The sequence below is a fragment of the Calonectris borealis genome, chromosome 3, assembly GCF_964195595.1.
Source record: "Calonectris borealis chromosome 3, bCalBor7.hap1.2, whole genome shotgun sequence".
NCBI lineage: Eukaryota > Metazoa > Chordata > Aves > Procellariiformes > Procellariidae > Calonectris > Calonectris borealis.
In genome coordinates, this window is record NC_134314.1 from 36,926,221 (window position 1) to 36,998,309 (window position 72,089).

A 72,089-nucleotide genomic window follows, 5' to 3' on the forward strand; every position below is an offset into this window, starting at 1 on the left:
TCTTTAATTTATGTCTACAATAAAATTAGGTGTCCAGCCTCCTGTAAGAGTCAAAGAAGTCCAACCTACAAAACCAATGAGTCTAGTAAGTGATTCGGCTCACCTTGAGGTAGAGACTCACTCCCTGGGCTCTCTCCACTAACTCTGAAGAGAGCTCAGACACCTGTCTCTGAAATAATAATACCTATAAGTAAATAACTAGCGCTGGTTTTCTTCAGTTGTAAATTGAAGACCTCCCTGAATCACCTGTTACCATTGCCTTGAAAGGGATCTGCTTTTGTAGGAGTTAATGGAGCTGTACATGAGTACTTGGGGTGCTACTGTGCAAAGTAGGGGACATTGTGGGTTTTCTAAATCCTTCTTCCCTCTCTTGGTCACTTACTTATGAAGCAAATAAGATGAAAATGCCTTTTCCTTTCTCTTTCCCATGACCCTGTTACAACACATAACCCTTTCTACCATCCTCTCTTTCTCTTTAAATCATTATCATTTTGAAACTACTAGCACATACAGAGTTGTTTCTCCTTGTCTGCTTATGGACTTGTGTGTTGCAAGTAGCAGTTTAAAGGGTGACTGAAAACACAGTGGTATTGTAGCCTGAACTCCAATCAGACCCCTTTTCGGCAAGCATCCAAGCCTGGCCTCCCATCCCTCTACATTCCTGGAGGTCCTCACTGCTTCCCCCACCGCTTTTGTGCTATCTGTCTCCCTTTAACTTCTTCCTTCATCTTACACAATTACACACTTCCCTTCAGTAGTACCACAACCTATCTTCGAATCCTCTATGCCTTAAAATCCTTCCCTTGTAGCCAGCATTTGCTGACACAGTTTTTCCTTTTCTTGAAAATAGTGTGACCCCTTTGTGAACATCTTCTTGCAGAGAACATTTCTGCAAAATAGTATTTGTTAAAAGCTTCAACCAGCTGACAGTTTGCAGCAAGTAGCTTCTTTCTCTGGAGATTTTTGCCAAGAGTCATGCTCAAGTGCCTGGGGCTGGGCAAGGCTGGCTCAATGGCTGCTGTACATACCTAGGAACTGCCTGATTCATGTAAATCAGGCAGGGCAAAACGCTTTCTGGTGAGGAAGGGTATGTCTAGAGAGGCAGATGCCTACAGGTGCAGTGCATCTCTAGTCTGGAAGTTGGGTACTCTATCTGATATATTCTGCTTCTTAGGAAGGCCTGACATCGTATCAGCTTGGCTACCTGATGTCCACTAAAGGAAGGGGCTTCTGTCAAAAGAAATTACATCAGTCTACACAATGAATAGAAAACTACCTTCATCTTAGTATTGTTTTTATTTCATATTCTTTCTGTATTACCCAACTGTCCTGTTGTCCATCTCCAGCTCTTGCTTTCCTTGCTGGACATTCAAGAAGATTTTCCATTCTGAACTTTCTCCGCTATTGGATGCTTTTTTGTCAAAAGTATAAGCAGGTCTAGCAGCCACTCTTCGGAGAAGTAGGCTAGCACTCAATTAAGGTACTTTAAACTTCAGTGCACCAGACTCTCTAATGGCCTCTGCAATCTGAATACAGAAGAAGTGGTTAAGACAAGATACCAGGCCACTGGGACCTGGTATCAGATCTGTTCAAAGGTGATGGAGAAAAAGTGAAGAGTCAGAAGATCCAGAATTGCAATCCTTACCTATCCCCAAGCCTGCTAATCACTCCCAATTTCTTTTTTCACAGGTCTTGTTTTCACTAATGGTTGGCAAGATCAGACCACAGGTCATCAACTTAGTGTGAAGAAATTGTCAGCATAACCCAAGCAGAGCGTTTAATAGCTGAATGGCTTTTCTTGAGTAACAACTCACACTTGTAAATGAATCATGCTGCAACAGTCTCACTCTAGGCTAACTCAACATACCAATTTAACTCGCTTTTCAGAACTCGTGTTCTGAATGTCGAAATATTAAATCTAGGTCAATATTTTCAGTAAATTCAATAAATTATTCACTGTGTCAATTATTTTCTTGAGATATTTTGTACCACAAATTTTCTACCTCATGCTATGGAACCATTTTAGCATTCAAGGAATGAAAACATTCTTATCTGCAAAGGAACTGTGCAGACATGCATCTTAATTCTGAATTTAACATCGCTAGGTATAGCATAGCAGGAGGTAAGCAAATTTCACCCCACCACACATTTGATTATCTTCAGACTGAGACGTACTTGTGTCTATATCAGCTTATTCACAGAAGTCAAGAAGGTGAAAATCCTCCAGTAATGCAATAAAAATTTTATATTCCTAGAAGCAAGTCATTAAGCAATTTGTCTAAGATTGGCTGGAAACTGTAATATAGCTTCAGATCACTTGCCTGATCTTGTAAATCAAAATGTGCTCATTATGATTTAGCAAATCATATTTTTTTAACTTATTTCCATTTTTATTTTTGCAGCTTACATGTAGGATTATCAAAATCACACCAACGTATAAATTAAAAGTAAAAATAAGAAGTAAAAAATGGATAATAGTCTCCTGTCTTTGTTAGATTGACAGGCTTTTGACAGAAGTGAACTGTAAGAAAAAGTTGAATGGAAGATATGGACATCTGATATGCAAAGTTGAATAAGCAGTTCTAAAAATAAGGGTTGGGCAGATGAAAGAAAGGCAAGAATACAGGCAGGATGCAAAGAGATGGTTTGGAGGGCACACTGGGAGGCTCGCCAACATGGGGGGGGGGCAGATTTAGACACACTGTCATAAAAAATTCACAGAGCTCAACTGCAGTAGATCAAAAGTTAAAAGGAAATCTTTCAGTAAAATCCTGTCAAAACTGACATGCTCAACGTGCTGTTCTTTACAAAGCTTGAACTGAGATGCTGCCATGGAAGTTTCTGTCGTATTGGCCAGCTGATGCTCACCAGCTGTGGCAGGTGTTGTTGAAACTGGCAAAGGAGTCCCACTCCATCTGTTAAATTTACCTTCCCTTCTCTCTTAAGTGTTCCTTTTGCTCTTCACCATTGTCACAGCCATCCTCCAAAACAGGTCCTCTTCCTCAGTTGCACTCTCCGCGAAAACTCGAGAGTGTTGTCAGGCATGCAGGACCATGCAGTCAGAACCTTCACTCCCACTCACTTCCAAAAATTAAACCATTCTCCCTCTCTGCAGCCTTGACCTGCTAATGGTGGTGGTGGGAGGAGTAAACCGTTAGTGCGGCTCCACTGGGTTTGGATTTGAATTGTTCAGCACGCCATTCATTAAGGCTGTAATTATTAATAGGTATTTTTAAAAATAGGCATTGGTGTCATGCATTATTTTTTTCACAGCTTTAGTTCTGATGACTGAGGAACTGCCAGAAAGAAGAGAGAGACTGTTTTCACAGTGTCACGCTTGGACGTGTTTAATCAGAACTTTTTATCTTCGAGTTGAAGAAACCATTCTGAAGAGTCCTGCTTTTAATGGGTTTTCCAGGCATATTGACTAATGTACAGAGAAAAGAGGTCAAGTAACAACTATGTCCAAATAAAGTTAGACACTGCTGAAATCACAGTCTATGACTTTCTTAGTTCTGAATCTTTTTCCCAAGCCATTCACTATCAGGGGTTATCTAATTACATAATATTTTACACAATAAATGCAAGCATTGTGCTTTATTGGCATACCTTACATCTCCATTCGAAGAAGCTAATTAGACTGTATTTTTCATGTACAGGATGAATATGCACTATCTGAACGCAGATACATGGTGTTAAATGTTATGGTGATTAACAGTGGTTCAATGTACAATTATACGTTTTGGATTTGAACTTCACTGGTAACACCACCAATAATGTACAATGTTTTCCATTAACCCACTAAGGTTTTGGGACAGTGAACCATTAACTCAAAGCTATTTCCCTTCTGAACACCCAAGGGTATTTCCCTTCTGCAGACCTAAGACCTGTACCTAAGTACATACACTGATCCTAGTGTGGCCTCATTCTTGATTGTCACCCAAGTGCTTCCGTAATGCAAATATTAATCTCTAAAACAAGTCAGCAGAGGTATCATGTGCCAATTCTTTCTGAAGCGTGGACACATCGCCAACCACATGGCAAATACTTGATAGGGTTTCAAGTACATTTGCGAAGCAGGCTGTTAGAAGCAGTTTGTTGCATTTAAATGGCATAAAAGGTTGAGTTTATTCTAAGCTCTATATTATGTTTGACATTTGGAATTTAATACAAAACAACAGGAACAAACTAGAAGATAGCTTTTGTACCTATTTTTGGCTGGAAGAAGTCCTTAACACTCTGCAGCTTACATGACAGGGCCATTTCCTGTCACAGGACACTCCCATCAATAAACAGAGAGAGATTGGGAAAGCCTGGGATGAGAAATTAAATCTCTGAAATGCTTCTTTTTGAGAGCAGGACAGGAAGTGGTAAGAACAGACATTTATTTTTATTCTGAGTGTCTCAGTTCTTGGGAAATGAGCAAACGTAGTGTGAGTTGTATTGGCAAGCAGTGAGTCACTGATCCATTTTGTTGATAAAAGTATGGGAAAAGTATCCCTGAAAGAGGAAATAAACTGTTGAATTTGGAGCTTTACCCTCAGCTGGGGTGAAATTCTTTTTCTGCAGCTCTATTGTTGCACCTGACCATGTGAACCACTGTAAAAATTATGAATTTAAATACATAATGGAAAAGAAATAGTCAAGGAATGACAGTTAATCAACTCCATTTTCCTGATAGCCCCTGATTTGGTGTTATTACTAAAGGCAGTATGTGGTCTTCTGATTTCACAGACTCATTCCACTGAGTGCTGCAAATATTTTCTGAATACTTTGTCTTTTAGAAACATAAAAAAGCTATAGGCACGGTTCCCTGATGGCATAACTTGCATGTAAACATGCCTCTTACATGTCTTTCTTGCCATTACTTGAATCCCATACAGCACCCTACTCCCCTAAGGTAGTGCTTCCTACTCAAGCAGCTCAACTGTGGGCCTGCTGATGAGAAGTTTATGGCCAGAAGAGGGGACATCAGGACCCAACCTACTCCCTAGTGCCATGAGTTTGCACCAAAGAGCCCCGGTGAGGGAGGGGGACCACTGCAGCTGGTGTTTCCCAGAGAATGAGAGAAAGGTGAATTCCAAATTGTGCCATTGACTCCCTGACCTCCTCTGGACCTTCATGGTACCCCTTCCTCCAGGTGGCTGAAAAGGGGCTGTGTTAGCTCTGTCACCGCAACACGGGGTCCCACTAGCATTTCATTAATCTTATCTGCAGCCTTGAAATCCAGACCAAGCCATTAGATTATCCAATTTGACCTTTCTCAGGCTATTAAACCCCCCCCCAAAAAAATGGTTTCTGGCCCACCTCAGACTGAGTTGGGTGGTATTTTTCTACGTGAATTCAGAGCTGTCTAAGCGATGCAGGATTCAGAATTTGACATGGTTTTTTTTTCTTCCTCAAAAGAGTGTTTAATGTTTCTGCTTGAGCCTTCCTTTACCAGTGAAACTAGTAGTTACTAGTGAAAAGTAACTAGAAACAGGCAAAGAGAAAAACACATCCGAGAGAGAGAGAGAGAGGGAAGGAGCAGAGGAGAAAAGGGAAATGTCAATATAATCAGCACTGCAGAGATGGAGCAGTTCCAAGCCTGTATCAGGGCAACTGGTCATTCAACTTGATCTTGGATTTGTCAGGAGCGCAGAGCCTAACCCGTCATTCACTGAGAATACACTGTTCCTCCTACATTGACTGCATTTTTAGAAAAGTCAGCATTTTCCTTGAGAAAACTTTTACAGATGCTCTTGGGTATTGAAAAATACCAGCCTTACCAAAAGAGGAACCTTAGGTTTCTTGTTATTCCCAGCCTCTGACTCCTCAGAGTGTCATCTGTCATCTCTCAAATAATTTTTTTGCCAGAATGTGACTTTTTGATTAGGGTTTTTTCGCCTTCTGCTTTTACATTTTTCTCCTTCCTATTGAAGCAAAAAGTTTTCTCTTGTTGTTTCAGCACAGCTCCCTTTATGTTTCACTTTCTATTTCAGCAGTGTGTTGTATTTAATAGGAGACATTTCCAAAAGGGCTGAGGGTCAGACTTTCAAGTTTGCGGCACTTGATGGCTGCGTATGTTTGAACTGAACATCCATTCAGACAGCTATAAAGGTTCCCTGTTTCACAGCACTTCAGCAGATTGAGCATGGCTACACAACACAATGCCCTGCTGCCTTACAGATGCCTGAAGCAAATCCTGGTGAGCAGGAGCAGCCATGTGAGGCTCAAAATCAGGATTTCTGTGTCAGAGTGTCTGGGCAACATGATCTTGCCCCTCCCAAAGCAATTCAGGTCAGTATTGCACTGACGCGGTGTCATTGTCCCTTCCAGATGGGCAACTTGAATTACATCTTGACTTAAGGCTGACATGGAAGAGGCACTTTTCCTTCTCAGCTTGCTGCACATTGTGAAAGAGTGACTTTTGTAACAACATGCACTTTCCAATCCCGCATTCTGGTCTTGAAGGTTGCACAGCAGCTGTGGTCTTTAAACACGCCTGATCAGCTGTTTAGGCACAATCTCTCTTATATGTGACTGGAGTATCTGTTAAGGTCACTGTACTTCACCAGCAGCCTAACTCTAAATGCCTCATTCATAGTTCTTGACTACTTTTATTATTATTTTGCTTAAAACTGCAAGTGAAAAATTCTATTGGCAGATTAGAATCAAAGTCATCACCTTTAAAACAAAAGGCAATTTTGTGTCCCAAATTCAATGCCTGAATGAAGTTCAGCTTTGGGAAGTTTTCTTTGCCATTTCCTGAAAAATAAAACTAAGCATTTTATAAATCATCTGACATTCCAACAGTATGCTGTTTTCTGACTTCAGATGACTCATTGTCATATTCATTTGTTAGCTTGTTCATCTATTAAATGTAACATGCTCTATAACAAGTGACCCATTTCATTTTCAGTTCTAATTTTGCCGTTTTGGAGCCTCCTAGTCCAATTTTTTCCTAGTCTGAGTGCCAAAGGTTAACATCTTACAATTAGACATCTAAACAGAAGTGGGCCATAGTGACTGGTAAATGAGCAAAGCAATTATAATTGTGCAGCTTTAAGCATTTCTTCTACTAACTTGCTGTAAATAAAAACTTTCCTCAAAAGTTTCAAGACAGTTCAGTTCTGAGCTAATACTAATTATAAAAGTTATTCCCAAATTCAAATAATTCTGAAGTTATGAGTAACAAGACAATTACCATAGAACTCTATAGAAATGTAAATTTTTTAGGTGTTTTGCTCAAATTAGAACACCTTCTGATTAGACATAGACACAGAATATAAGCATAAAACACATTCTTATATCAGATGTTCTTGCTGATTAGTACATCTTGATTAACACATATTGATGGAATGTGACCATTGACGCCAATACAAAACATACACTTTAATAGTGTTCAAGATTGTTGATGTCTGGCAAGCTCTATAACTGCTTTAATATTTTATAGTAATAGTATTGCATTGATTTCTTTTAGATATTTTCCTCCTCTTTATCGAGCTTGTGGACCTACTACAGCTTCTTTGCTACTTGTGTCCAATGCCTTTCAAGATCTGTGTGCCTTTCCTCTCATTCTACACATTTGTTTTTCAGGTCTTCCCCCTCTCTTCCAAGAAGGCCAGTGTAAATAAACGATTTCTGAGGCCATAAAGGCTGTGTAAAATGTCTGAATGACAAAGTAATGAACACTCTTTGTGACTGGAGTCAGCACAAGTATTTATTGCTAAGCAACAAAGACTGATGTCAACGAGTTTTGCCAAATGCAGATGGTGAGTAGGTTTGTTGAAAAAATGAAATCACTCTAACATAACTCTTTGCAGCAGATTCGAATATAATAGAAATAAAATGCACTCAACTGGTCAGAGTGAAGGGCTCCACAGAGAGGAATGAGGTTAGTTTAATAGTTTCTGCTGGCTTGGCCTGTATTTTAGGGAGTTGCTTATATGTGAGAGTATTCCTAACCTATCTCAGCAAGACTTAAGGAAGGAAAAACATCTGCAAAGCTTCTCTAAAGTGCCTGCCTTCTCAAACGCTGTCGTTCAGAATGTTATTGAGAACAAAGGAAAGACATAATACATCATACCTGGATGGCAGAGAGGGGGTGTTTGGAAATTGCAAGTACAACCTCACTGGTCACTTTAGTCTTTTACAGCGCAAACAATTTCTAGTCCTGTTCAGCAAATGCCTTTGTCTTCTTTCTCTGAACGACTCACCAGGTGTGACTGGTGGGCTGAGATTGGTGATTATGTCACTGCAAAGTTGAATGTGTGCGCTACGGGGAATGTCCACCAAACTCCTTTTATCCCTGTTTGAGACCAGATCTGCCACAGTGGAGAACACGCTCATTTATCTGCTTTGAGCACACTGATGAAAACATGGTAATCTTTACGCATATCCTTTAGGCAGAGCTCACTGTCAAAATCAGATGCAAATTTTCCTTATTCCCATAGAGAGCGGACAAAAGCAGATCTCAGTCCCAAGCCATGAGAAGTCCTGCTTCTCTGCAGGGATGGTATGCTTGGTCTGAAGAACATGAAACCAAATGGCTGTCAGTTAGCACTTAAAGACTATGCTGGAGGCAATCTGCTCTGGTTCAGTCAATCAAACTGCTAAAATAATTCGCTATAACTCACCTCAGGTGCAACTTGCTCCAGGAAGCAGCTACCTCCTTCCCTGGAAGACCTCTCACCCACATACCTTGCTCACCCTCCCAGAAACAACCTGCTTGTACTCAGCTTAGAAGATCAGTTCTGCTGCCCAACTCCCAGGTGTCCCTCATTTTCTGTGTACAGATACCCAATGCTCAGCCCAGGATTCCTGCTCCTTGGCCCTAAACTGGATGATATGGAAAGACAGGCACCCCATGTTCTCAGCCTCCACAGCAAGTGAGTCACCTTTGCTGGCCTATACCAATAGTTATGTTGGTGCAGGGCCTGGAATAGTAGCCTGTAGTAGGATAAGTACACAAAATAGTGTGATGATGGCAATAAACGCACATGCGTGCACACACACGCACAAAACCAACCCTACCTCTTGTTATAGCAAGTGGTTTAATTTGCTCCAAAGTAAAGATGTTGCACCTCGGGCAACTCATTAAACAAGTCTCTTGCATCTGAATGAAAAATGTAACGTGTATGAAAGTTACTATCTTAACTTGAGTGAAAGAAAGATCAGCCAGAGCTCATGTGGGGCTCAGCTGGGAAAAATTATTTTACTTGAAGCTATTTTTATTTCTCTTAGTTGTGTAAGGCAACCAGCCATATCATATCATACAGCCACAGCAGAAAGACATGAGTGGCTGCTTAAAGTTAGGTAAATTCACCTAATAAAACATTAACCAGTTTTGAATAGTGATTGCATTTGGAAAAACTTTTAGGAAAGATTGTATTTTTTTGTCCCTTACTTTGCTGCTTTGATGTGTTGTCGGTATTTTGGGCTTTTGAAGGGTTTGGATCATTCAGGTTCAGTTTTGCTGAGTTTTGTAAATGTTCATAAGCTAGTGAGAATAAATGTTTTTTCAGAGTTTGAGTTATTCACAGATTGTTCACTTTTACAGCTCACTACTGGATATTTGCCCACATGGTATGTTTCTGGTGTCTGATCAGGCAAGCAAAAATCCTAAACAGCAAAAATGGTGAACTGGTGAAAGCGGTAGTGACAAATGCGTGCTAGCTAATACAACCTGATAATTGATTTCTTGGGATTTTTGGATTTGAAGATATTTTCAGGAACACTCAGCCATTTAAATATTTAGGATATAGTGAGAAATATCAGCTGGGCAATGGAAATTTAATTTAAATTTCAGCTGTTTAATTGCAAACATCTTTATGAATCTGTTTGGATTGGGGGGAAACTCCTGTTTTTTCCAACAGTCCTATTCACTGTGCCTTTTCTCCTGATCACCAGGCATGTACACAAAGCCACAAAATTCTGTTTTCTCCATCTCTAATGCACTGCTGAGATATTTAGCGCTCATGTCATTTAGTCTTAAAAGCTATTAATGCACTTGGTAAAGATGAAAAGCGAAATAGGAAATCTTGTCAAGCCTACTGAAAGCTGTAGTCAGTCTTTTTTAATAAATGTTTTTCAGAAACTCAGTTTTGTCTGTGATAAATGCACTTTTCCAAGTGTAGCACTGTAGATTTAGTACTTAGAAAAATCTGTTGACAGCAGCTGGATTCTGAACTCTTTATTTATCTGCAAAACATCCAGAGTAGACGCAGAGACAGCATAAACTTTTCAACCCCATCAAAGTTTGTTGCCCTTGAACTGATCAGACCATCTGTAGATGAGACAGGACACTTCTGTTTCCACGTCCATTCAGCTGTCAGCCTTTCCGCTGAGCCTGGCAACAAGGGCTTGAATTAGTGTCAAAATATGATGGTGGGTATTAAATATTGAGCATTGTGGGCTTGGATCTTGAGTTCCCACATGCCACCTGAGTGGCTAGACTATAGAGTGTCCTTTGACCCAACAAGTAGGTACTGGTTGTTCTTAAGAAAAGGAATGACTCCACCAAGCCAGGTCTGGGGACACCGACTGCCCAGCCACCAGCAGCCCGGGGCATCCCCACTTGGCTGCGGGGGGGCACACGCTCATGACTCTGAAGTGGGCAGAACTTCCTCAGCCTGAGCCTCCACTTCCTAAATCCCAGACAATTTCTGCAGCTATGGGGCTCCTTGCAATGCTTGGGTTTCTCACCCAGCATGCCCAGTGTGCTCTCTGGTTTCAGCTCCTTCTGACTGTGAGAGGGCTGCAGGCAAAAGGGACACCCGACATGGGGCAAACTCTTTGCAACCAAGGAGTTACAAAGTCTGTTGTCACACAGGGTGCATCATAATGTCCCACTGAGTGTAGTCCTTCTGTAAAATAAGTTTATTGCAGCAAGTGCAGAGCCTCTTACTCTATCTTTCTTCCCAGGCACATTTCCTATAATTCGAAGCCTGCACCTCATGCATCTCAGTTGTAAGGGACATGAAATTCATACTCACGCTTAGGAGAACATTATCTAGCATTTTACACATAGTCTGCCCCTTAATTTTGACCGTAGTAAACTTGAATTAGAATAACAAAGGGCCTTAACAACTTTATGGAATATAGAGATTTGCTGTCATTGTGCTCTGAATTCTGAAATAACGGACCTAATTTCAATTTTTGAATCATGAGATTTTTAAAAGGCAAACCCTTCAGTCCTTAGGAAAAACTCCAAATTCAATTTATTATTATATTATTATTATTATTTTAAATAGACTTCAGCAATCAAGAGGTAAGTTGAGATGAATAACCAGTCTCAATTTACTAGCTTTCCTATGGTTATCCAAATCTAACATAGAACGAAGGTCTTTTAAATTGCAACCATCTATAATGTTAGTTGCAGTTTGAATTACACCATAGATTAGGCAACCCTTGTCTAATCAGATCCCCTTGTATTTGTGTGGTAATATTGCCCCACAGCCATTGTTCTCTGAGCAGATATACAGCTCTCTTTCAATCAAAAGCAGACATAGCAAAAGCCCTTTGAAAATCAAATCTTCCCCTCAGAGTAAGGTAGAGTCTGGAAAATTCCACTGAGTATGGAAAGAGCAAACTGCAGGGAACATCCTTCTTATGTCTTAATTGAGAACAATGTTGGTATATTATAGTACCCTTATAATAATCTAATATATTAAAAAACATTAAAATATTATGAGCTATTAAAGCCCTGATGCTGATTTGGTGTATGTATCTTTTGGCTGCCAGCCGGTATTGTCGAAATGCTGTGAAATGATCCCGTTCTGGTGTGAAGACGGAAAAGTTTGAAAGCCTTGTTCGATTCTGATTCTTTTTGTCCAGGATGTGTCTTACCCGCTATCCCATTAATAAGGGGGCTGCAATGCACACTGTAGTGTTACGAAATGTGACTGCATCTCCCTCAGAGAAAACGGGGAAGATCATTTGAGCATACAACTGTTAGCTGCTCCTGGCTGTGGCCCCAGAAGCCTTCTGGTAAATCTGACTTCAAAATTCAAACTTTCAGCTACGTCAAGATGTATCAAATGAAAGTGCATTTATTTGGCACCTTGGATGCGCTGTATATTGAATTGTCTGGTAACTCACTAACAAATTCATATCTTGTCTTTTTAGAGAGATGGAGGAAAACAACTGGCCTCAAAGGAACTACCTTTCAGAACAAGCACGTTTTCTCACTGTTTTCTTAGAGAAGGAAACAAGGAAAAGTAAGTAGAAGTAGATGGCATTTTATTTCAGAAAACCATCTCAGAATTATGTCATCTAAAAACTCGGTAACTCAGGTAACTTGCCTGCTACAGAATTTATGTTTGCTGTTAGGGCCATGAGCTCCCGTACGTATTGCTGTGAAAGGTTTGAGAGAAATGAAGTCAGGACATCGCACCAAAATCAGTGATATCTAATAATCAGTCACAACAAATATTTTCCATTATTTCTTATTGAAATCTTGCTTGACAGAGATCTAGAGATCTTCTTTGATTCTCAAGTCAGCTTCTGGAGGAAATAAAATACCATAAACAGAGATGGACGGTAGTATTGATCCTTATGGTGATGAAAATTAGGATACTGAAATGCCAGATATACTGAAATGCCAAAATTTTGATTGACTTTAAAGAACAAATTCTGGGGCTTTAAAACTTTTTAATTCAATCACATAAAAAGGTCAACAGAATTTAGCTGCTCTTTAAAAAAGGAAAAAGGACAAAAAACGTCGATGGGTCTTTTATACTTCCACAAGATTCAGCCTTTAAAAATATGCATCTTGCTTAATAATTAGGCAGCTATCTCATACTTTTATAAGTCATTTGTATGCTGACATACACAAATGGGTTTAAAGTCAATCTCTGTGTGTATGGGTGTGTATGATTTTCCTGTGTGTTTTCTCTACTTTCTCAGCACCCAGAACTTGGTCCCTCTGAAGCTGGGGCACGGAGCCACCCTCGCAAGAAGCAGAGAGCGAGGAGCCAGGCTTGCTGTCACCGGAGAGTAACTGCTGCTGCAGGAAGGACGTCCCATGAAATCACCGCCAGCCCTTCCCTGGTGGCAGCAGCCAGTTGGTTTTGCAAAGCTTAAGGGTGGGTGAAAGGAGCAGAAGGGCCATGGCTGTTTGGCCACCCTGGCACTGCCTGCTCTGCCTAAAGAAAGGAATGCTTTAAATTTTCGTACTGTGCTGAAAATTCTTTTCCCCCGGGTTTATAAAACATTAATTCGTATTTTTTATTTTACTTTTTTTTTTTTAATTTTAAATCAATAAGTAATCTAGGACTAGTCAGAGTCATCCCTGCTACCAAATAGGGACTCCAGGTAGCTTGCTGCGTGGTTCTACTAGCTCATGCAGAAAACGCTTCAGTACTTTGTGAAGAACAAAGACAAATATTCCAATTTCTTTAAGATTTCTATTGTTGTGCTGCCTACATTGCAGAAGTTAGTAAGACTATAAAGAAATAAGCTAAGCAGCTTCAGCTCAGGAAAGATCCAGAGAAACCTGAGGTGATGGTAATTTTATCCAAATGGTAATGTTATCCAAAACCAGCATGGGTGAATTCTGATGCGCTAGGGTACACAATTTGTTAAGACAAGATCTATTTTGTCCATTGATGTTAGAAAAAAATCTGGAGAAAAAATGCAGAATCTTAATATTCCTTTAATAATCTGAACTTCCCTATGACAATACCTGCAGACAGAAACAGCACATAGATGATTCTACAAAGCTCTTAACAATGTCACTAAACTCCCAGCACAAAAAAACTCCAGCAACTCTTTTAACAATAAGCATTATTCAGTGTGATGGTTCCAGTAACATATTTACTGAATGGCATGCCTGCTAATTCTGAAAAACATGTCCATATGAGACAAGAATAAAAGACATGACATACACAGTTTACATCAAAGCTTTTACAGGGGAGTAGCTGCTTCTATACTTGCCTGGAATTGTCTCAGCTAACAAAGCTTGGTAAGATGCTATAATGCTGTTTGCTGAGGCCGATTATGGTTTACATAATGATATAACCTTATTTCTGAATTTTGCACTCTCTTTATGGTGCCACAACAACAGCTAATTGTCTGCCTTCACAGAGTCACTGAAATACGAAAATCTCGAGTCCATCACCGCTCTCTGTCCTCCTGGGATGTAACCGTGCAATGGGAGACTGCTACACATGCTTAGTAGAAGCTTGTTGGGGTCCCATCACCCCAAAGTGATTCATCACCGTTGTGTCTGCTTTCAGTCAAAAGCCTATTTATCATGGTCAGATATTTGTATCGGACATGTTTGTCATATATCTAATGTTAGAGAATATATAGTAAGTTTAAGATACACTTCACCATGTCAGAGTCAAAAAGGGAGAAGGAATAGGGAGAGTTTTCTCTACTCATAGAAGCAAGGAGTTATTCATGAGCTAGTCAAGGACTTTGCTCTAGCAAGAGACATTTGCATCTCCAAGGAGCTGAAGTAAAAACACTTATTTTAATTAAGAAGAATGATCAGATGGTCTCTTAGATAATGAAGCAAAAGAATAAGTTTCAGGAAGAAAGATTACATCTGTCTGGGCTCCCTAGAATATTTCAAAGGAGAAATTTTTTATAAGAGAGAAAATTTTGTCCGAAGGAAGGAAAAAGTAAGTATACACTATAAGACTAGCTGACTCCTCAGGGTATGCTGCAGGCCTGCTCTTGCTGGGTATGCCCTGGCCATGTTCCAGCTCTGTGTTGGGAGATCTAGGTACCACCCAGGTCCTCTTCGGAGCTGTGGGTATGTCCCCTTGGACTGAGACAGATTAAGTAGTTTCTGAAGGCAGCACAGAAAAGGTCACCAAAAAGGCAATAGCATCACAGACATTAGCATTTACAAGTCTAGGACCACGTAAAACGACAAGGCTTCTGCCTCTCCTGAGAAAAGGAATCATTTGTGGGATAACAAATACTGCTGGGGTGAGAAAAAGCCCCTTTCCGGAGCAGCAGTCAAGAACCCCATTCCTCCTGTCCCCCAGTAGCAGGAGGATCAGCATGCCCAGACCCCAGAGCTGTCTTGCTATTGCTGCTCAGGCTCCACCTAACTTCCACAGTGGAAGAAACCAGGCTCCGCTCGCTCAACCTTGGGATGTCAAAATTAACGTCTACCTACTCGACTAATGAGCCTTGAGCTGGTGATTGAAAATGTATCAAGCATCCCTAGTTTCTCATTAAAAAGCCTGCTTTTGCAGATCTCAAACCATTTATGCAGCTCTTGTCTGCATTTTCTTCAGTTCTTCACTGTGCTTTTGAAGCGCAGGCAGCCTTCCAGTAGCAGCGGCGCTAATTCTGCAGACAGGATCATTACCGCCCCTCTGTCCCTCCACTGCCCATATAACCAAAGAGACTTTTCCATCACCTTGAAAGAGGATTAACCCCTTTTTCTTTGGTATCAGACAGGGCAATCATGCTTATTTTGGTAATTTATTGATACCTCACTTTCTTAAGTGCCACCTCGATCTGGGATATGGATGTATCCTATTTAAAAAGCCTTTTGTGTTTGTTTTGTTATTCTGGTGAAGCTAATGCTGCCAATCCCTTCCACCAGAGAGACAAAGCAGCAGCTTGCAGAGGGAAGACCAAAGCAGTGTAAAGGCTCAGCAGCTTCAAAGTGGGGCTGGTTAGCTCCACGACACCTGTGCCTGTTACAGAGATTGTTACAGAGTCCATTAGAACAGCAGTTCAGCTACTGTAGTGCTGCTTGCTGACTACAGTACGGTCAGAATTGCATCCCATCTAAATAAAAATACAACTATTTATAGCGGGGGCAAAAACAGGAACTGTGACAGGAATTCTCTTTATTTGCAGTTATATAAATAGCTAAGAGATAGGATACCGGGAGGTAGATACATATGAGAATATGTAGCTTGGTTCTTTGGGTTAAGGTCAATAAAACATGTACACTGCAAATAGTGCTGTCTGTGGATATCTTTGTATCAGCTCCAGTGCTTCCTCCGAGAGGTGAGAGGCTCTTCAGAGTATCTCAGGAGTCAAAAGCAGACAAAAGGTAACAAAGCAGGGCGGGGAGGACAGAGATGGTTAAAAGCAATTAGAAACTTCCCCGCTATTCAGGAACTCGACAAAAGTTTCTTGGAGCACAGCAAAACTCCCAGTAGGAACTGCTCTTTTCTACCTGGGAATGGATTTCTGAAAAGTTGAATAGCTCTGTAAAGATGGCTTCACAAGGTCAGAGGAATAAGAGATATCTCTAAGGAGAGCCCTGATATTCTGTCTTATCTCTACTTACTATACTTTGTGCTCAGGCAGTGTCTTCCCAAAATACTGCATGCCAACCCCAGAAAAGCAGCTCTGAAGACTATAGGAAGGATGTGCCTTTGGAACTCTACTGGCACATGCTGAATTCAGCATCTGCAGATAGCTTTTTTTCCCCGGCTAATTATCCATGAATTCTAAATTTAATCACCATCAAATATTTTCAGATTCTGATTAGCTCTCCTTCAAAATAATTTAAATTAAAAATGAGTCTAAGCACATACCTCTGGGGCCTGGGCAGGTGTCCTCCTACAGAACTTGTTTAAGAATAACCTTCCTTGGTGATTTAAGCTGACCCAGATGGCTTTCTGCTGAAATAGGCGCTCACATCATCTGTTGTGGCATCTTGACTTTAGGGGAGCCTACTTCACCTGAGGGCAGTACCTCCTACGGTGCTTCAAAAAGATCCCCAAGAGAAATGCCTCACTGGGTGCTTTAACACAAGTCATAGCCTTTTCACAATCAGCCACTGTTTAAATGAAAAATCACAGTAAAAAAAAAAAAAACTAACAAAAAAATACCCCACTGAAAAGTCTTGTGTGTGGATCCAGAAACACAGGACCTGAGGGCCAGAAGCACACATAGGATCAGACAATCCAGTAATTCAAAATCTGTACTTATAAAATATTTGGCCTGAAAGGTGGGTTCCTCAAAAACAGTATTTTAATCCCTCTAAATCTGGTTTATACCTCTACTGTCTTTGTTAATGATGCTTTAAATATTATCAACTTAAGCTATAAACTTCGTTTGTTCCAGTGAAACAGACACACAGAAGCTCCCATTCCTTCAAATCAGAAACGGGATTGGGCCATTTATATCTCTACAGAGATGATTCTATAGAGATGTGCAGGGAATTGGTTATTAAAAGGGGAACAGATTGATTAAGGATGCCAGTTTCTCTTTGTGGTTCAGGTTGGGTGAGAGTTAACGTAGCATATGGAGCTGACGTCCAGTTTCCAATTCACTTCATTGTTCCTGCTTACGCACTCGCAGCCCATTTGGATGTCAGACAGGATGCCAGAAATAGCAGTGAAGAGGAATCCCGCTCTCACCCCCGTGAACAGTCAAACAAAACAGCAGTCCAGGTTGCAGTCCTCCACAGGGACTTTACAGGAATAGGTGCTGTGATGCCCTTTTCACCTTTCTTGAGTCCCCTGATGCTGTGGTCCAGATGATCATGTTGTAGCTCTGCGTTGCCCATCGCAGTAGATGCAGTTGGCAGGCAATGCGTGTCATCCCCAAAGATAAAGCATAACGATATGTTCACCTCCTCTGTAGGCAGGAGCTGCAAGAGGAACACCACCTCGTTGTGTAGGCTAGTGCTGTTCAGTCTCCAAGCTGTAGATCCCTGTAGCTGTGGTGATTACTTCTAAGGGTTTCACAGAAAAATACCTAAGAAAGGCAAGCTTGTTGCCAATAGGTTTAAACTCAGTATACACAAATCAGAAAATTTGTAGCTTCTCCACTCCAAAAAAAAAGCTGAGAATCACTAAGCTAGGACTCCTCTCAGGGCAGAACAGCATTTCATTCTTTCATGACTTCAATACAAAAAGAAGAAAAAGGTATTGCAACTTTCCTGACACTATTGAACTTTCTGAACGAGCGATCAATAGGGTTTCAGACAGCTTCCTTGCCAACTGATCTCGCTGGGGAAGGAGGACGAACTACTGTTCCCACAGGCCTTCGACCCTACGCTGAAGGTCATGAGCAGGAGGATTGAGTCTGCTTTTCCCACCCCCATAGGATTTCCTGTCCCAGCACAAGCTGCTCCCCTTCTGCGCACTGCTCCTCTGCAATGCCTCTGGCTCTCTGCAGAGGAGAGGTAGATGCACGATCAGGCTGGGAGCAAATGGAAGCACGGCCCGTTTGCAGCCTTTGCTCATAGCCTCATGGAGCAGAGAGGCCTTGCAGATACTGCTGACCTAGCTTTGACAGGGTAGGAAAGTGGCAAAGATAGGAAAAAGTTCTGTCCATGCAGAACAGGGCACAAGGCTGTCATTGCAGATACCAAAATCCACAGTAGTATTGCCTCACGGCTCTGGTATCGTTTGAAGTTCCATGCCTTTGATACTATGGTGCTACTACAATATGTCCAACACCCATCATTAAGGCCACATCCAGAAGATGTCACTGCTGAAATGATATAACAGAACTTGAGAGATTAAATATTTCTTTTGAAAAAACAGTGAAATGTCTTCATAATTTTTTACTTTTGACGCTACTTTGTGCAGATGGCAGCACATATGGATATAAGGTAGATAGTTTCTTGAGGTATGAAACAGATTTTTGGTAGCATTACTATTAGGTGTGTTAGAGCAGTATCTAAGATCTCTATTTAAGAGACTTACATGCATAAGGAAAGAAACATTTGCTGAACAAGCTTATGTGCAACAGAGACAAGACAGGTAAAAGAAAAGTGCTGTTGCCTCCATGCTTTAGTCTCTTTAATCTTGGTGAAACCCACTCTTTACTCCAACATTTTAATCATTAGTGATCCATCTTCCAGTGCTGTCTACAATATCTAGATGAGATTCCTCTTCCCTACAACTTAATTTGCGCCTTTTGTGCTCCCCTCAAAATCCTTACAAGACAGCCTCCAATCATTTTCTTCATCAAATGGCAAAACTAGTATTTAACCCATCCTATTATTGTCTTCTCATCAGCAGCAGAATATTCTCACTTGGTGTCTGTAACTTGATCTTCTCCCAGTTAACCTCCTCCCTCTGAAATTGCTCCTGTAGCAGAGCTCTGAAGGTGCTTATTCATCTTCTCCATGACCCAGCACTCAGCAGAAACTTTGCAGTCTTATCCCCTCTATGCTTTTTGCCTGTAAATAAGCCATATTGGTAAATAAAAAATCATCTATTCTCTCTAGGTCAGTGACCAACAGATTTATTACCCATCCATAGACATCTCTCATTTAACTCAAAATAAACTAATAGTCTGTTGCACTGACATTTCCTCTTAGTGCTCTGACTTAAGACTTTAAGTGCAACATGTCCAAAGCAAAATCCTGTCTTTCTTCCCATTACCTTTAGGTTTACCACTGTGGGAAATGCCACAAAGACTTACGATCGGGATTCATCTTAGATTTGACCTCCTTATCCTTGCCTACCTTGCAATTCTCTCTGCATAACATTTCTTCACAGCTGAAACTTACAACCGCATCACTCACTACCTCATTACTTGCTTCCCACAATATTCTCTTCTCTGGCTTTGACAAATACCATCTTGCGCTGCTTCTAACCTGTCAGCTGCAAAGTTAATTTTCTTAGCTCATTGTTTTGACTATGCCATTCTTCTCTTTGTATTTTGTAACAACAAACATAAGCTGCTCAGAGTGCTTTCAAGGCTTTGTGACTGATCTATCCTCTGTCATTTAGTGTATTTTCACATTTAAAGGCCACATTCATGTAAACAACCTTACCTCAGATTTCCCCCTCCACACCCCACCTAAATATATCCATTTCAATTATCCATTGATAACTCCAGCCAGATTGCTAGCAACTGGACATCAAAACCCAGCTTGCTTGCTTGGTCTTTTCTGCAGGCTGAAGTGTGGAACCATCTTTTCCACCTCAACTACAAGCCATGTGATACCAGACTGGCCAAGCCAAAGGCTGTGATGAGGATTATTAATGAATGACACGAACGCTTCAGTAGGCCAGTCATAGTATAAATTTACTGATCTAATCTCAAAAAAAACCCCACATATTCCTGACATTTCCAGCTGTGGTACATATTTTCTTGTTGTTGCCCAAAGAAGAGTCAGACGTATTCTTACCTGAGGAGCCTGCTTTGTACCATGCAAGTGAGTGAGAGTTTCACCATTGACCTCAACAGGACTATGATGGATTTATACATTTAAAACCTGGTTTAGTTTTAAAATCTATACCCTAGAGCACTGTGTAAGAAAGGGCAGCCTTTCTGCTAGATTCGGGACTTCCTGACAGTGACAAGTCTTCTCTTGATCACACTTTTACTGACATTTTCTATTGTATGACACATAATAGCCATCGCATTCAACTCCTTGGGATAGGGAAGTCCAGACCTCTCCCAGAGCCAATAACCATCAGATTGTCTCACACTTTAAGTCTTCTCTTATTATTTGTCTTCATTGGAACAAATTCATTCCAGTCATCAGAATTCCATTCCCCTCCACCAGCTATCAGTTTTCAGTATTTTCCCTGGTTTAAACACATGGCATCTTTCCAGTAATACAAATCAAGCCTTCCGTTGACTCAGTCGGAGTAGCTGTTTCTCTAGCTGATAATTACAAAACCAAATGGTGAATGCAAATATGAGACAAAAAGTTAGAATAATCTTATATTAGATGGAAAAAAAATAGGAAAAGCAAGAGCTCCACTGAAAGAGGGTTCTTTAAATAAAATTAAAGTAAGGGTAGATTTAATTTAATGACTGTACAAACATAGAAAGAAAAGGCTGGCCAGGGCTAAATGCAATCAAAGAGAGATCACAAAAAAAGTAAACTGTAAGTATTGATACTAAAAAAAAATAAAAAAATTGTATAAGCCATCTGTTGCTTGCACCTACTCAGAGTTTGATTCATGGGCAGAGGTACATTGAGGCAAATGTTGTCACCCTTTCCTCTCTATATCATGCTCTTCTAGAACATGAATTCTTCACTATAGATTTCTTATCTTCCATAGATCTTCTGTCATACTTTTTGAGGGGGGTCGTAGCAGCTAGGAAAATCTGAGTGCTATGATTGAATTCCAAAACAAGATGTTTTACTCATTGATAAAATATTTCCTCTTTTGGTTTTGGAGTGTGTCTGTAGTCTGGCTGCAATATGTTGTTGTCCAAGTAATTATTTTCAGATACCATCCTGAATGATTCTTTAAACTGTCATTTATTCTTTTTTGCTTTACCAAAAGATAGAAAATATCTTCTTTTTTATTTCTTTCAACCCTCATACTCTGCACAGATTGTTACTAACACTGTTGTTCTATCAATGAGAAGGGAAAGCCTTTCTTTCTGTGGCTCCAATTCCTGAGTTTGGCTCTTCCCAAGAATGCACACTGTGCACCCAGCTGACAACAGGTATGTGGCCATGCAGGTTGTGCAGTGAGGGGGATCTAAATATGATTCTGTCATAGCACTCTGTCATCACTGCTGACTGCAAAAACTGGCACACCAGATCAACAACATTTCAATGGATGGACCTTTGACCTTATACTACTGTGGCCCTTAAAATCTCCACTTGAAATTTGGTCCCCAGCTGGGCTAATCTCTGTGATAATATACAGAAGAGGACTGGACACATCAAAAGATTTTGCAGTCATAATAAATAAAGTGTTGGAGAGAAAGAAGACATATAGAGATCAAAGGTGACATTATGACTCTTACAGTATTCCTCAAAGATGAGATCGGGTGCACAGTTAACCCCAAATGCACCATTACCACAAAGTTACAGGTTACTGTCATGTCTGGTCTCAGTTAAAAGCCATTAAGGAACCCACCAGTCAACTCCCAGCTTTTTACTGCCGGTCAGAGAATTTCACTAGTCATCATTGGTCCCAAGAAGACATTTCTTCCTCTCCTTAATCTTGTAATAAACTGCCACGGAACATAGAATCATAAAGGTTGGAAAAGACCTCTGAGATCATCGAGTCCAACCGTCAACCCAACACCACCATGCCCACTAAACCATGTCCCTAAGCGCCTCATCTACATGTCTTTTAAATACTTCCAGGGATGGTGACTCAACCACTTCCCTGGGCAGCCTGTTCCAAGGCCTGACCGCTCTTTCAGTAAAAAAATTTCTCCTAATATCCAGTCTAAACCTCCCTTGGTGCAACTTGAGGCCATTTCGTCAACATCTATGGGGATTCCTCAACATCTATGGGGATTTACCCTACTGCTCTTTGGATAAGAGAAACGTAATGTCCTGGATAACTCAGCAATTTTTCAAGGTGTCCAGTGCCACAGTTTTAAGATTTGTAACAAGCTGGGGTAAGGAATGCTTTGCTATATGTCAGATGACTAGCCAGATTTATTGCTAGACAAGATTACAGATTAAAAGAAAGTTACTTGAGAAACATAGGTGTTCGGTCATGGAATAAAGTTACAAAAGATAAAATGACAATAGCATCATTAAGACTACACTTAACAATACATGTTCACCATGACTGAATTCAACAGCAGCTATGCTGTACCTCACTTTCTCTTAGATTTAGTTGGAAACTTATCTGCTGCTATTGGATTAAGATGGGATGATTTTGTTATGACAGCTCTTGCGTCTGCCACAGGCCTTCCTTCCCCACACTCACATCCACTTGGGCATGGAAGAGAACAGGACAAAGGCTGAGAACCCCTTTCTGACTCGTCTCAAAGCAGAATGTCTCATCTCTGGAAGAAAGCTTTCCTCCTCTTTGCTTGTGAGTGTTGACACACAATACTGAGGAACAAGGAATTACTTTACTCTCTCCGCACTTCTCCTCCCAAAGTTTCCATGATGAAGATTGCCACTGTATCTCTCAATCAGCACATTCTGCCTGCCTGTTTAACAACCATCTTAAAACACATATGTAAACCAATGAATAAAGGACATATTATAGGTACTATTTCTTTTTAGATCTATTAGTCTTATTCTGAATGAATAAAAATAGGTAGCAATTTGAGTAATGCAGATCCAGCTGCTTTTGGCTGCATGGATTTTCTTCTACCATATCAAGTTGTCTTTGTCTCGCTGTGTACAGTATGATGTTTAATGTATATATATGAAAAATAAGGATCAATGGATGAAGAGGCTTCCTTCTCTAGACTACCCTATTGAATAGGAGTACTCTCGGTGGATTCATGATTCACTAACAGTTTAGTCAAGCACAGAAATCCCAGTGAACTGTCCTTACTTACTGTCTAGATCAAGCAAAGAACTACGCCAGCTCAACACCCAAAGGAGAGTAGCATTTCCAAAGCTAGAGGGAACAGATAACAGTTTTGTCAGGAACCTACAAGGGAGTCAGAACTCTTTCCTGGCTGAGTTGGGGACAAAGCAACTGCTGGGAATGACAGGCACTTGTCTAACTCTAAAGAGTTAGACATGACTGCAGAGTCCAGATCCATGTCCAGAATACAAAGAAAAACTGGGACCTGACACTTCTGAGTTTGACAAAAGGCAAGTGGATCCTCAGCAAGGATGATTGTGAGTCTCCTGGCTGAAATGTGCAGGGTAAGGAAGAGTGTTAAAGCTAATCGAAGTGACCGGTAAGTGTGGAGCTATTTCCTTGCACTTCTGTACAGATGCATTTTTGTAAAGCTTCTTCCACTCTGTTGCCTAATGTTGACATATGTATAGAATCAATCATAGAATCATAGAATCATTAAGGTTGGAAAAGACCTCTAAGATCATCATGTCCAACCGTATAAAAACGCTTATAAACCGTATAAAAAGCGTATAAAAACGCTTCTGTTTATTTTAACTCGACTTGAAGGGTTTTAAAGGTAACTCTTTAATGGCAACACATTTTATCCCTCCAGATTTGACGCTCCTCAAAATCAGGATCCTGGGACACTTTAGGGATGATTTGAGAGCTGGTAACAGAGAAAACGTAGTTAAGAAATCTCTGCAGCATACAGCAAGGTAGAGGAGAGTGCGCGCAGACCCCAGGAGTCCTGAGATAGCATGTGGCACTCACACCTGAAGATCAGTGGCAGTGCTATGGAATTGCAAGCTAGAGGACTGGTGGACTGCTCTGCCTGCTAATGAAGCAGGCCTGAACTTTCCACCACTTTGTGCAGTAAAGATACGGACTTCTGCACGGGTTTGGGTTCTGATTTCACCCGTACTTTGCTGTTTCTCTGCCAGACTGTAGGTAAATCGCCAGCTGCTCTCAGCATCATTTTGCACTGTACCCTGAAACATGGAAAAAGGCAGCTCACAGCAGAGAATTCACTCTGAGGTACACAGAAGAGGGATGTGACAGGAATTGAAAAGAGCACCGTGGGTTCTGAACCTTTAGGTCTGGTCTGCAACAGGCCGGAAAACAACAACATCATCTGAAAGCCAAAAGGATTAAAAATCCTGTCTGTCATTCTATATCATGTTTTCTGCAACTGTGGATGGGGTGGGAGGCTGCAACTGTCATCATCTTTGTTTCTGAAACACTGAGGGCCAAATCATGTGAGTACTCTGATGAATTCCTACTCCCTTGGAAATCGGCTCTTGTAGGACTGACACAAATATGTTCTGAAAAATACAGGATGATAATAATGCTTATTTCCCCAAAGGAAGAAGACTGGTATCATTGTCTTCCTTAACAGAGAGGATCTAAGGCACAGAGTTACTCAGGGACACTTAGCAGGTCAAAACCAACCCAGTCTTTCTTCTGCTCCCGCATCCAGTTGATAGTCCCTCTTGGGGAGCACACTGCTCCAGGGTCCCCGGACACCCAAGGCATGGGGCAGTGCCCATGAGATGGGTGCTGTGGTGGGTGACGTGGACTTGCTGCAGGGGAGGAGCACTGCAAAATACACAGCTTGGGCAACCACTGGGGCTAGCGAAGCCTCGGGTCTCCTTGTGAAGGTGAAGAGTGGTAAAACACGGGGAGCAGAACAAAAATTATTTTCCCTGGGGCAGGAGGTATCAGCAGTTATGTTGAGAGATTGCCTCGCACTGAATTTCAGCATTTCAAGGAAAAATGAAATTCATTAAACATCTTCTTATAGGCAGTGAGGATGGGAAAACGAGCTGTTAAGCTGCTCACAGAGGTCAGGCAATGAAAATGTATTTATCTATCTATTGTTTCTTTTGATGAAAACATCGTAAGATAAGTGTCCAGACAGTCAAACACATGGCTGGTACTAAACATCAGCTGTCCTTCAGACAGGCACCCTGCCCTGCCTCTGCGAGATGCTGACTAAATGAAGGAAAAAGCATTTTTCCCTACCTTCCTTATTCCTGGGCTGCTTGCCAAATCCTTTCCCAAATCCCTGTGCCTCTCTCCCGGGAAACAGGAGCTGGTCGTACCTCTTCCCCAGCAGCAGCGGGAGTCATCTCAGGCACCCCTGCTGACCCAAGGTGGGCTACCATGGCAGGCGGCAGGAGAGCAGCCCCCTCAGTCCCACTCCTGCCCCTGCCAGTGTTTCATAGGACCTTCCCAGCCTTGTGTGGGGCTGCCTGGCTCTGTGAACCAGATCCAGAACTCCAGCAGTCCTGCTGAGCAAAGTGAGCTGGCTGGCCGAGAAGTCACGTCATCCCCTCCGTGGTGTGTAACGTATAGCCCAAGCACAGCTGACGGACGTGTATGACTGGGTTTACTCCTGAAAGTCCACAGCTTTCTGGCCAGAGAGCTGACTGATTTACAGCTGTAATATCACCGTCTACTGGCAGTCAGGGGTCTAAAATCATTCCCAAATAGTGATGGTTGGTCACTAATGGAGTACATGCTCCCTCAGTCAAAGGGAGTGGTATCACCTCCACTGCCTCCAGCAGCCTTTTATGCATTACATGAAAGTAAAATTGCAGTAATCTCAGATATTAAAGGAAATCAATACTTGCCAACATGAACTGAGCAACAGTACTGAAAAACTGTACTTCTTTACTAATCTAGTGGATCAGAGAATGTGAAGTCTTGAGCTAAATGGGTCTTTTCGCCCTGAAAGTTTTCCTTGGGACTTACAAGTGCTCCTGTTGATAAATGCAGGTCCCTCAGATAAAGAGCTACTGCCACATTCAGGCAATCTTTTAAAGGATATATAATTTTCCTTGCTAGTATTGATGCTCCTTTTTGATATTTCTTTCTCAGGTTTGTAAGTCTTTTTTTTTTTAGGAATACATGAGACATTTGGAAAGGGAAGGACATGAAGCTTGGGTTTAAAAAAGGTGGATTTAAAAACTTCAACTTTTCAAACAATTGAAGAGAACAGTAAGGATTACTTCAAAAGCATTAAAAATCTCCACTTTTTTCTTATAAAACTAATATGCAGCTATACAAACCCCAGTGTTGCTCCTCTGCTTAGGAACAACTGCTTCATTAAATGCAATGGGAAACACTGCGTCGTTCTTTCTACTGCCTTTCTAATGATGGGTCTGAATTCTTATCCTTTAAGCAGGAGTATTGTCTCTAGCGAATTCGAGGACTTAATCCATGTACATTACTCAGGCAAAAATCCCATATGTAAAGGAAGTTGAAAGAATGTGAAGAACCTCCTTCTATTAAATGAACTAGTAACCATGCAGCTAAAAAGATTTCCACCAGAAAAAAGTCTGGTGGAATCCCTTCAGGATCTTACCCTAAGCCTGATTAAAGGAAGTCAATTATATCTACTGACAAAACTCTCAGAATATTTTGTGTACTGTAACTGAAGTGTGACTGAAACCTGTCATTCAGGCAGATATCAATTCACTGTTCCTATAGCAAAATGTAAAACTCCCAGTACTATTAACTCTTATTTAATTGAAATAAATACTGCAGTTTAAAAGACTAGTTGGGCAAGAGTAGCCTACAGGGTGTTGACGTCCAACTGTTTTCTGTGGGAGCTGAGTTATAGCAGTGCCAATTTATGAACTAGTGAGAAGGTCTGTGATTTAATTAAAGACAGAAGAGATAAAATCCTTCCTTCATAAATTAAACCTAATGCCCTCTAATTTTGTTAGATGAGGAAGAGAAGTGTGTGAGCCTTCTTTCGTTACAATACGCTGGAGTCTCCAGTTCTGGGAAATTGCAGGATGATTATTTTTTCAAATATTCAGTTGTTCTGTGCGCGTAGAGACCCACTTAATAACCCAGAGTGTCAGGAACTGGGCCCTAGATTTTCAAAGCAGTCTACCAGTTCCAGAAATCTCATTCATTGGATGCCCACTCTGAAAGACCCAAGGTGATCATTCCTTTGAATGCAGTCTTTATTGTACCATTCAGAGTCCATTTTTAGCTGCAACTTAGCACCTAATAGAGGAGTCATGGCCGGGAAACTGCCAGAATAGCTAAGGGTCTTAATTCCTCTCCACCTAATGCAGAAGCAGGGCAGGCTGGGCTGAGGAATCAGCGTTCCTCAGTACAGCTAGAGACAAGAAAAGTGTCAGAAATGCTTCCTCGGGATTTTCAGGCATGGTGGAATCAAACTGAGCAGAACTGCGTTTAGAAATGTGTTGTTTCCTATAATAATGGTTGTACTCTGTGCCTGCTTTCCCTTGCCTTGCTCTTGAGTTGTCCTTGCATGGTACAAAGAAGAAGCCCCAAGCGCCACCTCAGCTACCTCGGTAGCTAGAGTGCAGGATCGCTTGTGTCCATCAGATGCACCCTGACGATACTCTTTGTTTTCCTGAATGTTTTCTAGTTCTACTATGTCATTTCAGAGCCAGTTTGACCTTCTCGTGGTATGCAGGACACAGGAATTTACAAGGTGAAACGATGCTGTCTTCTGCCTTGTTTTCTATACGCAATCTTTTGTCTGCTCTTTCAACTGCAGTTGTTTTCACAGAACTGTGTCCCCAGTGTGTCTAAAAGAAGTCTTTTTGTGATTTCATTGTGCATTCACAGGCAGGATTATTTTTTCCCATGTGTCCTGGTTTCGGCTGGGATAGAGTTAAATTTCTTCCTAGTGCTGTGTTTTGGATTTAGTATGAGAAGAATGTTGATAACACACTGGTGTTTTCAGTTGTTGCTAAGTACCTTGTCAAGGACAACTATCATCTGCTACCAAGCTAGACTGGGAGGGAGCACAGCCAGGACAGCTAGCCCAGCTGGCCAATGGGGTATTCCATACCATGTGACGTCATTCTCAGTATGTGAATGGGAGGCGTGATCCAGGAAGTAGCGATCGCTACTTGGTTATTGGTCAGCGCGGGTGGTGAGCAATTGCATTGTGCATCACTCATTTTGTATATTCTATCATCATCATAATTATTTTCCCTTTTCTGTTCTATTAAACTGTCTTTATCTCAACCCACGAGTTTTTCTCACTCTTACCCTTCCGATTCTCTCCCCGTCCCACTGCAGGGGGGTGGGGAGTGAGCGAGCGGCTGCGTGGTATTTGGCTGCCTGCCAGGTTAAACCACAACACCATGTTACATTATTTTGCCCTTCTCAGTATCGCTTGTCTTTGCTCACTGATTTTGCAGCCTCTCTAGTGAAAATGTTGAGTACTGTATGTCTCATACACATCTGTGGGACTTGGCTGTTGTCCAAGAGGAGGACAGCGCCTCTCACCAAGGATCCTGTGAGGCCCCGAAACACAGACTTTAGAGATCACCTCTTACTCTTATTTGAAAACAAGGAAGTTATTGGTCTCTTGATTTAGTTGTATGTAAATATACTGCTCAGAAGTATACTTAAGTGTGTTAGTACATTGCCCAGGCACCAAGAATTGGCCAGTGCCTTACTGGTAATCTCATAAGGAACTAATGGTAGCTCCTGCTAAAATTTTAGCCAAAGTACAAGTATATAAATGAAAGAGATTGATTAACTTATCATGATGACTCCTTCAATCATCTTTTCCATTATTGTGGAATTTGTCAAAGAGCAGAAAGCTTGCACAAAGGCACTTCAGATCTAGCTGTCTGATATAGACGATCTACACTTGGGGTATGCAAGATCTCACTCTGACCTGACACACAAAGACCGTTATTCTTCAAGGTCCCAAAACAGAGAATAGCTCTGAAATACTCGTTTGTGAGCTGTTGAAGATTGCTTAGTGGCCATCTAAATAATCACGCTTTGTCTATGGTGTCTATACATTCATTCAGCATGAAGACTCCACAACAGATTTTTTTTATGCTCTTGCTATGTTTTGGTAGGTAGTTTCTGAAATTCTAATTAGTTCAACCTATATTAGACATCTAGTCTTCTGACATCTGGAACAGTGGCTGCCAGCTATTTCCCTTCTCATTTTTTCCTGAAAGAGATAAAATGTTAGGTTACATGTTAAAAAGCTCATCTGCACCCCTACAAAGGATCACAGAGACAACGGCAGGCGGAGGAAGCCGAATAATACCCTCCCTCAGCTCCTCCCAGACCCATCACAGAGGGGCCAAAGGGCCATCACAGGCCCATCTCCACAAGCCCAGAGGAGCACAGAGGCACAACGGCAGGTGGTTCTGGGGGACATAAATTAAGGACTCAGAAGAAGGTATAGCCTGTCTGGGTCCTTCCCAGAGTTGTCCCAGGGGAGCCTCAGACCCTGTGTCCAGGCATGAAACCCATCACGATGAGTCAACAGGAGCACCTTTCAGACGGCGGGGATATTACTACCTAGGGGTATGGGACACATTATGAGATGCAAGGGAAGGGCATTTGGGAATAGCACAAGACTTACAGTGGGATCTTTAGTGGAGGAACCAAAGGTGAGGAAAGGGAGGGCTCAAAGTCTTTTGGGGATGAACAAGTGTAGGAACAAATGACATGATTGAGTGATAAAGGGATAAAAAGGGCTGGCCCTGCGTAAACAAGGGCTGGTTGCTGTGGTTGCCTGGCCATACCCTGTGCCTGATCAGTGCAGCCTGTTGCGTCTTCTCATTAAACTCTGTTTCTAACGCTTCTCTTGGGTGGGAGGGGCTGCATGTCTGTGGTGCAAAAACTGGAGAGACCAGCACGAGTGGGTGTGTGATCGCTCGCGAAGATCAAGCCAGCGTAGCCGGAGAGTGAAGTGCCCAGGGAGCCAAGCGCGTGTGTGTGTGTCTGCGTGCATGCGCGCGCTACTATGGCATCCTTAATGGGTGTATGCGCATGCATGCACGCATGCGTGGCTCTGTGTGTGTGTGTGCAATGATCTGTACCAGCAGCTGGAGTGGGGCTACAGCATTGGGGGCTCACATGCCCAGATACAAACAACTGTGGACACTGGGATCCAGTGCCTGAGCCCAGCTGCTGGAGAGATCCACCTTGGACATATGTATAGATATATACATTCTTACCAGTGGACCTCCATCCTGATTAGCCAGCGAGGTGAGCACTATGAGGCCATTGGTGCTGTTTGTGTTAAAGTGAGCACTGAGTGTGTCTGTCTGTGTTGATTTGTGTGGCTGGTAACGTGTATATATGTGTTGCACATGTGTATGCATGTACCTGGGAATACGTGCTCAGCCTCACCACTGGTTGGACCTGGGGCACGGAGTTGTGCAGCCTCACCTCTACCAGGCTACTGGATTTGGCTCCCTTAATACAGTCCTCCCAGTAGCCGGATCCACAACCATGTGGCTCCTACGTCAGAGCTGCCCTGAGCCAGGGCCACCAGCCCCAGGGGAGAAAGAGCCCATGGGGGCCCCGGGGAACGCGGGTTCCTTCACCATCTCTTACCTATAAATTACTCCTGAAGCTCTCCTTGCCCTTTGCTCCCTGACAGATCCTTTGAATCTTTCTAGACTCAACTAAATGCAGAGTTTTTGTATGTCCTTTGTGGGTCAGAGAGACCCATCCCAGTACAAGCTCAGCACTGATGCTTTCCTTCTGCTGCCCAAACACCTGGCTGTTTTGTATGTCTGCACTGATTTATGGTCCAGCTTATGTCATATCTGTGTTCTTCAAACCTACAGTAGATTTTTCTGGGAACCGAGTTCAGGGAAGGACAGCCTTCTCCTGTAGATAGGAAGCAGGAACCTTGCTTGCTTTCACACTAATTCTCTTAAATGTACTGATGCTAATATTGCTTTTGAAAACAATGTTTCTCATCATTTCAGGGACTGGATTTTAGACGTCTGGGTCCAAATGAGATTCATGTTCTAAACGCAGCGTGAGGCTAGAAAAGAGCACAAAGTAATTGAAATCTGAAATCTACAGGAAGAGAGTGAATGAGCTTGGGAAGTGTGTGCCTTAATATAAAAGCAGGTATAAATGTATTAACAAATGTTAATTTGAACATATCTGGGAATATCAAGATTCTTATAAATGGTATTATAAAACTAATATTAGGATAGTGGGACCCCTGAGGTATCTGGATGGAAGGAACCTTCTTATTTAATTTCCACTTCTCTGAATTCTGGAAATGTATTTATTATTTTTGCCTTGTTCTACCCTAACCATGTTCCTGAAATCTAATGTAACCTCACTAATGCCTAAATTTTCCAGATCTTGTTTTTTCCTGTTATTCTAGTTTTTGCTTTGGTTCTGTGTAAGGAAAGAAATGCCGAAAAGGGGTTATTTTACATAATCATCCCCTGTTTCTGTCTATTCTATTTTTCTACGACCATTCAGCCTAAAAGACAGAACATATGATTACTCAGTGAAAACCCTGCAGCCATGAACTCTGTTTGTTTTGTAGCCTTCAAAGTATTATTTGTATAAAGACAATAAAAAAGTCTTGTTCCTTTATAAGGATGACTGGAGGGAGTTTGATCTCTGAGAAGAACAGCAAAGATTTTCTTTCTCCAGCTCTTGAAAATGACTCAGTAAGAGATTTTGATCTCTATATTGTAAATTTGATATCCTGTGGATCTCCTCTTCACTTCACCTATTGAGTTGCCTGTAATATTACATCTTTCAAGCTTAATACGTGATTGATTAAAAAGCCTCATTTTCTGCTTGCTTTTCTATATGATCATTCTGGGCTTAAATGTTTCATGCTCATTATTGTTACCAGCCAGACTCACTGCTGTAGGAGAGTTCACTTAAACTGCGTCTGTGTTTTGGTTTAGGTACTAATTGTTGGAATATGTACAAAAACTCTTAATATGAACCACAAACCTTTCTGTCCTGATGTAGACAGGTTTTTAAGGATATATCTCAAATATGTGTGGTTCCCTAAAGACAAAAAGGTTCCCAACATAAGAAAAGAGGTTAGGATCTACTTTATTGAATAAATGCACACCTGTAATTTTCCTACATGTCTCTGGGTATGGTTCTTCTCTCTGAAACTGTTTGCTCACCTGTCTGCTGGGGTCCTGAGACCCAGGAATAGTAATCCTGGGTTTTCTTCCTTACACCTAGGTCAAGGCTTGGAGATTTTGGACTACTTCCTTGCCCTCTTTCTTTGCTACAGGCTCTCTTTGGTGGAGAAACCCGTTCTTCAATCCCTGCTACATTTCAATTTGAATGGGATTTCACCATTTGAATATAGAATTGCCCTCAGCCACGCTGCTCAGCCTTATTTGCTGCTGCAAATCATCATGCTTGTTCTCCAATGTTGCTACTAGTTTTTTTCACTTGATTCCCTGAAAGAACAGCTTTAGACTGATCTGGATTTTCAGGTAAAAGTGCTTACTTCTGACAATATCCAGTCCTTCCTGATCAAGAGAGCATGGGAGCAGCAACTGTGAATCAGAAAGCCATGGGAGTGCTCTGCTAATGGAAGGCAGATTGGCTTTTTGCAGGCAGGGGCGGAGGAGGGTGGAAATCGGCTGCTCCAAATGGAGTATTAACCATCATCCCTACTCTACATGGCCCTGCTGGAGGCTAAAGGCCAGGCCAGCTTCCTCAAACGCTGTGGCAGTGAATATGGTATAAATGTCCAGAGAATTAGTTGAAATCCCTTTTGTCCCATGGAGCCTTGGCACATTAAAGGGATTTTCTTTTTCTTACGTATGCAGAAGAGGTAGAACTTTGTAGGCTGCTGCACAGCATGTTCATTGCAAGGGATTTCCCCTCTCAATTTCTATATTCTGTGACTGTGTTTTATTAAGGGGAAGAGAAATGCCTTTTCCTAAATACTAGGAAAATAGTACAGCTATGGGGCTGGAAACAGCTGCTCCTACAACTCCAGCTGCTCTTGTACAGTCATATGTCTCACAGCACTTGCAGTCAGCAACACTACCATGCACATATCCCTTACCATGAAATGTGGGAAGCATGGGGTTTGCAAATATGTGCTTGTCCTGATTTCGGCTGGGATTGAGTTAACTTTCTTCCTAGTAGCTGATATAGTGCTGTGTTTTGGATTTAGTATGAGAATAATGTTGATAACACACTGATGTTTTAGTTGTTGCTAAGTCGTGTTTACGCTAGTCAAGCACTTTTCAGCTTCCCATGCTCTGTCAGGTGCACAAGAATCTGGGAGGGAGCATAGCCAGGACAGCTGACCCAACTGGCCAACAGGGTATTCCATACCATATGACATCATGCTCAGCATATAAATAGGGGGGAGTTGGTTGGGGGGACAGCGATCGCTGCTTGGGGACTGGCTGGGCATCAGTCTGCGGGTGGTGAGCAATTGCATCATGCGTCACTTGCTTTGTATGTTCCTTTATTATTATTATTATTATTATTATTATTATTGCTACTGCTACTACTATTTTACTTTATTTTATTTCAATTATTAAACTGTTCTTATCTCAACCCATGAGTTTTTCTCACTTTTACTCTCCTGATTCTCTCCTCCATCCCACCGGAGGCAGGGGGAGTGAGCAACTGTGTGGTGTTTAGTTGCTTAAACTACGACAGTGGTTAAACCACGACAGTGATCAACTTCAAACCTCAGTGCCCACCAGAGATTTGTCTCAACAACATCATTTGACAATGTTTGAACCCAAGGCAACAAACAAATAGATAAAAGGAAGGCATGCTGCTTCTGTAATGAAAGACTGAAACAGCATGGGCTTAAGCACGTTTGGAGTTTACCTGCAGGGTCATGAAGAGGCTCTCGTGACAAAATAACACCAAGAGGCAAGGTGCTCTGAGCCCCTTCCGCGGGAAGACACAGGGTGGACGGAAAGGACAGCCTCTCCTACTGAAAATTTCAGATGCTCCATCCTTCCAGAGGCAGAGTCCAAGTGACCAGGCACAGCAAGGGAATGGAAAGGCAGGAGGGCAACGTCCTCAGACCTCTCCAGAGAGTCAAAACTTTACTGCCGCATCCCTAACATCTTTCAAAACCTAGGTTGAACCAGGACACGCTCTGCCAGTCACAAAGAAGTGAAGCTCACATGGGCCACCCTTCCTGTCCTAAAACACACTACATGAATCTTGGAACATTTTACATATTTATATTTTCCAGCACTGAGTGATGTTTGCCCTGCATTTCTTCTCTTTCACGGCGAACACATGCATGTCCTCACTCTACCTATCTCCCTGTGGAAACCATTTTCTGAACTAGATGAGGCTGCTCAGCTAGCGCAAGGCCTTCAACTAGCAGATATCTCAGCAGGGCTCCGGTTAGCTTCCTCCCCTCTGGCCCCAAGGCACTCAGCGCAGCTTTCACACCAACTGTCTTCCCACCAGCAAGCATGGTTATCTGAGATGTTTGTTTGTGCAGAAAGTTCAGAGCCTTGGCATAAACTTGGAAGGATAATTTCTTGATGAATTAGCTTCACCGCTTCTCAGCAAAATCCTCACATCACAACAGGGAGCTGGGAGTATTTGCTGCCAGTTGCTGAAGATGAACGTATACTCCAGCAGTGTGAGGACCGGGAAGGTCCAACTCCTGAACCTCATGCTCTCCAAGTCACGTAACTTTGTAAAACTGACAGAAGTCTCAAGTCTCTGTAGAAATGCTGAAAATACTCATTTTACAGTCTAATTTTCAATTTTTTAGACATATAAGAAGCCTGGTGATTTCACTGAGAATTTGGGGTAAACAAAATTCATTTTACAAGATTGGAAAATGACAAACGAGAATAGGTTAAGCTGTCTTCCTTGCTTTCTTTCACCCCATGTATGCAAAAAAATGAAATTTAGAAGGAATATAAGCACTTCAATCAAATAAGATAGTGTTTTAGAAAATTCCTCTAATCACATTTGTCTTTAATAATTTCGGAGGTTACTTTCCAGAAGCATAGTATAGTAGTTCTCTTTTTGAGAGGTATGCAATTTTGAGGCAAGTCTTCTGGATTTCTTCAAATTACTGAGAATGTTTTTTTTTTCCACTACTTTCATTTGTATCTTGCAGACTTCTTTCGTGCCCATGACCACATCTGCCTCTTTACAGTTAAAGTAAAGAAACTCCTCTGGGAGTTTCAGAGGCACAGCGGGTCAGGTTCTTTCTTTACTATTCAATTAAGTAAATAAAACGTTATTACTTGAATGACTCTCTGAAGAATAACTGGTAGCTAAATCATGTAAGATTTTTCCAGTCATTGTAACAGCCCCCATCTAGAATACATACATACAGTTTTAAAAGGACATTGATTACCGTATAACCAACTGCTAAATTAAGTTTTGTTTGCTTTTAATGGAGTAAGAAAAATATGTGTGAAAAAACACGTAAAAATTTAATCTGGGATTATACAAAAATAGTAAGAATTATACCTAACAGTACTGGTTAGGATGAAAGCAAAGCTGCCTGTTAAAAATCTGACTACTGATCGAATTTCAGCCTTCATCAATTGCTTTCTTGAGTGACTCATCAAATCAGCGTTACCTAAAAAGTCAATATTGAGAAACCAAGTAAACCAATAAATACTCCTTTCAGTCACACAATTGCTACCAAACACTCCTGAGAACACAGTAAAGCGTTTTATTGTTTATGCTCATTTTCATTTACACATAGGAGGAACAATCAATGCAGTTCTATCACAGCGGGTGGACCATATCCTGAAACTCTAACTTTGACTGCTGAATATGCGTAGACCTGTCTTAAGGTCTGATCAGGAAAAAAAAAAAGAAAAAATATAAGGGGGAAGTAGGGAGGAGAGTAATTTCACTAACATTAGTTAATTCATGATTCATGGGTATTTATTTTGCAGGTGATATAGCTCTTCTGAAAGAGCAAACTGCTTCACTTCTTTACAAAATACACTAAATAATGTAATTACTTAGAGAATTCTAAATTTCGCAGTGGTTCATGCGGTAAGGGTGTGCAACTGACACAAAATGGAAAACATGGTTACAACATCAAACTGCTACTTCTATTCCGAGCTGATTTATGGAAAAGGTCATTGGACTTCTTGTTTTCTGCTCTGGAGTTACGGAGTAGAAGCAAGAAGTATTTACTTTATAAAGGCAACTATGAGGACAGACTATAGATATGCAGTGCAGTTGAACAGGTCTACAACTCTGGCTTCTACAGCATTTGCTATTGTTCTGAAATACAAATATAACTTTTGCACACCGTCACTTCTCACACATGTTCAGCTGAAGGAGTCATTTACAGAATTTACTGCAATGCTCCTATTTTAAATGCTGCTTTTTTCTCCTCTTGGCCTCATACGTGAAGGAAGCAACTCTTTCCACTGAAAGAAAGAAATTACAGGTGTGCAGAAGTACAACTATGCTACCAACACAGACAGAGACAACTGTGCTCTTGTGCACACCCCTACAACCGGCCGGAGAACAAATTAAGAAGTTAAGCCTGCAAAATAAATGGAGTTTACTCTCAAACTTTTTCTTCAGTCCAGATGAATTATAGACCTTGATTCGAGGCTGCCCTCTTTTTTTGCAACTGATCTGCGTGACTATTGGAACAGCATCTCTGCCAGAGTCATTACACTGAAATGCAGAGCTGAGCAGTTTGGTGGCAGTATGTATTGACGTTTTTGCAGCATCATGAGTCTGGCAACTGGGCTTGGGGAAGTTTCAAGCAGTGGGTCTTTACAATAGCAACTTGATTCTGCAGACAAAAAGCAAAAGATTGGCAGAATTATTAAAGTATCACAATAAAGGCAAGTGTGTATTCTGCAGAACGTGGCGCTGAGTTTAGCTATTAGCTGGCAACCACTTTTGTCAGAGGCGCAGAAAGGCACAGCTTTTCCGCGTGTGAGAGAACCATAGAGGTGTCGAGCCTTTCACGGCGGCTAAAAGGCAGCTTTCCTCTCAGGATGCCAGCTCCCAGCCGGCTCCGCTCCCAGCAGGAGCAGCCGGAGCCGTAAGGAGGCCAGAAAGTAGGCTGAACTTCACAAGCAGCCTCGCTCCGGGGCCTATCCTACCTTCCTTCCTTTCCAAAAAAAAAAAACCCCAACCAGACGCTGGCACCGGGGCTACATCCGACTCCCTGCCAAGGGGGTTGCATCCCCGGCTGCCTCGCCATGCCTCCAGCTGCCGGCGGGGGCCGAGAGGCGGCACCGGGGAACGCCGCGGCGGCGGGGGGGGCTGCCCGGCCCGGCCGTGCCCGGCCCGGCCAGTGTCCGGCCCGCCACTCCCCGGGGAGCTCGGCAGCCGGGTTGGAAAGCAAGTGCCGTTTAGCACTAATTGGTCTACACAGGGGCATTAGCACACGAAATGGCGGCAGACTGGTTTAATAGGTGGAATAAAGCGCAGATTGCCGTGAGTCACTCCCTGCGAGCTGGGGGACGACGACACACACTGTGAAATGTCAGGAGCGTGCAGCATCGCCGCTGTTCGCCGCCACTTGCAACGGGGCTGAACACCAGCCAAGGGGAATGCCGTACCGTGCCGTCCCGACCCACGGCACGGCTCGGCACGGCTCGGCACGGCTCGGCTCGCAGGGAGCCTTGCCCGGCGCTCCCGCCTCCCGCCCGCGGGGCTCGCCCCCACCCCTCCGAACGGGCTAGAAGCAGTCGGTCCAGCCCGAGACGGGACGGAAAAGCTATTTGTGGGGTCGTACGTCCTCCCCCCACTCCCGTCCCACCCCCCCGCCCCCAGCATCGCCGCTCGCCGCGGCGGGCCCGCGGGAGCGCACCTACCTGTGGCGTCGGGCACGGGCGTGCATGGGGGCAGCGCCGGAGAACACATCGCATTCAAAATTTTCAGCTTGTGCATCGGAAACGTATGAGTTTGTGGAAAGCTTGTTTGAAGTCTTCGTTAGACATAGTATAGATGATGGGGTTGATGAGGGAGTTGAGATATCCAAGCCACGTGAAAAAGTCAAAGATGGCCATGTGGAACCAGCAAGCGTCCTTGCAAATAGGCAACACCAGGCTGATGATGAAAAAGGGCAGCCAACAGACGATGAAGGCTCCTAAAATAATCCCTAAAGTCTTTGTAGCCTTCCGCTCTCTAGCGGCCGTGAGCTTCTTTTTCTCCAGCAGGGCATCCGAGACCTTCACCTTCACCTGGTTCATGTACACAGGAGAACCCGTTTCGCTGGAGCCCTCGGGGGCCTTGGAGTTTATGGACGTGACGGAGGAGGACGACCCCGGGGAGTCTGTGATTAACTGAGCCCGCGTTAGTCTTTTACCTGCTTTCTTTGGCGTCTGCTTCAAAATCCGCGATCTGGCTTCCACGTAGATCCTCCCGTAGAGGGCTATCAGCAGCAGAGTGGGGAAGTAGAAGGCTCCCACCGTGGAGTACACGGTGTAGAGGACATGGTCCGTGTTCACTACACAGTGAGAGACTTCCTCGGCCTTCGCCTGCCGCCAAAACAAAGGGGGCATGGAGATGCAGATGGAGAAGACCCACACCAGAGCGATCATGCCCGCTGCCCGCTTGGGAGTCCGTTTCGTGGAGTACTCGACGGCGTCGGTGATCGCCCAGTAGCGGTCCAGGGCGATGACACAGAGATGCAGGATGGACGCCGTGCAACAGGTGATGTCCGAGGACAGCCAGATATCGCAGACGATCTGGCCCAGCGTCCACTTGCCGGTCACAGTGTACATGGTGCTGATGGGCATGACGAGGATGGAGACGAGGAGGTCGGTGACGGCCAGCGAGGCGATGAGATAGTTGGCCGGCGTGTGGAGTTTCCTCGTCTGGTAGACCGTGGCGATGACAAAGGCGTTGGAGAGCACCGTGGCCAGGGTGACGAGCGCCAGGACGACGGCGAGCACGATCTTCCCGGAGAGGGGGGTGGCATCTTGGTAGATCCCTTCCTCGGCGCTGCAGTTTCGGCCGTGGTAAGAGTCGTTGGCGGGGAGCAGCGGCGCCTGGCAGGGGCCGGCCGGCTCCATCCCTCCGCGGCCGCCGCCCCCGCAGACGGCGGGGCGCGGCGCGGCGCGGCACGGCACGGCGGGGCCGCTACCCCGGCAGGACCCCGTCGGCGCCGGAGGAGGGCTGCAGCATCCCCGCGCCGGCACCACCTCCCGCCCACCCTTCCGGGAGCACCGAGCGGGCTCCGCGGAGGCTCACTCCCCGCGGGCGAGGGAGCAGGGCAAACCGGGGGCCAGCCGTGCCCGCTCGCCCCGCCAGCTCATTGCCCTGCCGCCTCCCCGCGGAGCGCGGCGAGCCCCGGGCATGAGGCTCCCGCCCCGGTCGCCCCTAGGCGCAGCCCCGCCGCCAGCGGCTCCGCACCGCGTCTCGACGGGCGCAGCGGCAGCGGCGGCGCCGCATGCCCGCGGGCGGCGGCCTCGCCCCCCGGGCTGCGGGCGCGACGGCGCGGCCGCGGCGGCGGGGGCTGCGAGGGCAGCGGAGCCGCCTCGCCGGACCCTGCCTTCACACGCAGCCCGCCGCAGCAAGTTTGCAGCTGCCGCCGCGGGTGCGGGAAGAGCAGGAGGAGGAAGAGGAGGGTCCGCGGGAGGCAAGGGGGGAGACCACCGCCCATGGCGCCCCGCCGCGGGCCATGCTGTCAGGGCCCGGCCTCGGCCCAGCGCCGGCAGCCGCGGGCAGGGGCCGGTGTGAGGGAGCGGCGAGCAGCCGCCGCCCCTTATATAGCGGGCGGCGCGGCGCGGCTCCGTCGGCACCGAGCAACCGGTACCGCTCCCGGGCGGGCTGCCCGCCTGCCCGCGGAGGAGGAGCCGCCGCCTCCCTCGGCCCTCCCTCCCGCACCCACCCGCCGTCCCACGGGGGGGCCCGGCCCGCCCCGGCCCCGCGCACCGCCCTACCGCCGTCCCCCCGCCCCTGCCCCACAGGCGTCGGGAGGAGCCCGGGCTCGCCCCCGCCCCAGCCCCCCCTCAGCTTGGCTGGAGAGCAGACCCCCCCCCCGCCCCTCCGCGCAGCCCGACGGGGGGGTGCCACGGCGCTGAGGGATGCGGTTCCCCCTGGCCCTTCGCCTGGCCCCGTCCATGCTTGTATGGTGCCCGCTGCGCCGCGCGGTGGGCGATGCCTGGCTCCCCACAGAGCCCGCTGGCCGCGCGGGGGTGGTGCCCCGCCGCCCCGTCCGACGCCGGCGTTGCCGGTGCCGCTGGTGCCGGAGCTGGGCGTGCGGGGAAGGGCAGGGGCGAGCAGGACGGTGCGGGACAGGGGCGCAGCGGGAGCGGGCAGGCAGTTCGGGTCCGCCCGCCCTGCCCGGCGGGCGAGGGGCTCTGCACGGCAGCGCGGCGGGTCCCAGTGCTGCGGGGGCTGCACGTCCCACCGGGGCAGATCGCCTGCTTTACACTTAAACTTCTAGCAATCCAGCGCCTCCTGGGCTCAGGCTTTCTTACCCTTTTTTTTTCTTTTCTTTCTTTTTCTTTTTTCTTTTTTTCTCTGGTGAGCTTGGAAACGCACATGCGTGATTGAACAGCCCTGACATGCCCTGCAGAATCCTTCAGTGCTCGGGGGGCGAGGGGCAAGAGGTGTGCTGGGAGCACACATTTGTCCAGGTCCCACAGCTTCTGCCGGCGTTTGTTGTCTGCAACCGCAGGGAAGTTTTGCACACAAAGGGAGGTGCAAGCTTGCTTTTTGCTGGGTCAGGGTAATTCCAAGCTCAGTGAAATGTCTGTGCTCCAGCCATCAAGTAAATCTCCCAAAGATGCCACGACAAACCCAATAAGGAGGAGGCAAGGGTTTAAGTCTGCAGGCATGTTTGTGCACACTGCACATGCTGCTACCTGCCTAAGCTCCCTGCAAACTCTCAGTGGTCCCCTCTCAGAAGTCTCCTCCTGGCTAGTTTCCTCTGTGGCGGGAAGGCAAACTGTTTCCCTGTGCCCCTGTCCTTCCTGGGCCATGCTCAGCATCACGCAGGGATAGGCACTGCATTGTTCTGCCTGGGACACTGAGCTTATGGGCAGAGTGACAAACCTCAGCACCCCATTGATAATCCTTGAGCAAAAGGGACTGGCATACCCGAGAGGATGCAGGTCAAGGAAGGACAGCAAGAGGAGGCTGGAGAGGTTCCATCGTGGCCCAGAGGGGTGAGGAAACTCTAGGAAGAGAAGCACTGAAGCCAGTGCTGCACGGCAGTGTGGGAAAGCCAGAGCCCCGCAGGGACAACCCTTTCCCTCCCTATTTCAGTAGTGGGCAAGGTGCCCTGATCTTGGGATGTGCTAAGCACCCATAGATCCCCTGAGATCAAAAGGCAGTGACGGTGCTTGAGATTTTGTAAAATCAGTCCCAGATCCGCTCTTTAGTTAGGCTTTCTCAAGAAGTGAGGTGAGGAGAGGATTGTGTTAAATTAATCCAAGTATAGTAGTCAAAGTTTGCCTACATTCACCGAACTGATAGGAAGATAAAATGTCAATAAGCCTTTCTGTTTTCCCAAAAGGGCTTGGGATAGGGTTTGGTCTGTTTCCATGTTTTTATTTTGTGGTGCCTCCTTGTGCTCAATAGAGCCTGGTAATTGGTTGGAGCCTCTAGGCTTTACTGCATTAAAAATAGTAATATAGAGCTACGTACATTCTTCTGGTGTCTTTGATGGGCAGAGACTTTATAATCCTGATTTCTAATACAGCGTGCTATTGCGTCCACTTCTGCTCGACAATTCTGGCTGAATTGAGTTGTGCTTAAGTTGGCAGCTGCCCTCGAGCCTCCGTAGCTCAACATTCTTCCCAAATAGGGCTATGAATCTGAGACTGATTTAAATTTAAAGCGCCAATAATAACAAGAGCAAAACCTAGTCCCTTCATTCAGCTTTGAAACAGCTTTCCTCTTGTGGAAAGGCTCTTCTTACAAAATTATAGAGCCTCCAAGGGTAATGTTCTAGCCCTAGCCACTGCCATCAGCCATGTCGTGTAATGCAGACAAGTACTATGTGAATGGGCGATGAGTTCTGGCCACCCTACTAATGTCACTGTTTACCCTCATTATAAAGTGTTTGTGTTCTGTGCACAGCTTTTGCTGTTGCCCTTCTGCATTAATTCTGGGTTATTATTCATCAGTAATCATCATTCATTGCTTCCCTCTTTGTCTTGGCAAGAAGATGCTTTTCTCCTCCCTTGTTTGTTTTCTTCTGTTGTGCTCACTTGTTTCTTGGTTATGCAGTACTGCTGCCAGTGGTCAGGAAAACATTCTCCTGGGGCATGCCAGGTCTAGCTGTGGTGACTTCACTTGACTTCCCACAAGGATCACCTGTTTCTCCTGGGCAGGTTCAGTAAGCATTCCCCATGCTTCTCTCTGGGGCTTCAGTCTTGGGTTAGGAATAGCTGCAGCAAGAAGGTAAAGCCAGCTTCCTAATAATGCTCCATGTCAGGGACCTGGTGCTGTGCGTCACTTCTGGTGGGGCATGCGGAAGACACTGGAGCTGCTGCTTTCTTTAGGCTGTGCATGCTGGTTCCCAGGATTTGTGTCAGAGCAAGAGGTACTCAGACTTTCAAAAGTTACTCCTCTGCCCAGCCAGGCTGCACACAGCTCCGTGGCATGGCTGGGCTCCCACAGGACAAGGCTTGATGAAAGCAGGAACCAGGTTCTACCTAGATCATCGATAAGTACTGGAGTCTTGGAGTGCCAATCAGAAACATATTGTGAATCATATGTATTATTACATGAACAATCATATCTCACTGCTGTGTTGTAACCCTGAAGCTTGCATTTAATTGTTTACCTTCCCCTCTCCTAACTGGATCTGAAAAGATGCTTATGGGAGGAGATCCTATTTCCGGAAGCTTTTGGCTTCTGTGCAGAGGCAGGCATAAAATTAATTTCTTTCTGCTGGTGTAAGACTGTTAATATTTCTTATATCCAGATTTTGATGTACTAAAATACCCAAATGTAGAAACTGCAATGAAAACTGAGCCTATTACTGGTTTATTGCATCACAAACTGTCCATGTATGGCATAAATGTCATCAATGACTTATAAATAAATTAGAGAGATAAGACAGACACATAGAAACAAACCTAAGTACCAGAAAGAAAAACTCCTCATCCTACAGTCAGATCTGTTCTGACCGCAGATAATATTGTGTGGGTTTTGGCTTTCGGATCTTTTAGGTATATTTGAACGCAGGGCTCAGTGTGCAATATAAACTTCACCTCTGCCCTTGACTCAGGTGGCAAGTTGTGTGTAATGCCATCTGTAGCCTCCTGCACTGTGATGAGATTCATCCTCATATTTTAAATAATGAAATTCCAAGTCCTTCTGTTAGCAAAGATAACCTTCACTATGTAAATCAACGCAGTGGTATTTTGTTGAGTTTGCCAACAGACAAATAACGCTAATATATGTGTGAAGTCCATAATTCAAGAGGATGAAGTTCATGACCTGCTATGCCACCTGGATGTTCACAAGTCTATGGGGCCGGATGGGATCCACCCGAGGGTTCTGAGGGAGCTGGCGGAGGAGCTTGCCGAGCCGCTCTCCATCATTTACCAGCAGTCCTGGTTAACTGGGGAAGTCCCGGACGACTGGAGGCTTGCCAATGTGACTCCCATCTACAAGAAGGGCCGGAAGGAGGATCCGGGGAACTACAGGCCGGTCAGCCTGACCTCGGTGCCGGGGAAGATCATGGAGCGGTTGGTTTTGAGGGTGCTCACGAGCCATGTCCGGGACAACCAGGGGATCAGGCCCAGCCAGCACGGGTTCATGGAAGGCAGGTCCTGCCTGACCAACCTGATCTCCTTCTATGACCAGGTGACCCGCCTAGTGGATGAGGGAAAGGCAGTGGATGTGGTCTACTTGGACTTCAGTAAGGCCTTTGACACTGTCTCCCACAGCATTCTCCTAGAGAAGCTGGCGGCTCACGGCCTAGACAGGTACACTCTTCGCTGGGTAAAAAACTGGCTGGACGGCCGAGCCCAGAGAGTTGTGGTGAACGGAGTTAAATCCAGTTGGCGGCCGGTCACGAGCGGTGTTCCCCAGGGCTCAGTTTTGGGGCCGGTCCTGTTCAATATCTTCATCAATGATCTGGACGAGGGGATCGAGTGCTCCCTCAGTAAGTTTGCAGACGACACCAAGTTGGGCGGGAGTGTTGATCTGCTGGAGGGTAGGAAGGCTCTGCAGAGGGACCTGGACAGGCTGGATCGATGGGCCGAGGCCAACTGTATGAGATTCAACAAAGCCAAGTGCCGGGTCCTGCACTTCGGCCACAACAACCCCAGGCAACGCTACAGGCTTGGGGAAGAGTGGCTGGAAAGCTGCCCAGAGGAAAAGGACCTGGGGGTACTGGTTGACAGCCGGCTGAACATGAGCCGGCAGTGTGCTCAGGTGGCCAAGAAGGCCAACGGCATCCTGGCCTGTATCAGAAATAGTGTGGCCAGCAGGAGCAGGGAGGTGATCGTGCCCCTGTACTCGGCACTGGTGAGGCCGCACCTCGAATACTGTGTTCAGTTTTGGGCCCCTCACTACAAGAAGGACATGGAGGTGCTGGAGCGCGTCCAGAGGAGGGCAACGAAGCTGGTGAAGGGCCTGGAGCACAAGTCTTATGAGGAGCGGCTGAGGGAACTGGGACTGTTTAGCCTGGAGAAGAGGAGGCTGAGGGGAGACCTCATCGCGCTCTACAACTACCTGAAAGGAGGTTGTAGCGAGGTTGGTGTTGGTCTCTTCTCCCAAGTAACTAGCGATAGGACAAGAGGAAATGGCCTCAAGTTGTGCCAAGGGAGGTTTAGATTGAACATTAGGAAAAATTTCTTTACTGAAAGAGTGGTCAGGCCTTGGAACAGGCTGCCCAGGGAAGTGGTGGAGTCACCATCCCTGGAGGTATTTAAAAGACGTGTAGATGAGGCCCTTAGGGACATGGTGTAGTGGGCATGGTGGTGTTGGGTTGACGGTTGGACACGATGATCTTAGAGGTCTTTTCCAACCTGTATGATTCTATGATTCTATGATTCTAAGTTTCCCAATGTTAACTTTGAAATACAGCTGAGGCCATTTAAATGCCAACACTTTAAGTCACTAGTCAAAATAAAAACACCCAGCTTGAGTTACTGAAAATTAATTATAAGGAACAGCTGGGCCTGGTTTTGATTTTGACTCTAAGGACCCAGAAAAAGAAATAAGCTCATGGGCTCAATAGGCACACATACACACGGAGTTTCTCGACTCAAGGGAATAAAGCCAGATCGAGTTATCTCCTTATTCTTCATACTGGTCAGACACAGTTGCTGAAAAATGCACTCAAATACCCTCTGAAGAGTATTCAATTACTCTTTAAGTAGGCAACTGAGGTCAAGCAAAAAGAAACTCCAGTCCTCCTTTACACTGTCTCTACCATTTCATCTCCAGACACTGCACCCATCCCGACACATTTCAGTTCATGGAGGCAGCAGTTGAGGTTGGTGACGGTTCCTCATTCATCTACATGGGGTTTGCTCTTTAATGATGTTCCTGGAAATGCTCCACAAGAAACTGCTTCAGTCCTGCCCCATCTTCTCTCCTTCGATGGTGCCCATTATTCTTCTGCTTCATTACAAAGCGGAGAAACGACCGCTTGTGCGAAACAGGCTGTTGCCTCCTTCTTATTGTGGTTTCTATCTGAGGCCACTGGAGACTCCAATTCACACTAAAATCAGTGCAAATGCCTGTTTTGCTGAAGAGGGTCTGGCTGAACCATCATCCCCACAGTTCAGGCTGTCTCCAGTTGTACACCTGAAGGGGTTTGAACCCACCGGGATCTGTCTGCGATGAAATACATGCAGATCCATTGGGGACTGAACCATAGGAAATAGCCATGACATATGACATAAAGGTACAGCTGTCTACCATGACTGAAAGTCAATGCCATAACCTTTAACTCCTGCCTGTCACATAAGGAAAAAAAAAACCAAACGAGAAGAGTACCTGTTCAGCATGAAGGCAAAGGATCCTGCATTTAGACTCTGTAGGGATTCAAATGAAAAAAGTCTCATGTTCTGTGCTCAGACCTGGCAGAAGATAAATCCTCCACTTTCAGATATGGACCTATATCAGGTTTAAAGCTTTGGCCCACTTCAGTATGTTCAGATCTTTCTTTCTGCTTTAGAGGTTGAAATCTGTAAGGGTTTCCTTTCAGGATCCAGAGATGATTTCAAATGGGTCCCAAATATCAAGTTTTCAGAAATGAAACATTGAATTCCGTATTTAAAAAAAAGTCTGCACACATTTTAAAGGAACAAGCTACTAATGCAGAAAGCTTGGTGGAAACTTGTGCAATGCAGTGAATCACAGTAAAGAAGTAAAATTGCTGAAAATTAAGAATCAAATCTTTTCCTTGTGAAATCAGCATGTCAACATTGATTTAAGGGGAGATACAAAGATTTCTTCCTACTGAGGAGCTGGTTCTTCTGCATGGCTAATTAATATTTATCTAGGAAAGAAGGTAACATATGCTAAGCCCACTGCCACTATTTATAAGCATGCTCTAGTCGTCTTTGTTCCTGGAGGTAATCAGAAGCTAGGAGCTTTTGCTGGCATGCAGACTTGCTAGCAAAAAAATTTAACAAAACACATTATCCATTAATTTGAGGCCTTTCAGGATGTCAGTGTTTACTAGTTGACAGTTTCTTCTGCAGTGTGAAAATTGCAAAATTTAGTTGTCTATTCTGCTTAGCAAGAGGCTTAGAGAGAGACACAACATGCTGAAATTCAGGAAAGGAGGAAATGTTGAAGGCCACAAAGATCTTGTAGGCCTACTTTCGTCAGCAGAGTAGGGCAGCAAGACGAAAGCAGTAGCGAATGGCTATGGCATCGTCCAAATGCCGGAGCTTTGCAAGGTCAGGAGGCCCTTTGAGGGATTCGGGATACGTGCAGTTACTCTCAGCAGCACTTTGCAAGGTAGAACACAGCTGAAGATCTCGTTCTGGTGACAAGTGAGAGTTTCTGTAAACCAATTAAATCCAACATAATCTAGTCTTGGAGTGAGGCTGTTACGAAACTGTTGGTCTAGATGCTGCAAAGTGTGAAAACCACTCTACCAAAGAATAATCCAGCCAGCAAAGGCCATCAGTATTACCACTGCTCTTTGTGTAGCTCTTTCTTTGAGGAAGAAAACAAAGACTCTGAGAAGCAAAAGGCTCAGAAGGGGTAGATAAAATTGTGTCACTTCAAGCTTCTGCCAAATACGAGCCAGTGGTACGTCCCGCTGGCTGGATGCAGAACTGTATCTCATCTGACTTTGAGAAAAGTAGCCAAGTGAAACTACAGATCCAGATCAGGAGCCCGGATCAGCATCGACCCAATGATTTAAGGAGGCTGTAGCCAATGCCATCAAAAGATGTGGCCTGTTATTATTTTCCAATCTTTTCATTATCCAAAGGTTGTTTAACTGACAGGTCTCATAGAAGCCTGTAAAACTGCGTTTCTTCATGTCTAGTGTATATGTGTGTTTTTTGGGGAAGAGAATACTTAACTGAAACATAGGTGTGATCTCTATTTAGAAAGGTACGTTTTATTTTTCATTACAGGAAGAAGTCAGTCTTAAAGGATTCAAGTCTGAGGTAGAACATGTTCAGATAGAGGTTTTGAGCTGATCTTAAAAATACCTTGCTTCCGAGTGTAGCCTTTAAAACGTTAATGGATTTTTAAAAATTGAGACATGGTCCTACCCTCATTTGCAAGATTATGTCTGTGTTTGTGGAAGCAGAAACAGACAATTTTATTTTGTAGCTTTTATATTTCGGTTGAGAATTTTATGGGCTTCCCTTTCCTTCCTTGGGAAAATCTTGTTATACGTGTTCTCTGATGCTGTCTCTACACTCCAGGAGGTCTGCAAAGGCATATTGAATGTACAGTTCACCTCTTTAAGAGCAAGGCAAGGCTTCCAAACCCAAGCAGTCTTCTTATCAAGTACAAGAAAAATATGCATTTATTATTTAAAAAAAAAAAAAACACCCAAACCAAAAAACAACCTGCAACTCTCTCTAGGTTTTCTGTGGCTTTCTCATCACTCTCGAACATTCTTTGGACCTGGCCCAGGTCTGTCCCCATATCCCCTTAGTTCATTACTTTTCATCCTAGTCATTGACCTTCTCCCTCTCACTTCCAAGCTGCCTTCTCCACTTCTTGCTCCTGCAGCTGGGCATACCTCTGCACGGGAGCCCGACCTTCTGTTCCCCCACCCTGGGAAGGAGCAGGGAGAACATCCTTGCATATCCCTCCAAGACTCACAGCCTCTCTCGTGTTTAAAACAGAGCACTAAATCACGGGGAATTTCTACACTCCAAAACCCTAAGTCCCATGTAAGATGATGGAAGAACCTCAGGTGAAGTTATCTCACTGCCCAAGCTTCCTCTGCTTAAAAGTGGAGCTAGGGAGGTTTAGTAGCTAAAACTACTGGCCTGGTTTCTATCATGTTTCGGTTACTTTTTTCTAGCCTTGGAAGCTGCACTATACATACCCAAATGCTACATCTCCACACATTTCCATAGCCTGCTGTTGTGGCCATGACCCCCTTCTCTCTTCATCCCTTCTTTGTGCATTCCTTCCCTTATCTCACGCCTGAGTAATACCTCACTAACAAGCAAATTTTCTTTACATGACTTTCAAAGCCTCTGGTAGTTTACCCATTTCTCATCACATATTCAGGTCAATTACTGCCTCCCACTAGCCTCTGATGCTGGCCGCTCCCAGAGTCTCATTTGATTTCAATCAGACATCTTCATGCCTTCCCAGGCTTGAGAGAAGCTTCCTGTAACAGGCACAGGTATCCTCATTATCTTACCTAAAAATCCTCCTTTGCTGCGATGCCTACAAAACACACTTGACAAGAGTCAGGCTGTTGATTAAGCTGTGACTGCTACCCATTATTCTTCCTGGTAGTATTTTGTTCGCCAGTGTTCTCCTACCTGTGTGCCTCTGCTAGCGCTCATCTTAGGCTGCAATTCTTTAGAACAGAGACTACGTATGTGCTCTCAGTGCTTGCAGAGCCTTGAAAATAGCTTTGAGGGTCCTGATCCTGGGCTTTGGGTCGCTTGCTATAAACTGCTTTTATATCAATAGTAACTATTAAGAATTTCTTTTTTGTTTTTTTTTTTTCTTCTGTAGAGTTCAGAAATCACTGTCAGTGATCCAGGAACGATACAAGGCATACCCTTAGCAACAAATGACTGATATGACTGATCCACATAAACTGACATGATCAGTGCAGCAGAGAGTTCAAAATAAGATCAGCCAGAACCTACAAAATGTAAAAATTCCTCATTTTCTGTTTGAGGAAAACTGGAATGTTTTGCTATTTGGAAAAGATAAGAACTGTCCCTTATTTCCCTTATGCAACTAGCCAGAAATAAAAGAAAGTAAGAGAGCAGACTATTAAAAGGTAATGTGCACCCAGTTGTTCACTTCTATTGCAGCTCTGAATTTTAAGCTGTAGACATAAAAGGGAAAAAAAACCCCCAAACCTGCTGGAAAAGATGTTCCCAAAGACTGGGGGTTTGGGAAGCAGAGAGCATGATTACCCTTCCCCTTCCGCATCTGCTCCTTATCTGTCCTAAGAGAACAAGACTCCCCAGATAAGAACTTTCTACTTAAAGTTTGATGATAAGCACTGGGGGTTTCATCCTAAGTGATCCTGCCTAACTCTGCCCTAAAGTGGATACACCTAAAATAAAACTTTAAGCACCTGGGCATGGCAGACAGGATCTCTAACCTCAGTGACCTTCCAGGCCTCTTCCTCTCTCCTTTGGCTGTCGTGCAAATATTGGCATTTATTCTAGAAATATGTTCCTTGCCTCAGCGAGGCAGACTTTCTTACTGGCTGAGTACTACATGTAACAACAGATGTTAATTTACGCTTGTCTTCCACTGTGCTGGCCTATCAACGGCCTTTGGACCAGTGGTGGCAAATCCAGTAATGCAGGTTGCTTTTCTACTTGATTCAATATGAATTGGGTAAGATCTCATCAGTGCTCATTTCCTCCGTCGGGGACAGTTTGTCAGTTCCTGCAAAGCGAGGTTTTAGTTTCATGTTCTCAAAGAGACCTGTGAGATTTGAGTAGTTCCCTTTTCAAAAACCAGCGTTTTGGTAGCATTGTTCAGTCTTTGCCATTTTGATTGCCATTAAGTACACAAAGTCCCCTGAGACATCGTCCTCTGAGGAGCAGTGAAACGTGGGTCTGTCAGATGTTGACAGCCTAATATTATATCTGGCTGAAACAGTATGAGGAGAGATATACCTGGGAGCTGAGCGTCGTGCCTGCTCCCTTTCTTGGATTTGTTACAGGAAAATCATTAGAGCATGTGTAGGTATCCTCCTTTCCTTCGTGGAGGGAGTCCTTTAAGCTTGTTTTCGAGATTTTAAGCATACTTTAAAATCACCTGCTGTCTTCTCGATACTTCACTCCTTTTTCTGGACCCAATTCTGCTTTCATTTACAAGGGTCAGACTGCTGTTTTTCAACCCCTTTGACTTTCATTGATGTATCAGCAGTTTCCATTGAATTACCTGTCAGATTTACCAAAGACACAAAACCAGAGAAACGAAGAAACTAATTACTTGGATGTCTAATCATAATCATGTTTAATGTGACCTTGAAAATGGAGGACTGGATGAAATGGTTCTAGGGCTCTTTTGGTGAAGTTTCTACATTTTGATATATTTGAAGCTTAAAGGGTAATTTAAAGCACACTTGGTGGGCACAGCCAAATGCAAGGAAAGCAATAAAGGAATTTGAGAATATTTATTCAACTTTTTTAGATAATTTAAGTCTTTGCATCTTGACAGTAATAGATTACACAAGCAGTAGCCTCACTAAATTATACAGTATTCAGGTGGAGGTGATTTGCAAATGGATGTATCTCTGTAGGAAAAGTTTGTGTGGGTTACTCTGAAAGCCAGGAATGTGAAAGTATAGAAAATGAACAGCAAATGATCTCAGGGACCAAAAACCAATTTTGACAAAATAAGGACCAAACCTCACTATCATTTAAGTAATATAACTATGTACATTTGCAGTTAAATTCCACCTGCACTACTTACATAGTGGATAGCATTTTTTGAATATTTGAAACTTGTTAAAGAATTTGAGCAAGCAGAAGAAAGTTTTATAATGGCAATATTTTGACAGACAATTTTTTTAGGCTGGAGTCAAACTGAACTTGGCACGACATGGGATGAGTTTTTTAGGAACTGATGTAACTGATGTGGGAAAAAAAAAGGACTAATACTGGAGGTCATACATAACTAGGCTAGTGGAAATTATGTTTGAAGAGGTTTGGATAAAGACAAAGTCCTTGACCAACTCATCTAACATTTATCCATAACCGTAATTCATACTCCTATGATACCATCCTTCCCTATTTATCCACAAAGATGACAGAGTAGAGGGGCTGCTAGGGACATAAGTTCTTTCACTCTGATAATATGAAGATCGTTATAGTTAAATGTTGTCATAACTATATAGCAGAAATCAAAAGCATAGGTAAACATGATTCTGCAAGGAGGGAATCGTGCTCTTGATTATAAAATATTGAGAGATTGATGCAGACAATATTAATAAAGTAAGCATTAAATGTAATTTGTTGAGAAGTGAACAATCAGTGGCAAAGAGTGCTGGGAAAAGCAATGCTAACGTAGTGGGATGATATAACAGATGGCTGACTGAGTGTATCTACAACCTGTTCTAAGGAATAGGAGCTGTCTATATACAGAAACAATATAAAAGTTGGGGAAATACATCTACCCATTTGCGGCTTTGCAACTTCTTGCAATGGTCAAGTAATACATTTTTTAAAGACCCAAGGAGTGTTAGGGATTTCTACCATAACCACAGGTCACACAATTTCACCAACCCTACTCTGACTCAAGAGTTTGTAACTGGAGTGAGAATCAGGCCATGGAAGAGGGGGACAGGCAATATATTTTATCAGCCCAGCTGAGATAGCTGGAAGAAAAGCAGACGAATCCTCAGGGACACAAGAGAGAGGTGCAGACCCATCCCAACTCATTCTCCCACATCCCTTTTTAATCTACTCCACTGGTAAATTGCTTCCTCTGATTAAAATTTCTGTTTTCTTTTTAACATGAACTTGGATGACTTCAGGATTCAACAGTTGGTCCTTGCATGTTTTTGTCTGTTCAATTAAAGAGTATCTGGCATCAAATGAATTCTGCCAATATAGTTCTCTGTAACCTGCATTCAAATAGCTGGCAATCAAGCTTCCTTCTTAACCTCCTTCCACATGTAAAACAGACTTGCTGTCTTCAACTCTTTACATCCCCATTCCTCCTTTTTGTGATATTTGACTTCATGGTCTCATTAGTTCTTCCTACACCATTCTCCTAAGTTGTTTGCCTTGCATTACTTGAAGTTCGTGTAAGGAGACTAAAAGATACAGATATAGATAGATATCAATATATATGATATACACATATACTATTATATATAAATTTTATATATGTTGATACATATATAATAGAATTGTATATATGTTATAATATGTATACATGTATATATGTGTATGTGTGATATATACAAAGATATGTGAAAGGCAATCACAAAAAGGAAGGGAAGAATCTGTTGTTCATGATTATGGTGGGTAGTACAAGAAGTAATGGGGAATTGTAGTCAGGAAGTTTCTTACAACACATTTGGAAAACTGTTGAGTTTACCTTGAGAATAGTGAAGCTCTCAAGCTTGCTTGCTTCTAGGAGAAACACAAAACAGAACCAGTATAAAATCAGAGGTGCAGATTTTATTTTAAAATATACATATGTAACATAGCTGTTCACTAGTAAATTGCAGATGTACTCCACCGTTTAATAAACTAATCAGTTTATTAAAGTAGTGGAAGCAAGGTAGGGGGCAATTTGAAAGAGGAGCTGCCTCTACCTCTGTTGGCGAGGCAAAGCCACAGGCTGACCTGATCCAGTGCTGGCACAGGTTTGCTCCCAGGGGAGGTCAGGCTGGAGAACTTCCAGAGGATCCTTCTCCAGCCAGCATTTCTATGTTTCTTTGCATTAATGCAGCAGGACTTCTGGGCATAGCCACGAAGGATTAATAAATAGTAATGACTGAATTTTGGACAGGTAGCTTTAGCTATCAAGGCAATGAAGATTTTTTTGGCTTTGATAACAGGCTTGCCACTTATGTGGGTGGGAGTGGGGAGAATCACCATTTGGGTTAAAATCCCAGCAGGATTTGGATCCTGCCTTGTCGTGCCACTGTCCAGCACCATGTGTTAACAAAATAAGGGTGACCTGATTCTGGCAGTGTGCTGTTTGGCTTTCAGAATGAATTGCTGTAAAATCACAGGAATTAGAGAAAATAGGGACAGGACTAATGAAGTAAGTGAGATGAGGGATTGCCAGGAATGTGGAAGAGACCAGCGGAGAACAGGAAACAGCAGCGTTTGACAGGTCCGAGTGCAGCAAAAAGGGGGATACAATGTGCTAGAAAGCAAAATTGATGGACTAAAGCAAATCTGTTTAGATTATTGATCAAGGCAAAGTTTTGCCTTAGTGTGTGTGAAAGCAAAGTGTTACAATTTTGTTCCTATTATTGTTGTTCCTATTAGTTATCCAGTACAACTCGATAAAGATTGCTTTTGTGTGGGGCAAACCCTGTGGATCCTATGATCTTCATAAGAATTTTCATTTAGCAGGAACACTCAGTAGCTTCTTTTGTAACCTTTGTTTCATGCTAATAGAGTATTTGTATGACAGGACAGCTCTTACTAATCTGAGGACTTAATAAGAGGTTCAGTTGCAGAGGCGTTTTTCTGAAAAGCAGAAGGATATTTATTTGCTCCTCAAATAGCCATGAGGAATGCTAAATGAAGAGGTTTGTAGTTTGAGATTAATATTGGGTTTAAAGGACACCCGACCACTTCAGTAGAAGCGGGTTTGTAACAATCAGAGCGATGAAGTAAAGAGCAGGGAATTACTTCATTTGTTGCAGGCAAGTGAGAAATTCGAGTCTTTGGTAAGCTTGGAAATCAGCCTGTAGCAACACATTTGAGTTCAGCTTCTCTCTGATGGGTGACGTGACTGTATGGTGCAAAATGTGTTTTTGTGGCATGGGAGTCTCAGTGAAATCCCAAACCTGTTCACCCTGTCTGGTCCCTCATTAGTGAAAATAAAAGACTCACAATCTCTGTCTGATAAGAGGAATTTGGGGGTCAACATGCAGCCATCGATACATGCGGAGAGCCTGGTCTGTGCTGATGAGTGCTGTTAAAAGCATTACAGCCTGTGCCAGGGCAGGATAGAGGATTTGGTGCTGCACGTGTCTCTCTGCTGCAGCAAAAAACAGGGAGGGTGCCTTAGCCTAGTTGCCTTTGCAACCAAATATTTGCAGCATATGTTAGATTTTCCCTACAAAGATGTCTCGTTTGCCAGAATGGGAGAAAGGATCCTAATGTAAATGAGATTCAAACCCATATTGCACACTACAGTAATGCTAATTTGTTACAAAAGGAAGCGCTGCTGTTCAACACTGCGTTAATGAAATGGTGAGATATATCCATCTTGAAAGCTCTGTGGGGAAAGGATGCTGAGGCAATTGATTAGGAAGCAAGGAAAATTGAAAAGATACATTTTTTATAAACCAGTGTTAAATACGGGCAGTAAGCTTTGGCTGCAGCTCTACAAAATTCAGATTTACTCCTCATTAAGGAAAAGGATATACTCTTTATTTGTTGTCACCTAATTTGACACCAGAAGAGTCATTTAATGAATCGTCATTAGGTTTTCCTATATCTAAACTGGAAAGGAAAACAAAACTGCAAAACCTCACTAGTGTGTGCCATAGAAACCTGATATTTTACTCTGCAAATTCTCAAGATTTTGTTTTGTTTGCCAATTGTCATTCTGTTCTCCATTGGTTTTGCAATGCCAGTTGCAAAATCCAGCCTTATTTTTATTTAATGTAATACTTTCATGTGGCGATGGCAGTCACGGATGTTACGTAGTCAGAACTACGCCTGTAAGACCAGTCAAAAGTAGGAAGACATATCACAGCACTTGAGATTTATCTAGCTGATAATAACATGGTTACTTGTAAAACAGTGAATGGAAATAAAGGCATTTCTTACTGTGTTTTGGTTTGTTTTGTTTTGTTTTTCTTGTACCAGGAAGTTCAGTGATAAAGCCAGCTACCAATAAGGCAGTGGCAGCTTTGAGGATCTGGATTTTTCCATTCCTTTGAAACAGAAAATATTTCAAATCTTTGAGATAATCTTAAAATCAGAATTCCTCCTAGAAGAAAAATTGTGGGCATTATAAGTCAGTGCTTTTCTTAATCAAACTATTAATTTGCTTCTTTTGAAACTTTTTTTAAGAAGAAGGAACTGGCACACAGCTCAGCCATCCAGTGTTTTGTCAATATGTGCTGCCTTGGGATCCTTGTCTGTCAGAACAGAAAACTGAGCACGTTTCTTTCCATGTGATTAGGAACTTCTGCAAATCTGCACCCTCTTCTCCTTCATCTCCTCCATTTAACCATGTGCTGGTTTGCTGGAAACTCCTCCCTCCCCCAGTCATCGCACCGACAGTTTGCTCTGAGCTACAATCTCCTTGTTTCACCTTTCAGCTGTATCTTTCATTCTTTTTCCTCAGTGGCTGTTGTGCAGTTACTCTATTGCTTTTGTGAAAGGTCTCCTTGGCACGTGCCTATGATATTCTTGAACTTTGCATCCTCTCCTGTCACTGCATCATTTCTCTCCCTGTTCTTCCATCCACTCACTCAGAAATCAATCAGCACTGATTACCCGCTACATCTACAGGGGGGGCAGAGCTGCAGTTTTGAAAGAAAAATTGTGGAGGAATTCAGACTTCAAAGGGGGTCTCATTCTGTTGGATCAATTTGGACTGAGAACGTTGGAGTAACTTACTGTTCTCCGAAATGAATGCTCCCACCAGTCGATAGCTGAATACTCAGATCTTGCAGAACACATTTCATTTCAAACCAGTAAAATGCCTACTTTGTCCTCTCTGGAAAAAACTAAATGGTATCAACAAAAGCAAGGGAGGGATGTTGTTATTTTAATTATTGTTATTGCTGGCAAATAAAGCACTGGAGAAATCTAAAGGTTTATGTTCACAATCTGGCATATTCAAATAATGCAGATGCTATCACAGAAAATTATTTAAATGCCTAATCAGCCTATAGCCACAAAATAATAAGATGTTAAGCCAAGGAATCTTTGGGGTCACATTGATTTATTCAACAGTTGATGCATTTCATATGATCACAGCAAGCAAACAGAATTGATTTAGAGCTGCTATTTATGGAGATCGGCTCACCAGGAGTTGTAACCATTCAGTCTCCTGGAAGACTCTCACACTGTATTACTCACGTGCAATGCAGACTGACAAACTTCTGTGATTATCTACCTTGTTTGTGGCACCAATAGATCAGTACCATTATGCCTTTCTGGTAAACTTTATGATCCTGCTGCTTTGCTCACTGTCAGCGGATTGTAGAAGAGTTTCTTCTTGTAGGGAGTCCAGCTTGATTCAGGAGAAATCAAAATGCAGGGGTGAGGGAACTGAGGAAAGCAAAGTTTGAGAAAAGTGAAAATTGAAGTCTGGAGGAGGTGAAAGCAGAGCACTGGAGCATGGTGTTTTCAGCACATACGTGGTGCTTGGGGACTCACACATCACTAATAGGAGACATATTTAAAAAGCAAAGCAAACTTTTAGCGCCTGGTTCTCTCAGATAATTTTGGAGGTTTCTTGAAAGTTTTGGAAATTGGCTTGTCATTAAAACACACAAATCTGAAAAAAATTATTTCACAAGCAACAGAAGAGGTGTGCTTGGTATACTGTATTATATTGCCTTTGAAACTTAGCCATAGGGGAGATATTATAATGGGATGTGTTGCTTGTCTAGCTTGGGAAAAGGATAACGTAGGCTTGTTCTTGTAAGTTGTGTGCTACACCAGAAAATGTTATAACATCCAGTAGAAGCATTTAAAAAATGCATTCTTTGAATTGCAATTTGCAAAAACAACAGTTGGTGGCACTTTGAAACAATTTTTATTTCTAAATGTGCATTTGCTGATTGTAGGTGTGTAGAGGATTACAAATTAAGAGAGAGATTAAAATATTAAATCACTAGTCTACAGTGATTCAAATTACGGTAACGATACAGAATTTATCAACTGTCTTTTGCACGGTGCACAGACAGCTTGCTTAAACTGAAACTGAAGAACCACATTTGTAAAAACAAGGGAAGGTGCTCAGAGAGATTAATTCTTCTTAAAAAATGTCAGAGAGAAATTACCAGAAGAGACAGTAATGACAAAGGCAGCGGGGGAAGCAAACTGCATAGTTTACTCCAGTCCGCAGAGGCACCGAGGCCTGCAGTGGCGTGGCACGTCTCTGTGGACAGCTTGCCTTCACTGAGTTTACATTTTGAAGGTTTTTTTTGTCATGGCACTGATGCGCATATAGGTTTCTTTTTTAACCAGCACCCACTAGGTAACAGACATTTCCCAGGATTTTAATCCCCAAGAAATGTGAGGGAGAAGAACAGAGAGGGACTGCCATGGCCGTTCCAGAAGGATCAAGCATTTATCCATGGTGTTTCTATCAATCCAGTGCAATTACACCACCTGCACAGGAACTGCAGCATGGCTGGTATCACAGAGGGAAACCTGGGCATCACTGGAGAAAACTGATGGTTTGAAGGCTATTCTCTCTATGCTATCACATACCTTGTCTGAATACATGACATTTAAAGTAGTTGACAAGTAAAACCTCTGTCCTTAGAGATTACGTATGCGCCTTTCTTCCACAGGCCAGTTTCTTTTGGGCCATTTCAGTTCCAGAAGGGACACATCACCTCTTGGTCACAAAGAAAGCCCTGAATACCAGGACGACTTGCTGCATTAGCTGCGGCCATTTGTTCAAAGGACTGGAAGACCAGACCACAGCTGGTGCTTGGCAATCTCAGCAGCTTGGCCAAAGGAGCTTCAGTGCCTTCTGTTCCATCTCTAATTCTTGCATATTGGACATGAGAAGTCTATGTCAACAGAGGATAATAAATCTGGAACCACTGCTGGGCTCTGCCCCTCCCCATCTGCGGATCAGTTGCAAATGATTCCTGTTTACTGTCTTGGCCCTGAATATGTTGGTCTTGACAGTATAATCCATAAGTGATTCTTATTTAGCTTTCTAAATGACATGTTTTGCAGTTATTAATAGTTCTTTATGTTGGCCAGTTTGGGTTCTGTGGCAAAATGTTTCCCTCGGCTTCAGACAACCGTTGCTTGATGCATTTACAAATATGGTCTTGCCTGGGAATATTTTGCTGCTTTCCCATTTGATTCCACAGGGCTGTTTGCACTGAAGGGAGAGCTTGACATCTCCAGTATAAGGCAAACCTCCTTGTTGTGAACAGTAATGCTGCCTGGCATTCTAGATTTTCCGTAATGTGCTGCTAGATTTGGTGTAACTGTGAGCTAAATACTGATTTGAAGTATGCTGGCTTTCATATACTTCCATGTACCTCAGCTTTTGTAATGTTCTTGCTTCAGCTACATTCACGTGATGCTTAGGCAGCCCAGAATTGCCTACAAGTTTTGTGCCTTAGTAACTTTCTGAATGCTTGATACGCCTCCCTGCAGCAGAATACTTCTTTCAGACTGAGAGCACAGCTTCTGCTTCAGTTTGAGATGATGTTTTGGGGCTTTTCAAGACAGTTCTTTCCTGTGCCTAATTCAGCAATTTGTACCTGCACCCACAAGAGATGGTTTGCTGATGCTAATGTTGTTCTCTTGCATGCCTGATCTTGTGCTTGCAGAGGGCTCAGGAATCCTTTGTTTAGCCATTTTGTACACCTGCCTGGATGGCGAATCAATTTTCACACACCGGTGCTTTCAGTTCAGGTGTGGACGCAGAAATACCTATTTCCTACCTGACTGTTACCTTGCCTGCATGTAGACTTATGACCCACCCTTTACATTGGCTGCCAGCCAAGGCAGTCGTTTCTGGCTCAGCAGGTACTATTCTTCATCACATTTCTGACCTGCACGCTTGATTGTTTTTACCATGCTAGATGTAATTCTTTTGATCACGTTCTCTCTCTGAGCAGCTGTATCAGTTGTACAACTGGGTACCTGCTCCCAGTGTGGCTGGCAATGTTGTTGCTTCAGCTGGAAGCTCAGGGCTGCAACCTGGGACTCCCCAGCTCTGATCGGTCTTTTTTGGGTTTTTTTTTTCAGAGCATCATCATTCTGGTCTCACAGTCCTATTTGTAACTGTCATTACGTACAATTTCTGACCTGCCAACCACTCCCATAGACTGGTTGTTTTGAATAACTTAGCCTGTTATTAATAGCAGTTCTGAAGTGCATGTTCTCAGTAGGTGTAAATCAGCGTCCCCTCCGGGGCTTTCTTGCAACTCCGGTCTGGGACCCAATTTCTTCCCCCCCAAGTCAAGGTTTATGATCCCTCAACAGTATGCTCTGCTCCAGGAGTGCCCGTTCTCGGAAGAGCATCAGGTGGACCATACTCCAAGTGAGCGAAAGTATCTGATATTATCCACTCTCTCTTTGTACTCTCCAAGGAAGAGAGGCAATGCATTTTAGTGCTTCATCACTCCCTGAAAACACCCGAGTCCCCGATGCTGTCAATGAAGAGGAAGAGGTGCCTCTGTTTGGTGGATGAGAATGCCCTCTGTAGCATTTGAAAAGCACAGCTCTCTTTCCACTGACTATAAAGCTCCCTTTATAGGGAATATATGTCATTATAGTACGTGGACTGGATCACTCTCACCCTCCTTTATTCCTTCTTTCTCTTTGTCCCTTCCCTTCCTCTCATTACTTCCTCCCTAGGCCAGGTGCCAAAAATGCTGGCGAGGCAGTATCTCAGCTATCAGCTTAAATTGTCAAACTGGCTTCCACCTCTTTCATTTCAGAGAGCACTGGAATTGAAATTCCTCTTATTTTAGGCAGCGGTAGTATTTTAAACTCAGAACTATGTAAAGAATTGGCAATAACGCTGAACTGCTTAGCTGCAAAGGGGTGGTTACAGACCAAGTGAGGAAATGTTTGCATAAATCCTATGTAGGCAGATTCTCACCTAGAAAAAGCCGGCGTTTCTGCCAAAATATTCAGAATCTCTCTGGCATCCACCACAAGACAATTGTCAATTTGATTGGTCCTGCAGGGAAAGGCTTTTGCTTTCATTTCTGTGTGTTTGGTGCCAGCATATTTCCCTGACAGTGATGTGAGAAGTGACCGGATGAGTTCATTGACCGTGGAGATGCCTACGCAGGGAATCTCTTTCCATCTTCTTCGGCAGAGGTGAGTGGAAGCCTGCAGTCGCTCCCAAAGAGGATGGGTTGCCAGCGTGCTCAGTTTTTATAAAGTCCCCAGGCTGTATGGGCTGGTGCTGCTTAAGCATTGCAGGTGGCAGGATGGGTGAGTCCAGGCTTCGCTCTGGAGGCAGAGCTCTGAGATGAGGTGTCCTGGCTGGGGAGGCTCGGCTTGAACTATGTCTTGTGCCACGTTTCTCTTTTTTTATCAACGAGGCTAAAAATCAGCCTTTAAAATTCCTGTTTAACACTTTGGTAGCTAGATGATAAGTAAAACGTGACTTTGCATTTACTAAACCAGAGAAACTCAATTAGCTTGCTGTTCACTTCTGTCGTGCCTATTTTGTCAAGCGTTAGGGGGCAATATCAGGAGAGGGGAGAGAATATAGATTATAACATTTCTATATGGACGTGGCTGGGCTTGTTCGTGGCTTACTTCCAGACAAGTGAATGTACAAGCGATGGGACTGCAGTGAGAGATTTGCTTGGTTTTGTTTTAAAGGTGGAGAACTATAAAGAAAGTAGGACTCCAGTGAGACATGCTTCAGCCCTTAAAATGTTTTCATTTGTCAACTGTTATCAACAAATCAAGAATAATCATGAGCAGAGAGCCTAAGGATGAGGCTAAAAGGTAAACGCTTGCTGGACACGAAGATGGGACTGGTTTGCCTCAGGTAACCTGAGCGATGGTTTGCAGTCTGAAATATTGGCAAGGGGAACAATGAGGCACAGCATTACCCAGGAAGGCTAAGCGAAGTGTTTTATGAAGGCTGACTGTGGAGTTGCTGATCTTAACAAAGAAGGATTTCTTATACCATACTCAATGTGTAAATTAAATTTTAAAGAAAAAAAAATGAAATGTGGTATCTTTTGATTTGTTAATGGAGAAATGCCGCACAGCATGTCTCATAAGCAGTATAGCAAGTGTCACTAAGCACTATGGATGAGAGGGAAAACAGAATTATCCTTTGGGAGATGGAGTATTGGGCAACTGAGCGTCTCCTGCATGGGAAATCTATTCCACCAAATCAGCGTTGATTGGTTTGTTCAGCTTCAGTATGAAAACATTTTCTCAACGTTCACATTTTTTGCAGAAGTGTTACTTATATTTCTCAGCCATCTCCTTAACTGCTGTGTTCTCTGTCTGAAAATATCTATTTAAACTCTTTGTTGCATCCTCCCAGCAACCTGTTCTGATGCACATCTCCCTGCCCAGGTGATACCAGAGGTCTGTTTGGCTTTGCAGATCTAAGAATGAAATACAGAATTATTTTTCCATTTTAACATGAATTCAGCTGCCAAGGCCAGCATCTTCATTACCCCACTTAGCATGCATGCATACATGCTAAATCCATTATTTATAGGCAAATTTCTGCCGATGACTATCTGTATGTCATTGGCAGAAATTTGCCTACGTGCTCCTTCAGAAATAGGTTGTCATTACATACCCTCACCTAACCAGCTATAATACTATCGGTACGTGTATGCAGCACAGCTCGAAAAAAAAAGAAAACATTTTTACGGAACATTTATCATCAGGTAACACTATATGTTACAGTTGTGAGTCTGAAAGTATTAAAAGCTGACTTACAAGGTGATATGTTTTTATCACTTGCTGTTTGGGAGCCAGTCTTAGTGTTTGTTAATGAGAAGAAAACAAGCCACTAATGATGTCCCAGTAAAATAACATAGTAACTGATTCCTATAGGTGGTTACCCATTTAAAAACTAGAAAAGCTTCTTCCAAAACAGAAAACTGTATATGTAATGTGTAGACCTAGCCTTAGAAAACATACTCACAGGTCCTGTTGTCTCATCTGCAAAGCATTTCCTACCTGGGGGAGCAGTGGCACTGTCATTGAGGGCTGCTCACACAAGTAAAGGGTTGCGTGATATCCAATTGTCTCTTGTCTATCCAAAACCAAAACAAGCATACAAACAAGTTATTTGCATAGAAGACAGCTCTTTTTAAAAAACAGATGAACAATATTATGGTATCTGTTAACCCTGTTGAGGCCAAAAGGTCAACAAAAAAACTAAAAAAGCTTTTTATGTCTCCGAACAGGCACAGGCTTTTGCAGACACTGCCAGATTTTTTATTTCACTTGTCTTCCTGGGTGAGACAGTCACTCAAAAATGGGATCAATGACTTCCATCAATACCTCGCCCAATATTGTGAAAGGTCATATATCATTGTCTCCCAGCACTAGGGTAATTTGCAAACAGACTCCTTGTATTGGAGTCGTGCCCAGAGGATTCGAGCAGGAAGGGAACGCTACTCTGCTGGGTGGGCACAAAATACAATAGTCCAGACTTACCGGTGAAATAGGAACGAGCTGTGACAGCAGTAAAATGCAGGCAGCAAAGGCTTGTGAGGGAAGGGGTAAGTGAAAATAATGGCAGAGGAATGGCAGAGTAAGGCAGTGCCTTTGAGCCGCTGTTCCCAGAGGCTGAGAACTGTCTGTGAGGGGCAGCTCATTAGAAGACTGCAGCTGTTTCTAGCACCTAAAGCAATAAGTAGGTTTTTCAGAGGAGCTGGTGCCTGAATATTTCCGAAAATCTCCCCATAGCATGGTTGCGGGAGCCACGAGCTACTGACTGCTACTGAAAACTTGGCTTTTGCTTAGCTGTTGAAATGGAAGCTAAACCCGTCCAAAAGTCTGTGTTTCGACGTGGCTGCTTGCAGCGTGAGTCAGCGCGCGTTCCTCCTCCATGTCCATTGCCAGACCCTGTTGTGTGCTAGATGTGGGAATTACTGATGTCGTCAAAGGTTAATAGCTAAAGAAATAATTTCATTTGTAAGTACCCCCAGCTGACAAGCTGTTAATCACATCCCAGGAGAGCTTGCCAGCTTGCATTTTTGAAGATGCAAGGAAATAATGTTATTGCCTGGTATTTGTTTTACAGCACTGTCTAATAAGAGTGGGCGTCTTGCTATTTTATATAGTGTCCAGATATGAAATATTGCAGTGCCTGTCTTGAAGTGTTACTCTGATTTGGTACGCTTTTTCAGGAAAATGGCATACATTTATTATACACCATATATACAGAAAGCTCTGATCTTTGATTAGGTGATTAAATTGACTTACGCTCAAAGGGAAAACAAAATATTTATTTGCAAGTGAAGATAAAAAATGAAATTAAATTGAGTTTCACAGAATGGGATGGATTTCAGGAGCTGTGAAATCAGAGCTCAAAAGGAAACATTGCATGCTAAATATTTCGTTAATAGTTATAATTGCTTTAAGTATAGCATAACTGGGCTGGTGGTATTTGTTGTTTTGCTTTAGGAACACATTCAATTTCTCAATTGTCTGCTGACAAACATTGCTTTCAGTGAGGTCAACATGAGAGTAACATCAGGAAGGAATCTAAAATAATACAATCCCTTTCATGGAGTGCCATGAAATGTTTATTAGCTGTTTCAGCCACTGTGTGCAAGTATATTCATCTGACTGTCACTGGGATGTAGATACACCACAGGATAGATAATGAAATGTTTGGGTTGCCCTGTTTCCAAATTCCTCAGTAAACATTTCTTCTCTAAAACTGGTGAAACCTTCTGTGATGCACCTTCTGTGATGGTACCATGATCCAAATTCAGAATATACAGTTATGAATTATTGATCATTCTTGACCATTCTGAATATTGAAATATACCTCATAAGCATACCTGTGACCAATTTTCTTCAATTAGTGTGAGATGCTGTCAAAGCAACACCAACTCTTCTGCACAGATGGCAAGAATTATATCTTTCTTTACATTCTTTGTGGGTAAATAGAGCCATGATATCCTGCAAATAAAGCATTATGGCGGCAAATCCATCAGCTGAATCCTTGGCTCACAGGCATAACTATATTCCAACAATAATATAAGATGAGCTGGACTTATTTCTACTCAAAAGTTACAAATAAAAATAGATGTAAAAAAAAGTAGATATTGAAACAGGTTTTGGGTTTTGTACAGCTTTTTCAAGTTGAGGATTGCACCATTAACATCATCCAAATAACCCTAATTCAAATCATATTCATATTTTTGAGACCAAAAACCTTGACATGACTAAGTCTTATGCATACAAATTTTACATTAAAAGCCAATTGAGAAAATGATACTAGACTAGATTGTGATTCCTGTATTCACATGGAGTATCCTTTTCTTCCCAAATGAAAATTCATTGGATTCACTCTGTTATTTGAAGAGCAAAGTACTTCTTAATGCAATAACAGCCCACCTGAGTGACACTGTGAAGATCCTGACCCACCTGAAGATGAAGTAGGTTGCTATTCCAGAGAAACTGTTCTTCACTGTTCATGCGTTCTGCTGCCACTGAAGGTGCTATTACCACATAAACACACAAACCAGACCTTGACAATATTCAGTTGACAGAGAAGAAGAAAAATGACTGTATTGACTGTAGTGACTAAATGCTTAGGTTTTTTCCTAAGAAATGACCTGACCTCATCTTATGCCAAATGGCTCATATTTTTATGTAACACCTAAGAGATCCTGAAATCCCACATTGTCCTCCAAAATACAAGTTCTTTACAACGCAGCTATTATTAAAGCTTTTAGCAAAGGTCTTGATTTCAAAATAAATGAATGGAAGCCTGAATCTACATCCCAGTCCTAGTCCAAGATGCCAACTCAGGTAAACATTTTGAATCTCTTATTTTGTCAATATGCACCTTCTAAAACGTGAAGATCAATTTTGCAAATAAGAGTCCAGTTGTCTCCAAAACTGAATAAGTAATCCCAAATTGATGTTTGAATAATTCAGCAATTGTAAAAGAAACTTATTAAATATTTCCAGCTATGGAAAATCCTTATGTACCATAAATCTAAATCCCCTAAGCAAATTTGCCACAAATATAATATCATATATCTTTTGAGAGAATTCTTCACCATGGCACCAATGTGTTGTCCAAAGGGATTTTGTTTGAGGAAGTTAGAGGTAACAACTTTTTATTTAATAATGAAAAATTTATTGCAGTGTTAACTACAAAGGGCCCACTCCTACTCCATAACCATTAAGATGCAGGAAGTCACCTATTCAATAATGCAGAATTGTTGTGTATTAAAAATTTAAATCTGTAAATATTAATAGAACACAGGTCAGTCTTTTAAGCAACAGAGGTAATTGTACACACAGCTGTCGTTGTAAGCCTTAAGGATTGCACATTTGTTATGGCATAGAGCAAAACAGACATCTTAAAAAGTAGTTGTCTAATAAAGGAAATTTTGATCCTTTTTTCAGATGAAGGATAAGGACAAGCAATCCTGTATTAATCCTGGGGTCTGTGGTTGTCCTTTGGGAAGGAAACGTTCCTATTTCAATATAACAAGTCAGTGTGGTGGAGTCAGCTTTACAAGGGCATGGCATAAAGGTGTTTGTGAGTAACAGCAGCCAAAGTCACCTTCTCCAGCCTTGCTCCTTTATGCCGCTTTGACCGTATCAAGAGCTCAGAAACACGATACTGCTTTTCGAGGGACTGAAAAGACCTGGCCAGTGTATGCCAAATGTATCCAATACAACAGAGAGGTGATTGCCATGCAGGAGATGAGAAGGAAACTCCCGGGTTATTGCGGTCTGGGTGTTCACGTCCCCAGGAATGGGGAAGCTGAGCAGGTTGAGAGAGGGCCTTCAGTGATGCCATCAGCATAAAGCAAACCTGAAGTCCTGGAAAGCTCCAGCTGGCTCCTCAGCGGCGATTCCTCTTAGATGTGTCAGCAGTTTCTGGATGCAGGTAGCATCAGTCTTATTTCTGGCTAGAAAAAAACCAGACTCTCTGTTATAGCAGACATACGTGGCCCTTTGCAGCCTGAACCAAATTCACATCCCTTGAGCCCTCTCCAGCTCAGCCAGGGTAGCTCGTTAGCTACACCTGTGAGTGGTGGCCTACGTAGAAGACATGCACGTGACTTGACAGCAGAGAGGAGCTTGGACAGTGTCCGTCAGGGCTGTGTCTCCTTTTAAAACTGTCTTGTTCCTTATCAGTGCCTATAGCTGGTGTATTGCACAGAGTCATCTTCTCCACATCTGCTGAAAGCTCAAACTTCATTGGAAAAATAGGAGAAATGGGCAAGGGAAAAGTTTTTTTGTTTGTTGGGGTTTTTTTCTTTCTTTGTTTGTTTTTTTATTCTTACAAGGTCCAAGGCTGGTGCATGAACAGTTAAGAGAGAAACTAGCCCATAGAGGAAGAAAAGCAGAACACCAGGGTATCTTCAGGAAAGTCAGCACAGATTCCTCAACGAGCAGTGCAGGTAAGCAGCAAATCGTGTTGACAATGAACAGTTAGATGTGACTTCCATTCATTGCAAAGCTTTCATTCCAAAGTGAGGAGCCCCTGCGTGATCCATCAGTGTACTTCAAAGCATGATTTGATGTTAGGGTTTAATTCCATTTTAGACTAATGGAAGTCATAAATAGTTTCACAAGGCCAGTGGAATGAGGAAAATACAAACTTGATGGAGACAATATTCAGTTAATGAAATGTTTTGAAATTAGAAACATTGGTTTGAAATTGAATGTTTGTTAGGCAATCTGGGCCTGTTTAGAAAGATTGTATTTAGTTATCGAGTCTGAAAGTGAAAAGCAATTTCATAGCTGTGTGTTTGTCCTAAACTTATTCGTCTGCGTTTCTAAGGGCTCTTGATATGCTACTTTGTGGAATGCTCCCTGCTTTTAATGGTGTGACAGCTCTGCAAAAGATTGATGGCTGCTATTAACATAGCAGAGAATATATAGGTCCCATCTGTATATCCGACTGAGTTTCAGAATAGAAGCCACAGCCAGTGCCAGATCTCTGGTCTCTGAAATTTTGCCCCATTGTGATATTTATCCCATTTCTGATTACAATTTTATGAACTCTGCAACACTGAAGCCAAACATGGCGCATGAGTTGATCTAGCTTGGACCTAGCCAGGAGGAGGAAGTCAGGATGTAGCAGTAGTTAATACTTTTTAAGTACGAGGTTAAGTCGTCTGAGGTTAGAGAGGAAAAGATCAGCAAAGCACTTCTAATTGATTTGATATGGACAAACCAACTGTATTAATTTGTAACCAGCACCTGTGCAATAAAAGATATTAAAACAACAGCAAAACTTGTTCTTTTGTATGTTTTACCAGCCCCACGTTCCTCCCACGGGTCCTGCAGGACTTCTCAGTTTGTTCCACTTCACTATTCGTTTTCACTCATTCAGGTTCATACAATCTCACATAGCTGCACAAGATTAATACCGCTGCCGTTTTTTACTTCTTTGTCAACTCTTTACTTTACTGCTAGACTTTTTGTTCTTTGATCCACTAACTGGATCCTTTCTTTTTTCTCAATTTACAGTCTGATCTTCTAGAAACACTGAACCTGGCTGCTCCTTATGCCCAGTTCTTTGCTGTCGCTTTCTTTATTATTTGTTTTCTTCCTTCTCCTGCACAGTGTGGTTTTTACAGATTGAGAAGTTCATCATACGTCTATTTTTGGACAATTATCATTAATAAATTAAACTTTATCAATCTGTGTGCCCTCACAGAAGGAGTGTGGGCCTGGAAGCAAGGAAGATGTGGCTTTCCGCTTATGGATGCTGCTTTATATGTCAGTGCCAGAGATTCCCTCATATCCAGAAAGCAGACAGGTATGTTCAGTGTTGTCTCTTCTAGAGAGATTCTGAGAGAATTATTTGGGGAACCAAATTCCCTGCTAGCAAAACCAGTGGGATTGCTCCAGGGCAACATGTGACCTAGTGTCTGTGTGGTATTCAGAAGTCCACGTTTTTGCATCCTCTCTTAGCATTCCTCCTTTCAGAAGAACACAGGGCATTTAACAAATACTAGACTACCAGTCTGTTGGAGCTAGTTGTTGGCTTACATGCTGAAAGTGTAAAACTTGCGATGGATGTGAGGAGTTTTATTCTTTTGTCCCTTGCAGGGCCTCTGCTTAATAGAGCTATTTTGTCTTTTAGCTAAGGACAAAAAAGCTTCTTAGAGTATGCCCACCAAAATACAGCCTAACACAACACTAAATATCTCTATTTAGTGGAGATAGCAGCTCAGTTTCCACATCTATGTAGACTTGTTAGCAAGGGCCACACATTGTATTGACACTTCTGTGTGACTTTTGCTTCTGAGCTGGCCTGGTCTCTCCTCAGCATCTGTCCTGTCTTTGCAGAATAGCTGGGCATAGTTAAGCCATGCCTTTGGTTTAACAAGCTCCAGTTGTGTATTTCTCTAGAAAGCAAAATCTTCATAAAAAAGACTGGATTTACAGTGACAAAAAGATGCAAAATGAACACACATTATGTATTATATAGGGTTATAAATACTGAGACGTTTTATTTGGAAGAAGACAAGAGAAGAATGTGTTTATGTACGTGTCCTAGACATAGAGGCATAAATGCTGAAACTTTTGCATTTGAACATGTATCACAGCAACAAAGTAGAGATTCTGTGTAAGGAACATCAGCAGGTTTACTGTATAATAGCTTTTATTTAAAATTTATCCGCAGTCTTCCATAGCATTCACAGTGATTTACAGGATTCCATTTATATGCTTTTTACAAGTTACACTATTTGCTGTAAGCACTGAAAGTTGACTGGAAACTATTAACATCTATTTATCAAAGTGTTTTGTGCAGACGTCTTGAGACTCAGACTGTATCTAATGCTTTTGGAAGAGTTTTGTAGAGACATTAATGAAGGACAGAAGGAAGAAAAATACAGTTGCTATAGTATCTATATACATAGCAGTTCCTCGAGCAATATTCAGAGTTGATTCAAACAAGAGAGAGAAGTGAATTCTTCTCTTTGTTGTTTACCATGAACAGAAGTCAATTGCGTAAGATGCAGCTACTGAGGCATAATACAAAGTAGTATTATATTTCAGTAAGCCAAACATTAAAATTTTGTCATGTCATATATAAAATATAGTATTTGAGTTTGTAAATGTCTTGTTTTCCTATGTGTTACCATGGACAAATTTAATGGATAATTGCATATTAGATTTCATGCCTCTGGTTCATACAATTCTGTGATTCCAGTTCAGCCACAAATACACTTAAAATTAAGTTTCTGTGTTTTATCATAGATTAAAATGTCATTGTGAACAGTTCTACCATTGTCTCAATTAGATCTTGTAGATGTATTCCTGTTAGCCAATTAAATAATTCTGTTTTATAAGAGATTGCATTAATAACAATTGGCATACATTAATTCAAATTTTTAGGAAGGTATTCCCATGAATAAAACCCATCAGGAACATATCTTCCTGCTGCTGTCTTCATGATCCTATAATTTCAATGACAACTTATCTCAAAATTCAGGGCAAAAGGGCTTGACTGAAGACATTTTAAGCTGATAGAAAGTCTAACCAATTTGAAAATGCTTAGAACTGGCCTTGCTAGTCACTGCTAATATTATCATAGATTCATAGAAAATCAGAGCAGGAAAGTCCTTCATGGGGTCATTTAGTCATTTAAACAGAATCAGGAGCTGTCATTGAGTTCAGTGACTATAAATCACATCTAAAGAAATATAGTTCCTGGTGTTGAAAAATTGCTCATTTTAGAGATGTTTTTAGTTTGGTGTTTTTTATCCTACAGAGGCACATCTTTTCTTATTGTTCATTTTTTCCACTTCCTGGGCTGCACAGTGGATGCAATGTTTTTCCAGATGCCAGATTGTTCCAGTCAAAAGTATTTTTTCCCTTCTAGCCAGATGTAATCTTTCAGGGTACCCCAGAGTCATAGCAGAGCTCTGCTTCTCAGAGCATTCTTTTCCTCCCCAAGCTGAATCCAGCCTGTGAACATCCTGTTTTGCTCTTGTCGATGCCTGTGTGAGGAGCCCTTCCACTTAACAGATGTCTAATGAGGAAAAAAAATGGAACTACACTGACCGGTTAAAAAATGGCAGGTTTGAGTGTTTAGTGATTTCTCTTGTTTTTTCTGTGTAATTTCTTCAGAGACCAAAAGTTTTGTTCTTTGTTGGTTAACCTACCTTGGAGTTTAAACATACTGTAAAGCAGATTGGCTTCCAAGTGCACAGTGTCATTCATTTATCTCCCTCTTGCCGTTCCACTGACATGTTTACCTGCCTCTGAAGTATCATTGCTAGCTCTCTTGAAGATTTTTGTTAAGCTTGTATAAATACTCTGCTTATTGCATTGCTATTCCTTGCTCCGGAGTGCATTTTCATGCCCTAGCTGCTGCTGCTGCTGGACGCTTGTTGCTTTGAACATCTCTGGCTTTGTAAAATTCCACTGAACCTTTCAGGCATTGATTGCGGAAAGACTCAAGAGGATTGACTGGTCAAGGATTGGGACCATTCTGTAGTGTGATAGGACACCCTGTTCAGGTTTGCAGAAGTGTGTGAAGATCCGTATTCATACTTAATTGAAAAACTTCTGGTTATTAATCCTAAATTAAGCTGGTAAAGAGTTCCTAGTGACACAGAAACCAGAGACTCTTCCATGGAAAGAGCTCAGCTCAGGGTGCAAAAGACATGATGTATGGCAGTGCTCCTCTTATGAAATTTTTTGCCCAGCATAGGTGGCAGTTTCTCTGCTTGTGCTGGATTTATTGCTAGCTGGGAATCCATCAGAAAGACTGTGCAGGTAGCTGCTAATTGCACAGTGGTTTCAGGTTGTCAGGTTTTGATGGATAGTGTACACGGAGGTCTCTTACAACTCATCTTCCAATCTGACTAAAGTCTCACAGTCAAGTCCGGTTGGAATGGGTTTTGTGTCCTCTGCATTAAATTTTAGAGCTTATCTGTAGAAACTTAGGATGACTTGTGATTAACTGCAGGGCTTTGATTTTGTTGGAAAGTTCTCCTTTTATGTGGGACACCCTACACTGGCAAGAGGATGTTGACCACCTTTTAGTTGCTGTTTCTTCTAGCATCATTAGTTACACTTTTGCAGTTTCTTCAGTTTATTCTTGGTCTCGATCCACCAAATTCAGGAGTTCATTGTTACATGATATGTCTGCCTTAAGAAAATGTACAGAAAGCATTACTCTGTCATTTTTTCATTATCTAAATGCTAAATATGCATCTTTTGGTGTTACCTCAGAAAAGCTACATACAAATTTCAGCCACCATAATGATGAGAGGGCTGGAACACCTCTCTTATGAAGAAAGGCTGAGAGTTGGGGTTGTTCAGCCTAGAGAAGAGAAGGCTCCGGGGAGACCTTATTGCGGCCTTTCAATTCTTAGAGGGGGCTTATAAGAAGGATGGAGAGAGAGTTTTACCAGGGCCAGTAGTGACAGGACAAGGGGTAACGGTTTAAACTAAAAGAGGGTAGATTTAGATTAGACATAAGGAAGAATTTTTTTATGATGAGGGTGGTGAGACACTGGAACAGGTTGCCCAGAGAAGTTGTGGATGCCCCCTCCCTGGAATTGTTCAAGGGCAGGTTGGACGGGGCTTTGAGCAACGTGATCTAGTGAAAGATGCCCCTGCCCATGGCAGGGGGGTTGGACTAGATGACCTTTAAAGGTCCCTTCCAACCCAAACCATTCTCTGATTCTATGATTCTAATTTACTGTTTCAGAGCTGTATAGCATTGAAGATACAAAAGTATATTTGGCTTGAGATAAATTTTTTGGTATAGTCATCCACATCTCATACATTTTTTGACTCATACTACATTTGTTGACATTTTTACTAGCTTCTAAATAATTTACTTTAGTTTCCAAATATAGCCTCATTTGAAGTATATAGTTGAATGAAAATATAAGTATATGCAGCTAGAGCCTGTTAACTGATCACATTGTGAATTGAAGAGCAGCATGTTCAGGAAAGGATAACCAGCATTTTGTCACTCTGAAATTTTTAAGGAAATTACCTGAGAAAGCATTTA

General features: G+C 42.9%; 1 protein-coding gene and 1 long non-coding RNA gene across 2 annotated transcripts; one reads left to right on the forward strand and one right to left on the reverse strand.

Moving 5' to 3' along the window:
- The first annotated feature begins 7,621 nt into the window (after window positions 1-7,621).
- On the forward strand, window positions 7,622-12,972 carry LOC142080253 (uncharacterized). The gene is made up of 3 exons (XR_012672909.1): window positions 7,622-7,754; window positions 12,109-12,200; window positions 12,889-12,972. It is a non-coding gene; the product is annotated as an uncharacterized LOC142080253 (long non-coding RNA).
- Window positions 12,973-35,599: 22,627 nt separating this feature from the next.
- HTR1B (5-hydroxytryptamine receptor 1B) lies at window positions 35,600-39,105 on the reverse strand. Its single transcript, XM_075145345.1, has 2 exons — window positions 37,745-39,105; window positions 35,600-36,711 (listed from the first exon to the last, which is right to left on the reverse strand). Exon 1 carries the CDS (start codon window positions 38,945-38,947, stop codon window positions 37,808-37,810), a length of 1,140 nt encoding a protein of 379 aa, XP_075001446.1. The 5' UTR covers window positions 38,948-39,105; the 3' UTR covers window positions 35,600-36,711; window positions 37,745-37,807.
- Window positions 39,106-72,089: the final 32,984 nt, after the last annotated feature.

Coding starts and splice junctions, on each gene's coding strand:
- HTR1B (XM_075145345.1), bottom strand. CDS start 38,947: ATGGAGCCGGCCGGCCCCTGCCAGGCGCCGCTGCTCCCCGCCAACGAC.